The following is a 72,089-nucleotide window of genomic DNA, read 5'->3' on the forward strand; positions in this document are numbered from 1 at the left end:
CCTTTCTTCTTTGGTCCAAACAGAAAGTTGTTCAGACGATTGTTCAAGTGCTTCACCATGGCCTCCTGGAAGGCCTTGTCCTCTGCGCTCAGCTGCGCCCCCTGGAGTTTAAAGTCATTCAGGAGGTCTTTGGCTGCAGCTTTGCCCACGGCCCTCATGTTTTTGATGGAGAGTGGGACGTCCTGGTTGAGAATCTTCTCTTTGGTCTTCTCCAGCAGCATCCGGACTCCTCCCTGGTCTTCTGGTTTGAAGACGGACTTTTGGACCAGTTTTCAGACCAGAGCTCTGACAAGGAAGCAGGCCACAGGAGGTCCATCCAGGATCTTTGGAGGACTAGTGAGCTCTTTTCGACTGTAAGGCATAAAAAATCAACTGCAACTGCAACTGCAAATCCATTTATATTCAAATAGCTTTGGTGATAAAAGTCACATGCAAATCAGAATGAAAACAAAGTTGTTGTTTTTTGTTTTTTTTATCTGAAGATATCAGCTTTACTCATCTCAGTGATTTGACAGGTCTCTGTCTCTTGATCTTGGGTCTCACACAGACCCTGTTCCTCTGATCCAGTCTGGATGTTAAAGAGGATCTCAGACAGACTTATGGAGTCCAGGACAGGATCTGCCTCACACTGGCCTGAGAGCTCTGCTCCAATGCAGTCTTCAGATTCATCATATGAGAATGAGGGTTGAAACTCTTCTTCTATAATGATGTCTGAAAACTCAGGAATGTGGTCCTCCTGGTCAGATCCTGGGGGTATCATGTTCTCTTGCACGGGAAAGACCTCAGTTTCTTTCAGGACCTGAGAGGGACCACCAGAGTCTGAGATAGGACCCTCATCAGGAAAGTCTTCTCCAAAAAGGTCTTTGGTTTCATCCTTTGGTTCAATGGAAGGGAGATTGGTCTCTGTCTCTAGATCTGTCTTTTTGTCTTGGGTCTCACATAGACCCTGCTCCTCTGATCCAGTCTCGATCTCAAGGAGGATCTCAGACAGGCTGATCGGGTCCAGGACAGGCTTTGTTGCACATGGGACTGATTCCTTATCGAGGTAATCTATAATTTCCTCTATAATGACATCTGGAGATGTACACATATCCTTACGATCCTGATCCAGACACATTTCAGGATCTAAACTCCAGAAAGTCTTGTTCTCTATCAGCTCTTCTTCTTCCACCTGCTCCTCATTAACCTGGGCCACCTACAAGTGAAATGAAAATATTTAATGGCATTCAAATGTGGGATAAGCTCTAGAAACAAATAACTAAAAATTTAGAAACAAATTCCAAAGCTTTCACCAATAGTTTGTAGTCCCAAAAGAGTTCACATCTGCCATCTACTAGTAACAAAATCACATAAACTTACAGATGGTAGTTAAAATGGGCTCTATTTATGTTCTTATTTATAGATATTTAATGTTTGTAGATATAATGTTAATGTAGTAAAAAGTACACCTATTGTCCATGTACCCGAGGAGTTGCTGAGATGTTGTCCTTTTTGTCGATCAGGGGGTTGTACTTGCGGCACTCGAAGCCCAGTGTCTCCAACATTTTTGCTGCCGCATTATTTTTGGCACCTTTCTTGCTGGGCCCTGTCCCAACCACAGCTACCTCCTGGACTGAAACTCTCATAGTAAAGAGCCAGCCCCAGCGGAGATGTCTGGAGTCCAGAAGCACGTACTCTGGATACTCCCACCCATTCGCCTGCACCACCTGAGACAGGTATCCACAGGGTTTAAGGTCCTCTTTAAAGTCCTGTGCGAGCCCCGGTTTGTTACTGCAGTGACGTGTATTTTGTTTTTTCTTAGTCCCTGGATTGGCCTGATGGTTGTTTTGAAGAACCAGGCACATTTCCTTCAGAGGTTCCAGGATGTTGATCACTGCTCTGGCTCTGGCGTCTTTCTTGGTGTGAGCCTGAACCACAGCGCAGAGAGTTCCCACTTTGATGGTGACAGAGTAGGTCTTCTTGCAGACAGGGCCATGCTGACAGACGAAGAACCAAATGGGCAAATGGTACTTTGTTGCCAGATCATTCACCTGTAACACAAATGAAGTATCAGTTAAACAAATCTATCACATTTCCTCTTCAATGACAAAATATATTTCAGAATGGGGTTACTATTTTGTTTGGTTCATGTATTTTTAGGAGTGGGTGGGGCTTACACTAAACTGCAATTGCGTGTGTGTAAGTTCTGGATGTTTCATGAAATAATTGCTAAAATTAATCTGAATAGCCTCACTGTTTGGAGAAGCTAGGTTGAAAACTAAAATCTTGGCATTCCTGTTTATGTATTTCGAAAACCCTTAAAACATAAAAATAGTATGATTTAAAATGTATATGTGAGTCAGAAACACAATTTACAGAAGAATCCACCCTTATTTAGTGTTAAAAGAACAGTGAGTAACTGCACTGAATTTGCTGAGCAGTTGAGGCAGTTTTTTGCAAGCCAAAGCACAGAGGTTTTGTAACATAGATTTGCTTCACTGGTGATTATTTAATTTGTAAAACCATCCAAAATAGTTACAAAAGAGTTTTATCACTGTTTGCACAAGTATTTTTATATAAATCATTTGTCAAACCTGAGTAAGGGCGTTCTTGTAGATGCCGCTGGCTGTAGACATGCAATAGTTTTGAGTAGCAGCCATCTTGAATTCAAGTCCAAGTGCAGTATTTAGCTCTGTATCTGCTCTGTGAGTGCAGCGTTTATGCAGTGTCGATTTGTGGAGGCTTTGCTAAGTTGCTCTGAGCTCCTAAATGTGTCTGTTCTGAGTGTTTGGTGAGAAATGAGAACATTTTCATAGAACAGGTACAAATGTTATCTTTTAAAAACACCATGGCAATTAAAAGTGACATTATATGTTAATAGAATGGGATGAGAAATTAAACCAAAACATCTTATTTAACATCTTATATATCATACAAATATACATACATATATACATACATTTAAGTATTTATATATTTCCTTCCTTTTCTGAATAGTAAGGGGTGATACCAGTGATTTTTTTGATCCAGTACCAAGTAATACTAGTTATGCAATATCGATCTAATGCTGATATCAATGAGTTTTTAATCAAAATGCATTGAAACCCTAATGTAAAGAATTATACCTCGGCTATCAATGTCCTTGTTCCACTCTACCCCAGCTTGATTTTATCTAAAAATGAAATGCATGTGCATGAAACAAAAATATAAACAATGCATTTCAAAAAAAGATTTCAAATTTGATGAACAAAAAAAATGTACATATGCATATATATTTTATTCATTTAATTTTCTTTTTTGCCGAAATTTGGAGAAATTACAACGAAGAGTACCGGTAACTAAAATGGTAAAATAGTGAGATAGCAGTGGCTTAGTGCATACTGTTGTTGTGTTTTTAGGGATAACACTGCACTCACCTTGTCTTTGTAAGTCTTCATCCAAAAAGTGAATGCTTTGTTATTAATATTTAAATATACCAGTATTAGTGTGCTTGAAAACTACTCCAAGACACAACTATTACTACTTTATTATTAATACAATATTATTAAAATTAAATGTAGTTAGTAAATAGGTACTGTACTATCGACCTTTGAATTACCCACCTCTGTGTTATTGTCAAATGCTTCAAATATGAAAAAAGACAAATAGTTTATATGTGCATTTATATTCTGTGTCATAATGGAAATGTTGACCCCCTGTGACCTCGTTGAAGTTATTCTGAAATTGATTAATGAGAACTTGTTTGAAATTTGCATTCAAAAGCAGTATTAAGGTATAATTGGTTGCAAAATAGAATCTGAGGAAGGAAGGAAAGCCAAAAGAGTTTTTTATCCCACTCCCATTGTACTGTCTCTGCACTCAGTTCACACCCAGAGAAGAATACATCCTGCTAATAACACCAGCATTCGAATTGAGACTGTGCCAGTGTATTGTTCAAAAGTGGAAAAAATATAATAGCGATTCTTTAACACACAATAGTTTGAGCCTGGAACGCAAAAAAATGTAACACTCAGCAAAAGAAAATAGCTCAAAAACTCATTTATTCCTCTTTTTAGCACAATAAGACAACATTATCAATTGCTTACATAGGAGCAGGACATAATACAACTGTGGACTTAAACACAAGTGAACAACCTAAAAGATAAAGATAGTAGAAGTAGCAGTAACTTTTTTTTTTTTTTGTTAGAGGTGTGTGATAATAACAGAATGATTACAATAATTCAAACATTTGGATAGCGTTCTTTGATTAAATGTAGTTATTTATGTAATAGTTGCATATATTTTTAATTTTTGAAAGTTATACATTTTAGGGGAGCACTCTTTATAGTAGAGCTGCACAATTAATCATTATTGAGTCACAAGCTGCAGTTAAATGGTAGAATGTAAATGGTAAATGGCCATATCTTTATATAGCACTTTTCCACCTTCAAGGCACTCAAAGTAATTTACATCAAAGAACCACTCACCCATTCACACACACATTCATACACCAGTGTATACAGACAAACACATTTTTTCCCATATGAATTTAAATATGATTGCGTAAGATGACTTTATATTCTTCAGGGATGTAAAAATCAAGTGACAGGACTATACAGTATGAGTATACAGGAATAAGTTTTCTCCACAGTGTTTAGTCTGGGTGTAATGTTACTATTTTCTCTATCAGAAATGTTTTTGGATATTGTCAGGCCAAGAAATTTCACTTGCTTCTTAACAGGGATATTTTCAATAGTATTTAAATCACAGTTATGAACATCCAATATGTCACATTTTTAAAGATTTAATATCAAACCAGATGTCTTGGAAAAAAATGTTCATCTTCTCAATTACAAGGGGCACTATATTTTAGTTTTTAAGTATTACTACTGTATCATCAACAAACTGACCAATTTAAAATTATGTACCTATAATATTAACACTGTCAATGTCTGGAAATTTTTTAACAAATTTTTTTCAGCTGTCATAATAAATAAAACTGGGCTAGTTCGGCATCCATGGTGTATGCCACATTTCACTAAAAAAGAAAAGCCCCGTTTGAGGGCAACACAACTGCATTTTCATGATGTTACAGAATTTAGACCCAAAGCCAAATGTTTCCATGGTCCTAAACAGAAAAGGATGCTCTAATGCACATGTGTCAAACTCAAGGCCCGTGGGCCAAATGTGGCCCTCCACATCATTTTATGTGACCCTCGACAGGGTCAATTAAAAAGGTATGATGGTCTTAAAATGTCACTTTATCAGGAGATTCACAGTTACAGAGCCATATTTTTACAGCTAGGCAAATGCGTATACAATATCTGTAACTTGAATAAGTAATAAATACAGAAACATGTGGCCCTTGGTGAAAATGTGTTTGACACCCCTGCTCTAATGAGTGGAAAGGCTTAAAGAAATGGAGAAACAAAATAAGGGTCTCATGTGGAACAACATTCTTGTAGTCTAAAATGTTCAATATTAACCGTGTGTGGTGATGAACATGTCGTCCTTTTATGAAAGCCAATTGTGTCTCATCAGTTACTTGGTTTATTCCAGGCTATAGTCTGTTTGCAGAGAGATGAGCAGTTCCTTTGTAATCACATGACAGGAGTGTAATAGGCCTCCAGTTGTCAAGAGGAAGAGGAGAACTTGTCTTTATTTGGCTTTGGTAATAAGGAAATTATTCCTTGCTTCATAAATGAGTTAATATCTGTTTGTTAATGCACTCTTTAAATGCTAACAATGACAAATCGTTAATGAAAAAAAAAAAAAAAATCTATAGTGATCCCATCAGGGCCTGGTGATTTGCCATGAGCCATCTGAGTTACAGCAGTGTTGAGCTCAGCAAAAGTAATTTCTGATTTACATGAATGTTGAAAGTCAGAATTATTTACAGAAGTTTTACCTTTTTAATATTTAAAAAGATAATATGCACCTTGAGGTAAAAATTTTGTGTAGTGTTTTGTCAAATTCTATAATATGGCATTCGGCTCATCAGTTAAACTAATATTAATTTGTAGTTTATTTATATATTTTTTCCCTTGTGTATTTTTTTCCAGATTAAAGAAACAGGAATTTTTCTCCTCATCTTCAATCCACTTAGCTCTAGAGCAGACAAAAGCATTTTTTGCTTTGTCTGCATACAGATTATCTCATTTAGTTTATTTGACTTAGTTCAAGCGCACTTAGATGCGGTAGGCTGCTCAACTGATTTATTTTAGAAACAATTTAAACCTTTAGCAGTTTTCTCATCCTAGCTATTGATTTTCCCTCCTCGATTCTAATCTTTTTAACATAAAATTTAATCCATTCTCCCTTACTAGTAGGAGACAATTTGGACATTTCTTTTACGTCAACAATAAGTGCCTTAATTTTGTTACAATGTGTGTTTTTTAGGAGACTACTATTGAATTTCCAGTGAAATAATCTTGGCTCTTGAATTGTGTTGTCCAGTGGTGGGCCGTGCATTTCACCCTTGGGCCTTCACTTTCACATTACAACATCATGTCAACATAGGCTCATCAAGCAACACTTAATTTTAGGAGCATTCAAAACCAATAAGCATACATTGCATTCACAATTAAGAGTGGGATACTCATTTTTTCATTATGGAGCTCCGTCTCCCTGCGTGCTGCTGAGCTGCAGGTTCACTTGAGTGTCTCCAAATGTTCTTTAAACACACTGTAGCTTGTAAGTGCCCAGCCGTCCAACAATAGTACAATTTGCAGCGTTTCTCAGAAGCTCTCAGAAGCCACATGTACCGTTCATAGTTGCTCGCCTGGAAATGACGGACAAACCCTTTCCCTTGCTGGGACAGATTAGCTAATGCAGGGGTTGGCTGACCTCTTCTCATAATATCCAGCTTTTTGTGACAGGCCCGTCTTGAAAATAGAGTGGAAAGTATATCTGCAACCAGATAAATCTCTTCTCCTCCTTCGGCCATTATGGGTTAAAATACAGCAATAGCTGTTGGAACATGGGTTCAGTGCCGCCTTTCAGGCTGTAGCAAGTGCGTATCACAGGACATGTACATGTCCAGTTCAGTGTACGTCCTTCTAGCTGGCCCTGGAATGCAGAATCGAGATCTGATTGTCTATTGAAATAATAATAATAATACATTTTATTTATATAGCGCTTTTCAAGATACTCAAAGTCGCTTCACAATACATACAAGAATAAAATATCACAAAATTTACAACATAAAATCAAACATTAAAAGCAAGAAATTGACTGTGTCTGTGTTTACTTACAGTGGACGGGGCCTGCTTTGTTTATCTGTAGACCCCAGGAAAATGAAATTTGCCTGACAAGACAAGCAGCTGAAATATAATTGGATAAAAACTCTACCACAATGAACAACATTGGAAGTCACTCAACGAAGTGAATATAATATGACATAAAGAGAACAGTGAATAGAGAATATTTTTTCTTTACATATTTATGAAAATAAAATAAAAATAAATTCACTTTTCTGAGCATGTTTAGGCCAGCAGAGAAGGCCTTCCTGGCCCTGAAGGCCCACCACTTGTTGTGTGTATAGTGAGTGTGTTGTGTGTATAGTGAGTGTTTTGGTGTGTTACATCTGCTTTTGTGTGATTGTTGCTGTTGTTTTCCCTGCCAATGGACTGAAGATGGAAATTATCCACACTGGCTATAATCTTACATATTTACATATTTTTAAATGGTCATTAATATGTGCCATCCTTTTACAAATGAATAAAATAAGAAATAAGAAAATAAGCATGAGTTATAAAATAAATAAACTTCATCTTGCACAACAAAATCCTACAGTGCTCTGATTTACTTTCCTTTACTTTACTTTTACTTTACTTTCCTCATCCTCTGTGCCATCACTTGGGGAAAATGCATAAAGATGAGTTATTACTGAGCCTTTCCAGCACAAACATGTCAGAGCCATGTGCCCCTTTCTCCCACCCTCTCACCCTGGAGAAACTGACCGTGACCAAGCTCCATCAGCTGAATCTGAAATGAGTGTAATGGTTTCTCCACAGGGGGGCGCTGCCAGCATAATGAGAAGAACAGGTGGGATGAGGTGGTGAAAGTTGGTTACGAAGCATATATTTGATTTTTAAAAAAGCATCTACAACTGTTTAATCCAACTCAAAAGATGACACCCATAGATCATAATGCTATAATTCATAACAATTGGATGTGACGTCGCCGTAAACATCATCAGAACAAAGAGCCATGGAGCTGCCTCTCCTATGACAGCTACACATCAAACTAGCAAGTAGAAGATTTTTTTCCAATTGTACCAAAATGACCAAGCGACGGTGCCGAATCCTACACGTATCATCAATTAAGAAAATCAAATTGAAGAACAAAGTAAGTCCAGAGCAGTGGGTGTATGCCTGTGGCGGTGAAAACAGAGACTAATCACAATATAGTGTCTTGACAATAAACAATTGCTCAAACGTGCATGAATCACTCCAAATACAACTGAGAGTGGGCAAATGAGGCGGGGAAACAACTATAAAACGGTTAAAAGCTCTGGAAAGTCGATTTTGTATAATAGTTCCACTTTAATGTTATTGTGACTATGACGTGTGATAGATTTAGTGTTTTGGTATGAATATAATATGGGGGAGTCAGTTACAGTATAATTACTTATTATGATTTATGATGTCAAATGCAGTTAGTATCTTGATTACTGTTCAAACGCGATTTCGATACTAAGGAATAGACTTGATACTCAATACCGATACCAATTCCACAATGATAATAAAAACAATAGTATGTCATTTTCAACATTAACATTGCTACTACGTGTGACCAAACCTACAGCAAACTTACACCAACATTACAGAGTCTAAAATTACAAAATGAATTAGATTTAAAAAATATTATGTAACTTCCTATTTTGAACCTTTTGAACCTATTGTTATTGGAAATGTATTGCATCACAAGCAATGTACCCTGAAAGCACTTCAGTCCATGGTGGTTATGTCACAGTGCACCTGCCATTCACACAGTATGACTAATGTAAATATAAAGGTCACTGTGTTTTTAAACAGCAACATTCGATCCAGTCGGACTACGAAAGACGCCAGTAAAATCTATATTACTCAGTCAGAGAGAAAGTGGAACAAACCGCCACCGGTCTTTTACAGTTTTCTCAGTTGTGATGGCACCTTCATCAGGTCACAACTGAATTTTTCAAAGCTTTACATAAATGCCTTAAAACAACAGTGCACTGATCACCTGCTTCGGTTCTGGAAGTAAATTTTCCATTAATTTTCCCCACAGACTTAAAAAAAAATCTAATATTAACGTTTCAAACATTTCAAACAGCTACGTGCTAACTAATTTCCATAACGCTGTCGTTTCAAGCCCAAAAAGCACATTTAAAACGCCCAATTTGGCAAAACATAACTTAACTTAAAATAACTTAGCGGTTTATAAAGTTTCAGAAACAGATTTTAAATAAAGTCATAGGTCTTGTGGTCAGTAGTTACCACATAGCTGATTAGCCCCAAGCTTTCAAACTTTAAATTTGTATCTTTTTTTTTCAGAAATCTATGGAATGAATGAGAAATTTTGTTCCAGAGTCGGGAGGTGGGCGGTCACTGCTGAGCTCCATTATGAATTCAGCGAATGTGCTCAGAATCCATCAAAATGCTTACCTTTGTTTCCAGATTTAGGGTAGACCAAACATATGAGGCTAATGTTGGAAATGTGCATCAAAGACAAAACAGGATATGAAATCGTTTAGCATATCATTTACTGACACAAATTTCTCCATGGCATTCAATACAGTTCTCTCTCAAACAGCCAGAACAGTGGATACGTGCATTTCTCTGCACTAATCTGAATCAATCCATTAGTTTTATGCCCTTATATATATTTTATGTCTATCTTATCTCCGCCTACACGTAGCCTATATGTTTGCGAAATACCATTGATAATTGGTTTAAACATTTGACGGCTCTGGTGCCAAACAACAAGGCAATACTTAAATGTTTTGAATGGTTTGTTCAAATAATGAGAGCAACAATTGTGTGTTTTGAACAGTCTGACAAAGGCAAATTACAGTATAAGAAACAGCAGACAGCTGACATTTGAAATAATGCACCAAAAACAAACAAGAAAAGGGCTAAAATAAGGATTTGAAGGTTGAACAAGAACAAAACAGGAGTTAAAGAGTATTTAGCACTTCATTCCTTTACTTTATGTTCCAATTTGACTAGTGATGCAAATTGTAAGAGATGCTACAGTGTCACGTCTCTGGACTATATTTAGACAACGGCTGTTGACTTTTGACTGTGCCTTGAAGATAGTACTAATTTAAGTTAAAACATGGGAAAAGATGGTGTTTAGTCAGTGTGCTCATTGTAGCATTTATTCCACAGCCTGTTGAGAAAAATGCAACATGTTTGGGTATGAGCTGCTGGTTCTGATTGGACACACATTCATATTATATCATATTGTGTTGTAATAATCTACAACTAATATAAGCATGCATGAAAAAACAAAAACAAAACAAAAAACACACAAGGCATAAAAATACTCCCCAACAATCATGAAACTAGTCATAATTATCACTTTAGTCATAATTATCACTTTAAAAAATGCATACAATCTTTCAATAACTGTACATTATGATTATCAAAAATATCGAAAATGAGATACTAATCAATACTAAAACTAATACTGAAACTAGATACTCCTTTGTGCAAGTACTGTTACGAAAAATGTCACATTCACAGGACAGAAATGAACCTTTTCTGAATAACTTTAGAATGATCTTGAGCTGCATCAGAACAAGTATAAGTCCACATGGAACCTACCTGTGCGACTGAGGGATTACACAGATATAAGACCACATTAATATAAAAGAAAGTGCTATTATTTAATGTTTACTAATATTTATGTCACATTCTATCCTCTAAAGAGAGATTTAAAAACAATATATTATGATTATGATTATGATTATGATTATGATTATGATTATGATTATGATTATGATTATGATTATGATTATTATTATTATTATTATTATTATTATTATTATTGTGGTTGTTGTTGTTGTAGTGCAAAGTTTTATTGAGATTTTCATAATTCCAAAGGGTAAACTCACTCCCACTCTCAGTTTGAACCATTTTAAACACATCTGAGCCTTGGTCACTTCTCTCTGTGATTAGTTTGCAGATAAATTGAGTCCTCACATTGGCTTCTGTCATATAAATAAATACAAAAAGAGCCGGTCTTGTGAACAGCTCTTTGAAATTAAATGATTCAGAAGATTCAGATCCCATAAAAGAGCTGAAAATCCCATCACTAAATTTTAGTATCATGACATTACAACAGTACATTGCTTAAGGTTTAATTCGACTGCTAAAATATTTTCATTTATTAAATTTTGCCAGCATTTAAGTGTATTAACTTGCAAAACTGCATCATTAAAATGTACTTTTCAACTGTATTTTTAATCCAAGGTAACGTACGCTTCATTGTTTGTTTTTCCTAATCAGAAACAGATTACACAGGGTTAAACTAGGTGAAGGGTGATTTCGTAACACAGAGGTGACATAACTTAAAATACTGTGGTTCATCCAAAAGATATGTAGAGCAGACCCTCTGTCATGTATTGAAATTGGAATGTTTATGGGTGGTGGTACAATATATTCAAAATGACTGATCTTGGTACAACAACAATTTTGACACACAGCAAAAGAAAAAGACATGCTTAGCAGTAAAGGGTAAATGTATGATACTCATTAACATTAACAGTCAACCAAGTGCTCTCAAGTGTAATAAAAATGTTCACTGACTGTATATGTGACATTCATATTCATAATAATACACATTTTGAGATAAAAAAATAAAAAAAATCTATTTCTACATTTACACCAATGTGACATAATCACAATGTTCTGTTAAAACTTGGGGGGGAAAAAGCCCACTATTTTTGAAGACTTTCTATGGCAAATGTTGTCTGTAATGAGTCTGATAAACCTGATTAGTTGGAAAGTCAATCTGTTGTAAGGTGTGAATATTTTAATCAAACATGTCAAATTATTCGGGGGGAACAATGTATTCATGCTTGGTCAACTTTGGATAAGAAAACAGCTATAATAAGTATAGTATATATGTCAAAATCTTTTTTTTCCTGCCTATTTTTGTACTTGGAGAGTTTTTTAGCAAAAGACGAAGTTAAAATCAACTGGAAAAATCGTTGTAGGAGTAAAGATGTTTCGCTGCTCATCCAAGCCGCTTCTTCAGTTCTGGTCAGAAGGCTGGTGGACACTGCCTTATATCTATTTGAGGGGAGGGGAACTACATTGAAACTGTAAACATCTATTATCTCCAGTTTCAATCCAATCCAATCCAATCCACTTTATTTATATAGCACATTTCATAAACAAATTGTTTCCAAAGTGCTGCACAGAGACAAAGTGACATAAAATAAAAAGTCATTAGTTAAATTAAATGAGCACCTAACTGTACATAAAATCAATAAAACACATAAAAATCAATAAAAAATAAAAAAAAACACAGAGGACCACACAACTCACGCGGTGTTAAAAGCCAGAGAATAAAAGTGGGTCTTAAGACGAGACTTAAAACACTCTACAGTGGGAGCTGTTTGAACGTGAGGGGGCAGGGCGCTTCACAGTTTAGGTCCAACCACAGAAAAGGCCCTGTCCCCTCTGGTTTTAAGTCTGGTCTTAGGGACCACGAGCTGGAGCTGGCCCTCAGACCTCAGAGCGCGCACCGGGGTGTAAAGCTGGAACTACCCTACTCAGCCCATAAAGGCCCTGCTATTGTTTTCGTTCACATTTTGGTGCTAAAGCAACATTTGGTTTCTGTTTCTGTTCATTGACAGACATTCATCTAGAAATTTTAATTTGAGTTTCAACATGCTTTAATTTGACAGAGCCAGTGAAGATAATCAAGGTGATTTCAAACAGTAAAGGACTTAGAAAGAAGCCCTGTCGAGTGCCAAAATTATGAACCTGGTTTATTTGTGGTGACACACAACACATAACTCTTTTCATACAATAGAAAACCTTTTGGCAGGGAATGCAAACTTCACTTTGCACTTATGATGCGATGGATAAAAAGATCAATGGAGACCTTTAAATATGTTTGCTCTTTTGAGTTCCCATGAAGAATGAAATGTAAATATAACTTTTCTTTAAGGCTATTGGCAAAACAACCATAAGAAATTTTGAGCTTGGACCTGACTTTCTCACTGTTAATGAGCGCGTCAGTCATCAGAATGTTTATGATTTATCATTATTATATCATAAAAAAAAATAATTAAATATTCAAGTTTTACCAGCAGTGAACTTTAACAAACATAAAGACATGAGAATGACTTGTGGTAACCCCAGAGTTTCATTTGTCTGTTGCAAGATCATTACAACACAATAAAAAACAGAAATGCAGCTCTGGTTTGTAATGTAGTAGTAGGGCCTTATAATTTGGCATGCAATAGTGGAAACGTGTGAGAATTGAACAGCTGATATATCTCACATAAATGTTAGAGGTCTTGATTGGCTCAATGTGGGCAAATATATATAAGCCATGTGCACAGGATCCAGTGTTTTCATTGAACCATTGGGTAAAGACAAGATGAAGTGGCTCATTCTGGTGGCTGGTTTTGGGCTGAGTTTGGCCCAACACAACCCTCACCTGAAGCATGGACGCACCTCCATCGTGCACCTCTTCGAGTGGAGGTGGGCCGACATCGCAGCAGAGTGTGAGCGCTTCCTTGGGCCCAACGGCTTTGGAGGCGTTCAGGTGAGTCTTTAAACAAACTCATTCAAATACATTCAGTAAGTTCACTATCAAATTTTAGAAATGTTTCATTTTTTTCCTCATGAATATTCTATCAAATTATTTAACACTAATACTGTACATACTAATAGTATTATGATTATTATCGGTATTACATTCCCTCTTAGGGTAAGAGTGTTCAGACTACATGTTATTAGCCAACAGGCTATGTTACATTGTACAAGAGTGTAAAATCACAATTGTGATTCAACTGGCAAGGATCATAAATCCAGGGATTTTGAAGCAATTGTTTAATGTTGTTGAGATGAGGAACAAAAGAAAAGAAGATAATGATTGAGGCATAGAGATATACAGATACATACAGATGATAAGAATGTGAAGATTGGAGAAAAGCATAAGAGAGAGGAGCTGTGGCATGTTTTAGGTGTAAAAAAAGATTGGAACTTGACAAGTGGGAGTGCCTCAGGGATCAACACTAGGCCCTTCTTGTTTGATGGAGAAAATAACAGATGATATGAGCAAGGGGCAGGATGAAGAAAATGTATATATTGGTCTCATTCACTCACACAAGTACATCTCACAGAATGATATCTGTGGATTATAAAAATGCTACTTCACTAATATCATTCAACTATCACACTGAAAAAACATCATTAGCTTACCAATAAAATATATTGTTAAATATTTAATCTTGCACATTCCCAATAATTTTATATCCGTGGCATTCACAGCATACAGTTCTACTGTATGTATGTACCTAAATTAAACAAAAGTAAGAGTTACCCACCTCTTTTTCTCCTGTCAGATCTCTCCTCCCAGTGAGCACATCATCCTGAACAACCCCTGGAGGCCCTGGTATCAGCGCTATCAGCCAATTGGCTACAAACTGTGCTCCCGATCAGGAACTGAGGCCGAGCTTCGCGACATGATCACCAGATGCAACAATGTCGGGGTAAATTTAAACAGTTTAAACGGCATGCTTTATTTCACAGTAGCGAGATAGATATAACATATTCAAATAAACAGACAGTATATTGTCTTTAAACAAGTCTTAATAAAAAGTTAGTGAATGTAACAAATAAGACGATATAATTACATCCCTCTGTATAGGTGAACATCTACGTGGATGCTGTGATTAACCACATGTGCGGCTCTGCGGGTGGAGAGGGCACCCACTCCTCCTGTGGCAGCTGGTTCAGTGCTCCCCATGAGGACTTCCCGAGTGTTCCCTACTCCAGTTGGGACTTCAATGACAACAAATGCCACACAAGCAATGGAGAAATTCAGAACTACGGAGATGCCAACCAGGTAACACTCCGCTAAGGCAAGATCTCGTGCCACCAGATCTCTCCAGACATAATTACCATCAAATTTTGAACATATGAAAAAAATCTTGTGAGATTTTTTCCCATACGTTTACATTTGGATTAGACAAAAACTGTTTAAATGTCAGAATTAAATGTCTTCAGATGCTATAGATCCAACAGTCAGAGCATTCGTCAGAGAATTAAATATCCTGCTCTCTCTGTATCTTCAATGGTTTTACAGAAATTATATGTATGTATGTTTTCCACAGGTCCGTAACTGCCGTCTGGAGGGTCTGCTTGACCTTGCTCTGGAAAAGGACTATGTCAGGGGTAAAGTGGCAGAGTACATGAATAAACTGATTGACATGGGTGTGGCTGGGATCAGAGTGGACGCCTGTAAACATATGTGGCCTGGAGACCTGCAGAATGTGTTCGGACGCCTCCACAATCTCAACACCAAGTGGTTCTCCAGTGGTTCCAGACCTTTCATCTATCAGGAGGTGCTTAACGCTTATCTACTCCAAACTATGTACTTAAATATGGTCCTCAAAAAAAACAAGGGCACTGACAACACTGAAATACTGCAAGGGATTTTACTTAACCAGGCACGTGTTATGTGTTACAGGAAAGTTAATAGTTAACAAGATTGCATTCTCTAAAGTTGTGGGAGTTGGCACACAGGCTGCTAGATAAAGTTTATCTCACACACCAACAAAAATAAAACATGACAGAATCTCATTACCTTATCTGAGTAGCACAGCTGTCCACTACAGTGACTGGGTCTATTGTAAATAAGGCAACGCAACGCAGGTCTATTTGCAAAGCACAGTTCATACAGCAATTCAAATGATGAAAGATGAATTAAATCTACGACTAACATTTAAGAGTGAATAAAAACATAAAGAATATTGTATTTCTGCTAAAATAGGCTGAAGTATGTCCGTTGGTGTACCATATTGTTGCCCTGTGATTGGTCTGAACCATGGTGGTCTAAACCCAATCACGACTTGCTTGAGGTTAGGCTTCTCCACCAACCTGAGAGCATGGTTTTTGGTTTTGAATAAACAATAATGAACATTCTCCTCATAGGTTATTGATCTGGGAGGAGAGGCCATCTCTGCCAAGGAGTACTTCCACTTGGGCCGAGTCACTGAGTTCAAATATGGTGCCAAACTGGGAACAGTGATCAGGAAGTGGAATGGAGAGAAACTCAGCTACACCAGGTATAACTGAAAATAACGGCATTATATCAATGTTTGGTCAGTTTAAATTGGAGGAAAATTATTGTTCTTGTATTGAATGAACAGTTTTTGCCTCTATGTTATTTTGTGGTCAGGAATTGGGGAGAGGGTTGGGGTTTTATGCCTAATGGAGACGCCGTAGTGTTTGTGGATAACCATGACAACCAGAGAGGAAGTGGAGCGGGTGGAGCTTCCATCCTCACCTTCTTTGAGTCTCGGCTTTACAAGATGGCCGTCGGGTACATGCTGGCCCACCCCTATGGAGTCACCAGGGTCATGTCAAGCTACAGATGGGACCGTAACTTTGTTAATGGAAAGGTGTCATACTTTTAAAAAAATATCTAAACATTTGTGCTGTAAGTGTAACAATACTGTGACCATTGTGGTTTTTATAGTGTTGTCAATGTTCACTGTAAGAATAAGATTTAATGCAACTCAGTGGCTCTTTAATTATATCTTTGTTAATTGTGTGTGTAAATTCATAAAGCAATAAACAACTGCATATTTAAATTAATTTTCTGTCTATGGTAAAGAAATTGCATTACTTTCTTGAGTGAACTTATGAATACGTACTTTTCACATAGGATCAGAATTACTGGGTCGGACCTCCCAGCAACAGTGATGGATCCACCAAACCTGTTACCATCAACGCTGACCAGACCTGTGGAAACGGCTGGGTGTGTGAGCACAGGTGGAGGCAGATCAAGTAAGTTATCATTTAACAACATTTGGTTCTCCATATCTGCTTTTGGGATTTAAATTATTCTTATTTTGTCTTGTTCCTCCGACAGGAATATGGTGAAGTTCCGTAATGTGGTGAATGGACAGCCTCATTCAAACTGGTGGGACAACCAGAGCAACCAGGTCGCCTTTGGACGTGGCAACAGAGGATTCATCATCTTCAACAATGATGACTGGTGAGACTTTCATGCGTCTGCCGTGGAGCATTTGTATTCTGGTTTTGTATCCCTAGTGTCTAGCCAACAGTTGTGGCTGCAGATCTGTGTAGTTTTGTTTTTTAATTGTCAAAGTGCAAGACCAGAATAGCTGAGGTGACTGATTTCACTCTGCTGCCTAGAACACATCTGATCACACGTCTGATCACACAGGGGCTACAGTATTGCACACTGGTGAAAGTCGTTTACATGTGGTGAGGATCAACAGGTGAATTCTACAAGGAACAGTTTTATCTCCTCCACTTTACCCTTTATACATCTGACTTTGTATAAACGTTGTGGACTCTTCGTACATACATAAATATAAACTCATCTATGATTTTACAGACTTGTAAAAAATAAATTTAAAACTAAAGAAATTATTGAGGACAGTCAGGACAGGCAGGAATTATACTATATATACCTATACAGTTGAGAGTGATGTATTTGATATGTGGCAACAAAATGTAGTCATCTGTTTTATGACCATTTAATTCTTGCTAAAATGTGCCTTGTGATATTTTCAGGGACCTTGATGTCACCCTGAACACTGGCATGCCCGGAGGTACATACTGTGATGTGATTTCGGGTCAGAAGGAGAACGGCAGGTGCACAGGCAAACAGATCCAGGTGGGAGGAGATGGCCGCGCCCACTTCAAGATCAGCAGCCATGACGAGGACCCATTTGTGGCCATTCATGCCGAGTCCAAGCTGTGAACGACATCTTGTTTTTACCCACAATAATCTCTTTCTGAGTGTGAACATCTTCAGAGCTATACAACACAACCAGTAGATTAAGGTAATTCCTTGTCCGTCCATCATGTTATATTACAGCCACATGTCTCAGTGACAGAGATTTCCAAACTCAGGATAATTTTAGCAATTCTAACTAAGCAAAAAAGCAGTTTTGCCAATTTATTTGTAAATTTGTTCAATCAAATAAACCCTCCGTGTATAAGATATTGAGTGTTTACTTTCTTGAACATTTAGTAAATCACATGTCAGCCAACACTACATAAAATATTGTAGGCTATATACAGTAGAGATTTTTACCCTGGATCATTTAGGATTTTATTGAGATTAAAACAAAGTGTCAGCTGGGGAGATAATAACCACCACGAGGCCTCTTGTGTAATGTGGAGTAGAATAGGCAAAATAAACACATAGAAGCATAAAGCAAGAGAAGACAAGAGAAAATCAAGGGGATCTCAAACAGTCAGGGGCTCAGCGGGAAGCCCTGTCGAGTCCCAAAATTATGCACCTGGTTTGTTGTGGTGACCCTTGACCCCTGAAAACAATAATTTACACCACCTCCATTATGCTGATAAGTTGGTGTAAATACGGCATTCATCTAATTGAAAGCCTGTTTGGTATTGAATTAGAGTTTCAGTTGAATGCATCAACCTTTAAATATATTTGGCGATATTCTTTCTGATCCTCTCGAAGAATGGAATCTCACGTCTAGGCAGTGATAAAACAACTTTCACATTTTTATGTTTTAGATCACTTGCTTTTCTTGTTTGGTAAATGCAATTTTGTTAGGATCTCTGTCAGGATTCCAGTTTTTCCCTGTGTGTTCTTGTGCTGTTTCCCCCCTCCCTTCTGTGTCTGTGTGCCTGGAGCTGGGGGGAGAGTCCCTCACTACCCCCCCACTACTCACCTGCCCATCGCCAATCAACTTTCAACCTCTGGATTTCAAAGACTGCTTATTTCTCCACATGCTGCCAGATCATCAGTTTATCCTTCTATCTGCACCTTTTGATCAACCAGTAATTAGGATAGTCTCTTTACAAACTGAATTGCCCTTTGGGATTAATAAAGTTGTTGACTGATTGATTCTTTGCTTGAGTTTAATATGCCACTCTCATTAAAGGATGCTACCAGTAGTTATTCATATGGCATAGAATTAACTTTTATGACATTGTAATTACTGCAGAACTATGGTCGAACGTAACACACAAAAACAACTATAAACATGAATCAAAAGAAAATGTTTAACTGCAAAGAAAAAGGTTTCATGTTAAAGTTGCTAAAAAAAAACCCTGCTATATTGTTGTTGCTGCTATATTGTAATTCTGTCTCCTTGCATTCACCCATCTCCTTTTCTGGTCTTGCACAGTGGCTGCCATTTTGTCAGGCCTCCCGGTGAAATGCATTTTATGAATCTAATCTCTCTTTGAAGCCACATCCTTCTTCAGGCAGTATAATTCTGTACTCAGTACAATATCACCAATATCTGGTCAGCCTTACCACAGCAGACTGGTTTCCACTGGTTTGCTGAAGTGGATTGGTACACAAGTGTCTCCACAGTCTAAAGTGAACTGCACCACCTTTATATGTTGAGCCGATATGCGTTGCAAAACAAAGCATGAATGCAACAGCAGCTTCCAGTTCATCAATGCACAACATTTGCCTAAATATTATTATTATTTCCAGTGCATAATGCATCTAACATGACATCACTTTAGCTGTACCACTACAAATTTAAAGGATATAGAATATAGGTTTAAAGTGTTCATTCGGTAAAACGGGCCATGTGTAGAATCAGTGATAACTTTTGCTTACACCGATTATAAAAATTGACAAAATCATAAACTTTTGTCTGTGGCATAATTTTACAAGCTTTCACATGAATATATACAAGTATTTTCAAAGTTAACACAAAATAAAAAATTTTTATGTTTTAAATATAGTCCCCAAAAGCCTCAATGTGATAAATTCATCAATGTGATAAATTTAAGGGCCATTTTTGGACAATAATCTGATGTCCTTCTTCATGTATCATGTGATGACATCACTCTGAGGATCCTGGAGGACTCTAGTCAACACAAGTTTCAGATTTGGATTCTTAGTTTTTGCTGTTGACACCTTTGTCACAAGAATTACAAATGCCACAGTTTTGGCCATTTGGTGAAACATTCCAAATGTGTTTAAAATGGTTATATTGTTAAAACATTACATTTTAAGTCAATGTTTGGTATGAACAGTCAATGTCAATGCTTTTATTTCTCTTTGATGGATAAATTATTCACCAATTTATAATGTTATGTATGAAAAATGTCATTTGGTAAGACAAATGTGTCCTTCGGTAAAACGGAATTTGTCATTTGTTTCATGTGCTTAATGTTACCTACCACAAGCACATAACTCAGAAATATCTGCATTTATTTTACAATTTTATTTGTATCATTTAACTAACTACATATGCTACTATAGTGCAGTAATCATTTTCATTTGTAGAATAATTAGTAATCATTCAAAATGCAATTAGACAATAAATAGTTAGTAGTGTGTAATAGTGGTTAAATGGTAAAATATACACTTAAATATACATGAAAATCTATACATTTTTCATGGCATTATATTTACATTTTTTGACCATTTTATTATGAAAACTTGTAATGTTTAGGTGACGTCAGTGTCTCACAGAGCAGAGCCCTGTCCCTGGAGCCGTGATCGGGGCATGGAAATGCAACTCGGCTAGAGGGAGCCGCACCAAAAGGACCCGCTCCAAGGAAGCCCCAAGCGAACCATGCCAGAGAAAGAGAGGCTAACCTTCCTCCACAGATCCCTTGCATGGTCTCTACTCAGCTATTGGCTCTTAGTGTAGTAATGTGAGGTTGTGTCACCCAGCGGCTGGATTGAGAGTGTAGCATGTATTGCGTGGATGGCTTGCCATGAGAAGACTCATGTGTGTTGGGTGGCTTGGGCTGGCAACCGGGTCAAATCCATCTCGGCTCCTGCCAGCACCCTCCCCTTTAACTCCCAGGATTGATCCTGGTTGGTGGACAAGTGCAAGTGTTCTGATTCAGGATAAACTGATTTTATTTATTTAGTGTTGTAGCTTACCTAAGTGTTACCAAGCGGGGTAATTTTTAACCTTAGCAGTTTTGAAACATTCAACCAAGGCACACAGATAAGAAAACTGGAATGGACACACAACATTCCATTTGTTAGTTTTAATTATTTATTAATTTGTCCTAGTTTAGGTTTTTTAAATGTTTTTGTTAAGTTTGGTTTGACTAACTAAATTCACCATTTCAGTATCTTCACATTTACAGTTAAAACAATTTTCACATTTTGTTCTATCTGACTCAACAAAACAAACCATCATCATTGTGGGTAAATGGACATGGTACTTGATAACCAGTCGATTTATTTACAGTAATTCAAACTGGAACAAACAAGGTGCTTTCCTACAATTGAATATACAGTTACATTCACTCATCCACATTGACTTCACAGCTGATCATAGAACACATAACGTACCATTACTTTAGATCCACCTCAACACGGCTTAGGGTTGCCACTACACTGGACCATCAGGACCATCAGCCCAATCTACAGTGAACATCAGGTATCGCCCCTCCTTGAACTGCCACCTTAAGGTGTGGAGGGGTTTGAGCACCCGAATGATCCTGGGAGCTATGTTGTCGGGGGCTGGGGGATGGGTCAGACCAAGAGCGGTTCAGAAGCCCCCCATGATGAATATCACAACAAGGTCAGTTACGTCACCCAGACTGGCGTTACCGGGGCCCCACCCTGGAGCCAGGCCTGGGGTGGATGCTCGGCAGCAAGTGCCTGGTGGCCGGGCCTAGCCTGAAGGAGCGATGTGGGGCCGTCCTCCCGTGGACCCACCACCTGCGGGAGGATCCGTGAGGGGCGAATGCATAGAGATCTGGGCGACAGTCGAAGGTGGTAGGCCTCGATGAATGGATCTCCGGACATGGAGACTGGCTCTGGGGACATGGAATGTCGCCTCGCTGGAGGGGAAGGAGCCTGAGCTTGTGCAGGAGGTTACTGGCTAGATATAATCAGCCTCACCTCCACGCACAGCTTGGGCTCTGGAACCCAGCTCCTCAACCTCAACTGCCTCAAGTGGAGGAGTTCAAGTACCTCAGGGTTGTGTTCACAAGTGAAGGAAGGATGGAGCACAAGATCGACAGGCAGATCGGTGCAGTGTCTGCAGTGATGCGGTTGCTGTATCGTCCTTTGTGGCTGCTGAGCCAAAAGGCAAAGCACTTAGATTATATAAACAATCAGTCTCTACCTGCTCCTGCATCACACTGTTTGTAGTCAAACCACCCAGTCCAACAGTCAGCTTTCAAATTTTGGGGTCAGACACCCCCTTATGATAGACGTTACAAACAACCATGACCTGCTCATTCATACTATGACATAAGCAACTATTGTGATGTTTTAATGACCAAATGTGCGGAACTGTGTTATCACTGCGATGAGGAGCTGAAACCTAACAGCCACTACTGCTAGTGCTAGCTGTCAGAGCATCAGATCATAGTCAAACAGCTTTGTCTGATTGGATGTTGGCTCATATCCTGCCCTTCTGTGTTTTGTTTGGGTTCATCATGTTCCTTTCCAGTGGCATGCGGTCAGGGCAATCAAGGCAAGCAGTGCTTGTCCAATAAAATCTAATATCATCATGTGTCAAAAGTATAATTAAAAAGTTAAGAAATATATCCAAATTATGCCGTTTTCTCTTCACTTCTGCCTGTTTGATGCATGGTTGTAGTCATGCTGTCCTTTAGTACACCCTACTGGTCACTGAGCAGAATGCAACAACCGCGGTTCCCAATGTCTCATTAACTTGTGGTTGTCCCATGCTACGGAACCTGTCTTTTCACAACCAGAGGACCAGCCGGTTGTTTTAGAGGTGCGCATACATCCTGACGACCACAACCGGCTCAAACAGAGCTAGATAAACTCATATTGTTCACTTTCTGTCAGAAGTTGTTGTGGGCACTGTCATTGTCATTTGGGTTGGCAAATATGTTCTATACGAATTACAAAGCCATTTTAACACCTCCCAGATAATGAACCTTTATGATATTAAAAAAAAAAAAAATCACATTCTCCATTGAAATCAATGGGATTCCCACTTAACCGTGCCACTACAAAGAAATGGCAGTTTAGTCTCATTTACCGCAAAAGTGGGTGGGGCAGAATAAGGTCAATATTAAGATCTCTATGAGAGACTTCTAATAAGTGCACATTTGCAACAGGAAATGGCAGCAGCGCCAACATTCATCACAAGTCAAATGACTATAACAAGTTGCTTTTAGCTTCATGTTTCCAGTGCTTGGATGTTAGCATAACAAGCAGTAATTTAGTCAAATAGTGAGCTAGTTTTAGTACAAGGTGTTTTTTCAGTAAAACATGGTTTTGATTTGCATCTGTGAGAAGTGAATGTGAGTGCACTGTTCTAATGCAGGGTTGTGTTTAATGTGCATGACCAGTGTTTCATTATAGAATATTTTCAGCAGCATGAACAGAGCTAAGTTGGACATGTCTTCTAGCTACATTGTTGTCATAACTGTAAGTCTGGAGCCAGAATTGAATTTGTCTGTTGCAACATCATTGTAATAAAAAAAATAAAACTGAAATGTATCTAAGGGCAGGGGTCTCAAATAGTTGCTTGCAGACCACCAGTAGCTGTTTATCCCCTTCCAAGCAGCTCGCCATAGATTTAGGAATTATGTTATGCTGAATAATTCAAATTTGATTAGTCATTCCTATTCTAAATATACACTTTGTACACTACTAAATGGATAATGGTTTATGTTACACAGGCATTCGACTGTAGCCCAGACGCTTGCAACTGATAACAGGCATAGGTATGTTTAATACTCTCCCCTTACCTTTTAGTTTGGCTTGTGATAGTTTGGAAACTTCTGTGAGAATTGTGCAGGTGGTTTATCTCACATAGATATTAGAAGTGTTTTGATTGGTTGAATGCGGACTGTACAAATATATATTAGCCCAAGAGTGCAGCTGAGCCAGTGTCTTTTCCTCATTATTGGACCACTGGGTAAAGGCAGGATGACGTGGCTGATTTTGGTGGCTGTTTTTGGGCTGAGTGTGGCCCAACACAACCCTCACCTGAAGCATGGACGTACTTCCATTGTGCACCTCTTCGAGTGGAGGTGGGCCGACATCGCAGCGGAGTGTGAGCGCTTCCTTGGACCCTATGGCTACGGAGGCGTTCAGGTGAGTTTCCATTTTTGGTATATTATGTCAAATGATTTTAAAAACACTTGATATATAACATGCAATTTAACACAGTAATCCATACCATTAGTATTATCAGTAATTGTAGCATATAGAGTATAGGGTAAGAGGGTCCAGGCTACATGTAATTGCAGGTTGTACAGTACTTTAGAGCAAAGAACCGTGTAGAATAACATGTATATGATCGTAATTCAGTAAACAGAGATCATAGTGTAGCATGCCAGTTCCAGTCCAAAGTCTGGGTAAGGACAACGCTATGTGCCAAGAATGACAACACTGAAACCCATCAAAGGAGTGCAAACCAGACTGGTGTTGGTCAAAGTAGAGAATCAATGCATATGTGTACTAGTTGGGAGTTCACTGAGGCAAGAGCTGTTTTACCATGGTGTGGAATGGAAAAAATAATGAAATGGGGATTGCGAAAGAAAGTGTCAGACAGGGTCATGCAGTCAAATTAAAAAGCTGAAGAATTTGTTGAATGTTGTTGAGATATAAAGCAAGGAAAGAAAGTTTCTCAACTGACCCTGAAGTCATGCAGAGTATTCATGGAGGTGAAAGGGTGAAAATCATGGTACAGGAAGCATAGAGATAGTAGGAATGTGAACATTTGAGTTTATGACATGATACGTGGAGAGGAGCTGTGGTATTGCATGAGGAAGTGTTATGCAAGGTATTTCTAATGGCTTTAAAGCAGTGGGGACGTGTGCTCGGTGTCACAAAAGACTGGAAGTTGCCAAGTGGGTGTGCATCAGGGATTGGCACTGGGCTCCCTCTTGTTTGCTGGTAAAAATGAACAGATTAATAGATGCATAAGGAGCAAGATTACTAGAAAGGTGGAAGTATATTTTAGAGTAGCGTGACAGTTCATTGATCCCTTACTCACACACACAACTGCATCTGTTCAGGTATCATCATAAAAATGCAACTTCTCTAGGGTCAGCTAACTATCACATTGAAATAAACTATATATTTTAAACTCATTAAAGTTTGGGTATTGCAATGATATTTCTTCCCACTGAAGTTACATCCATGGCATTGAGCAATTGTTGTAGATGTCCTGAGCTAATCAGATTTCTAAAACTCCTGTAATTTTCTCCTGTCAGATATCCCCTCCCAGTGAGCACATTGTCCTGGACAACCCCTGGAGGGCCTGGTATCAGCGCTATCAGCCAATTGGCTACAAACTGTGCTCCCGATCAGGAAGTGAAGCTGAGCTGAGCGACATGATCACCAGATGCAACAATGTCGGGGTAAATTAAATTATACACATTCACACAGGAAAACAATTTTCCTTTAATGTAAAAATTTTAACAATTTTTCAAATTGAAAAAGTTAATGTAACAAACAAAGACTACTTTACATTCCTATGTATAGGTGAACATCTATGTGGATGCTGTCATTAACCACATGTGTGGCTCTGGAGGTGGAGAGGGCACCCACTCGTCTTGTGGCAGCTGGTTCAGTGCCAGCAAACAAGACTTCCCCAGTGTTCCCTACTCCAGCCAGGACTTCAATAACAACAAGTGCCACACAAGCAATGGAGAAATTAATAACTATGGAGACCCTAATGAGGTAACAACATAGGTCTCGTTATGTAGGGGACATAGTTTTGATTACAGACCGTGCATGCTCTCTATGTATATACAATGGTTATATAGAAATTGTATGTTTTCCACAGGTCCGTAACTGCCGTCTGGTGGGTCTGCTGGACCTTGCTCTGGAAAAGGATTATGTCAGAGGTAAAGTGGCAGAGTACATGAATAAGCTGATTGACATGGGTGTGGCTGGGTTCCGAGTGGATGCCGTCAAACACATGTGGCCTGGAGACCTGCAGAATGTGTATGGACGCCTGCACAACCTCAACACCAAGTGGTTCTCCAATGGATCCAGACCTTTCATCTACCAGGAGGTACTTAACTCCTCTCTACTCAAACAGGAATGACTCACTGTGGTAGGGACCCCAAACAGTGTCTTGCATAAAGATAAACCAGTCCTGACTACACTAAAGGTTTAGGTCCTGAAGGTTTATGTTTGGAAAACACTTGTTGTGTTATCTTCAGATCTGCAGAAGTTAATCTTTAATAGGATGGTACTATCTAAAGTTGTGGAAATTGGCACACAGGTCAAAAGTTGAGTTTATCTCACCAACATAAGTAAAACACGACTTTGCATTAACCTTATACAACACTGGAAATGCATGGTAAATAAGGCCGCCACCTTTTTCAGTTTGGAGTTAAAACTAGTGAAGAAACATTTTCCTTGTAGGTTATTGATCTGGGAGGAGAGGCTATCTCTGCCAGGGAGTACTTCCACCTGGGCCGAGTCACTGAGTTCAAATACGGCGCCAAACTGGGAACAGTGATCAGGAAGTGGAATGGAGAGAAACTCAGCTACACCAGGTATAACAGAAAATCATGGCATTATATCAATGTTTGGTCAGTTTAAATTGGAGGAAAATTACTGTTCTTGTATTGAAAAAGCTGTGTGTGTGTATGTGCAATTTAGTATGAAAATAATGGACCATGAATTCAGTAAACATGAGCTAATTAGCAGCTGATTATGTGATTATATCAGTGTTTGTCCTATAAAAATACAATGATCAAAAAATCATTGTTCATGTACTAATAAAGCTATTGAGTATACCTACCTAAACATTCTTTTTTGTTATTTTGTGGTCAGGAATTGGGGAGAAGGTTGGGGTTTCATGCCTAATGGAGATGCTTTTGTATTTGTGGATAACCATGACAACCAGAGAGGCCACGGAGCGGGTGGAGCTTCCATTGTCACCTTCTGGGATCCTCGTCTCTACAAGATGGCCGTTGGGTACATGCTGGCCCATCCCTATGGAGTCACCAGGGTCATGTCCAGCTACAGATGGGACCGTAACTTTGTTAATGGAAAAGTATGTTCATTTTTTGCAAAATCTGAATTTTGTGTGAAACAAGATTTTTTATATATATATTGTTCCTGTTTTAGTATTGAAATTTGTTCAATACGTCACTGCTAAAAACTAATGCAAATTGCAACAGTAAGAATAAGATTTATTGCAACTCACTTTATCTTTCTTGAAAGTTGGAAACATCTTTGTTGTTTTTGTGCGTGTTGATTCATACAGAATTCTGCCCTTCATTCCCTTAGAATTATAAGGTTTATTACAATTTATTTTTCGTAAATAGTTGTCCATACGCTATTGTCCCTGAATATTGTCTATACACTTTAGTAGTTTTTTTTTTTACTTTTATATGAGCAAAAAACATTGCCATAATCCAATGAACTCAATGAGTTTCCAGAAACTTATATCTCAATGTCTCGGAGCTACCCAGAGAAGACCTTATAATTCTAAAGTGACTCCTTGTAAAGAAATTGTGTTGAAGTTGCTGAATTGCGTGTGTGCTTTTTCAAATAGGATCAAAATGACTGGATTGGACCTCCCAGCAACAGTGATGGATCCACCAAACCTGTTACCATCAACGCTGACCTGACCTGTGGAAACGGCTGGGTGTGTGAGCACAGGTGGAGGCAGATCTAGTAAGTATATGGATTTCATGACTTTTTTTACAATGAGCTTCTCTGATCATGGGGAATACCTAAATGGTTGAATAGAAATCTACCAGCATTATGAAAAGGATATGTATAGTTACTCTTGTCTCTCTAACAGTAATATGGTGAAGTTCCGTAATGTGGTGAATGGACAGCCTCACTCAAACTGGTGGGACAACCAGAGCAACCAGGTCGCCTTTGGACGTGGCAACCGTGGATTTATCATCTTCAACAACGATGACTGGTGAGACCAGTATATTTCATTACGTAGTCTGGTCCTGGTTTTAAACAGATATGTGTGTGTGTGTGTGCGCGCGCATATGTGTAGTCCTTTTCATTATCTGACAAAATGTGTGACCAACAAAGTATTAACCACACAAAGGTTGCAGTATTCAAAACTCCCACTGTCCTCTCTTCACTTAATCATTTATACATCTGATTTCGTTGTTTAAAAAATTTAGGTTATCGCTGAATCTGAAACCAATGAATTATCTACTGTTTAGTTGACATTAAAGTTCCATCCATCTATTTTCTTACGCTTATCCGGGGCCGGGACATGGGGGCAGGAGTCTGTGCAGGGGACTCACAGACATGTCCTCCAGCTCCTCTGGGACCCTAAGACATTCTCAGGCCAGCCGAGAGACATAGTCCCTCCAGTGTGTCCTGGATCTTCCCCGGAGCCTCCTCCCAGTGGGTCATGCCCGGGACACCTCTCTAGGGAGGCATCCAGGAGGCATCCAGAACAGATGCTTGAGCCACCTCAGCTGGCTCCTCTCGATATGGAGGAGCAGCGGCTCTACTCCAAGCTCCTCCCGTATGACCAAGCTCCTCTCAATATCTCTAAGGGAGCGCCCAGCCACCCTGCAGAGGAAACCCAGTTCGGCTGCTTGTATCCACAATCTTGTCCTTTCGGTCATTACCTAAAGCTCATGACCATAGGTGAAGGTAGGAACATAGACTGCCCCGTAAATTGAGACCAGTTGTCGAGGTTTCCGCCTTCAACTGCTGCCCAGATCTCTGGGCACCTCACGGATCCTCCTGCAGGTGGTAGATCCACGGGCGGATGACCCCCATGTCTTTCCCTCAGGCTGTGCCTGACCAGGCCCTGTGGGGAAAGGCCAGACATTCTCTGTTGAGCACCCAACCAAAGGCCTGGCTCCAGGGAGCCCTGGTAGCGCCCATCCAGACGACATAGCTTAAACTCATCAAGGGCTTCAGACCAAGAGCAGGTCAGAAGCCATCCCCCAGGACCTGTTTGTCATGGGTGACCCTACCAGGGTCACCCATAGCAAACAACATAGCTCACAGGATCGTTCAGGTGCTCAAAGCCCTCCACCACATTAAGGGGGCCACTGAAGTTAACTTATTTAATTTTACTCCAATGTTCCTTGTGACATTTTCAGGGACCTTGATGTCACCCTGAACACTGGCATGCCCGGAGGCACGTACTGTGATGTGATTTCGGGTCTGAAGGAGAATGGCACGTGCACAGGCAAACAGATCCAGGTGGGAGGAGATGGCCGCGCCCACTTCAAGATCAGCAGTCGCGACGAAGACCCATTTGTGGCCATTCATGCCGAGTCCAAGCTGTGAACGACATCATGTTTTTACCCACAATAATCTCTTTCTGAGTGTGAACATCTTCAGAGCTGTACAACACAAACAGTAGATTAAGGTAATTCCTTATCCGTTCATCATGTTATATTACAGCCACATGTCTCAGTGACAGAGATTTCCAAACTCAGGATAATTTTAGCAATTCTAACTAAGCAAAAAGGCAGTTTGTCAATTTGTTTGTAAATGTGTTCAATCAAATAAACCCTTCTTGGATAAGACATTGAGTGTTTACTTTTTTAAAATTTCAGCCTAAATCACAGGTCAACGAACACTATATTCAATATTGTAGGCTATATGCAGTAGAGATTTTTTACCCTGGATCCTTTAGGATTTTACTGAGATTAAAACAAATATTGTGTTTCACAGCCAAAAGATAAACATCAACTGGGGAGATGAGAACTCCCACAAGGCATCTTACGTAATGTGTTGTAGAAGGCAAAATAAATGCATACTGGCGTAATGCAAGAGAAGACAAGAGAAATCAAACAGTCAGGGGCTTAGCAGAAAGCCCTGTCGAGTCCCAACATTATGCACCTGGTTTGTTGTTGTGACCCCAGGCCCTTGAAATAATAACACGTAATTTACACCAACTTCGTTATGCTAGACACACGTCTGCAGTTTTTCCCTTTCATGTGTCTAATGAATAGAGGGTTTTAAAAATCAGGCCACTGTACATGTATAAAATAGCACACTTTAACTAAAACTTCAGAGTTTGCATCTCGTCTATCTGTACTGTAGAAGACAGAATTACATGGTCTTGCTCCTCTGCTCTCTCATCCACTTAACTTTTATCTGTTCTTCTCTGTAAAGCCATAAAAACAGGGGTAAAATGGCAGAGTACATGAATAAGCTGATCAACATGGGTGTGGCCAGGTTCCAGGTGGATGAGCTATTGTCAGTTTGTGTGCAAATGTGTTCAATTGAAAAAAAGCCTCCCTGTATAAAACATTAAGGTCGTATTCACACTAGCACTGGTTAGTACGCTTTAATCGAACTCAAGTTCTTTTGGCCACAAAGTCCGGTTCGCTTGGTCAGGTGTGAATGCGCAATCGAACTCTGATACGGTCCAAAAAAGCGAACTCTGGTCCACCAAAAAACCTAGGTCTCGGTCCGGTTGAAGTGAACTCTGGTACGGTTCGAATGCATATGTGAACGCCAAGCGGACCACGGGCCGCTCCAAAGACAGGAAGCGGATTATATGCAGAGCATTCTGGGTAAAAGTCTTCTGATTCTGATTCTAAATAAAACCAAAACAAACACGGGTGCAAAGCTAGCGGAGCAGAGAAATGGCTCGTGGTCAGACGTGGAGTGAAGAGGAGGTAAAAGCCCTCATAGAAATATGGTCTGACGAAAATATATGTCAGTTACTCGTGACCACGCACAAAAACAACGAGGTTTATAAATTAATAAGTGAAAAAATGAAAGCAGTAGGATTCCCCCGCACTGTAGCGCAGTGTCGGACAGTAATTTTGTTTACAGTAATTTTGTTTACATTTCCCTGTGGAAAAGAAGTTGCGTTGTATTGACCAATAGACGAGCGGCGTTTCTTCTTTATGGTTTTTTGTCTCGTTTCCTTCCATGGTTTTTGGTACAGCGCCACCACATGTGAAGGATTAGACAAGCTTCTCAAAAGGTTTGGTTCGTTTGCCAAAAAGCAGTGTGAAAGCAAACCGCTCCAGTTGAAAATGTTAACAATGTTTCAATTTTGGTCCCGAATCGAACCGAGTCTACTGGACTATTAGGTGTGAAAACGACCTAAGTGTTCTTGAACATTTTCAGTGTAAATCACACATCAACTACCACTGTAAATACTATGGTAAGACTTATGATAACTACAACTTGAATATCCTTAATAATACATAAAGAAAGACATTCATTCATAATGAGCAAATACTTCATTAAGATTTCAGGCTTAATAACTACTTAATTTATAGCCAAACCCCTAAGTCCCCTAATTTAAATGACTAAGCCTGATTTAATATTGTAGGTTATATACAGTACAGCTTTTTAACCTGGGTCATTTAGGGTTTTGTTGTGCAGTCTCAGTCAAACTATGCATTCAGAGCCCACCTCCACCTTGTAACTTATACAAATATTGTGTTTCACAACCATAAGATAAGTGTCCAGTGAGGAGTTGAGTACTAGCACTGGGCCTCTTATGTAGCCTGTGGTAAAATAGGCTAGATCAATGTAAAAGGTTTAATTGAAATAAGGTTTAATTGAACTAACAGCATACTTTTAAGGAACATCTTGACAGAAAGAGTACCTTTTGGGTTGTAAGACTGTAGACTCAGTGGGAGGTCGGGTCAACATAGACGCATGAGGGAGGCATTCAATATTTACTCCTCAATTGTAAAGATTCAGTATTTCAGAGATGTTACTCAAATTTCTGTCCAACAATCTCTGTAAAGCTCCATGAGGCAACTGCAGGTGTATAGTCCTCTTTAAACAAACAAGCACACACAAATAATAATAATAATAATTGAATAGAAACATTAAAATCCTCTGTACACTTTTAATATTACAAGATCCTTTTACTTTATTTGATGACTGTTTATAATGATACAGAGATGACCTTCACTGATACACACCATCATTACACCACTGTAAAAATAGGAACTATACCTTCCCTTGATAATCCATTAAATCTCTCTTTTTATCACTTACATCACAAACCCCTTTTAGATAAGAAATGCCTTTATTAGTCCCACAGTCCCACAGTTCAAGAGCTTAGCTTGTCAGTTCAAGGGCTTAGCTTGTCTTAGTTAACTAGTTTGGTAACTTCTGTGAGAATGGTGCAGCTGGTCTTCTCCAGCTGTTGTCTCCTGATTGGTTGAAAACAGAATGTATATCTGTATATAAGCATGGTTGTGTGGTAGACCCAGTGTCTTCTCTTCCCTCTTGGACTAGTGGGTACAGGCAAGATGAAGTGGCTGATTTTGGTGGTTCTTTTTGGGCTGAGTGCAGCCTATCACAACCCTCACATGAAGCATGGACGCACCTCCATCGTCCACCTGTTTGAGTGGAGGTGGGCTGACATTGCAGCAGAGTGTGAACGCTACCTCGGGCCCAACGGCTTTGGAGGAGTTCAGGTAGGTGTACTATAAAACATTTGTAGTCATTGGTCTCCAAAAAAAGTTAATGATAACAATAACATGATGCTGCATTCAAATAAAGCTGTTACAACATGTAAACTGAATATCTCTATGTACTTCATAAGAATAAATGTTCCTATTTTTACAGGAAAAAAAAAGTTACAACAAATATCCCGAGTCATAAACAAAGTAATGTACTCCATTCAGTCTAGTGAAGAGTGCAATGAGCGTTACATTGGAGAAACTAAACATCCGCTCCATAAGAGAAAATATCAACACCGGCGCGAGAGCTCCTTTGGATCCCAGTCCACCGTTGTTAGGAAAGACAGTCCTTCCTTAAACAGGAATGGAGGCCTGAGACAATCTCTCACTGGTCTATAATTCCATCCTCAGACCCAAGGCAAACAATAGGAGGGCCATTAACAGTTGAATAGGGTCATTAAGGCTTAAACTGGAGACAGTAGCTGTTTACAGTTTCAGTGTAGTTACCTTCCTTCAGATTGAGATGATGCAGTGTCCACCAGCAATCTGACCAGGACTGAAGAGGTGGCTTGGATGAGCACCGAAACGTCTTCACTCTTACAACGATTTGTCCAGTTGACAGATTTAAACTTTGTCTTTTGCTATACAACAAATACCATTCTTCTAAGGAGCACTCATTCACAATAGATAAACCACAATAAACCAATACATTCAATGTATTAGTTTGCCTTTTAGCAATCATGATGGAGTTAGAGACTTCAAAAGGAAATGTGAAGCTCCATGTATAATCACATACGTCAAACTAGTACCATGTTTTATATTGAGAAATGCTAATATTTGAAATTTGTTTTTTCAGATCTCCCCTCCCAATGAGCACATCATTATCAACAGCCCCTGGAGGCCCTGGTGGCAACGTTATCAGCCAATTGGATACAACCTCTGCTCCCGATCAGGAAATGAGGCTGAGCTCCGTGACATGATCACCAGATGCAACAATGTCGGGGTAAACTAACATATGGTTTCCATGGATTACATTGAATGGCATTGTATCACACACCCAAAGTATCATATTAGACTTGGCCATTTGAACAGACAAAATAAAGTAAATAAATAAATAAAATTAAAGGTTTTAAAATACCCTCGCCCTCCTTAGGTGAACATCTACGTGGATGCTGTAATTAACCACATGTGCGGTGCTGGAGGTGGAGAGGGCACCCACTCCTCCTGTGGCAGCTGGTTCAGTGCCAACAGAAAAGACTTCCCCACAGTCCCCTTCACTGGCTGGGACTTCAATGACCACAAGTGCAGGACCGGCAGTGGCAACATCGAGAACTACGGAGATGCCAACCAGGTGAAAATATTGTATTGTATATATATATATATATATATATTTTTTTTTTTTGTAGAACGGAGGGCAAAAGACCAATGGAGATTGCCTCTTCTGTGTCCAGTGTCAAGCATGGCAATGGCGTGACAATTAACTATATAAAAATATACAGATAGAAATAAGGTCATAGCTTCTCCACGTTGGTTTAAGATTGTACAGTATTTGATGAAAAACTGATATTTACAAAAATGCAAGCTAAAAGTCCAGTTGTGCAAATCAGCACATTCCTTTGGTCAGATAGTTTATCTGATAGTTTATCAAACATCATATGAACAAAAATATCCAATGCATTTCTCCCCAGGTCCGTGACTGCCGTCTGGTGGGTCTGCTGGACCTTGCTCTGGAAAAGGACTTTGTCAGGGGTAAAGTGGCAGATTTCATGAATAAGCTGATTGACATGGGTGTGGCCGGGTTCAGGGTGGATGCCTGTAAACACATGTGGCCTGGAGACCTCCAGAATATATACGGACGTCTCCACAACCTCAACACCAGGTGGTTCTCTGGAGGATCCAGGCCTTTCATCTACCAGGAGGTACTGCTAACTTCCCTTTACAATTGAAGCAAGAATGTAGGAGATGTAATTGCTTTGCTTCCAATGTTCTACAGTATGGCATTAATGTTATCAGCTCTTTGGAGGTGGTGGTAGTGTGAGAAATTTCCTATTAGTTAAATTTAATTCAATTTCAGTAGCAGTAACCAAGCATTTTTTTTTTTTTGGTTTAATCTGAAGGGAGAAGGACAAACGTGATCCTAAATTAACATGGGATACACTTTCACTTAAGATATTAATATTTCTTTCCAGGTTATTGATCTGGGAGGCGAGCCCATCACCTCCAGGGAGTACTTCCACTTGGGACGCATCACTGAGTTCAAATATGGTGCCAAACTGGGAACTTTGTTCAGAAAGTGGAACGGGGAGAAACTCAGCTACACCAAGTATGTACTGGCTACCATCAACATACTTTTACATACTGAAAAATGCAATGAAATAAGGCTGACAAAACAACAATTAAATCTATTAATCAAATGTTAAGTTCAAATCGATCAGTTTGGAAGAAAATTCAATTTTATTTCCAGCACTTTCTTGCATTGGAAACACAGATGGTTCTTTGGCCGGCACTCACAACTGCACCAAGTCACACACAGCGCGTGTTTATATGCCTGCAGCAGTGCTAACACTTTAGTGCCATGAAATATATCTGTGAAATACTGAGGCAGATATGGCAGATGGAGGAGGCAGATATGCTCCTCTGTGAGTTTATGGATTAAACAACAGTGTGGAGCAGAGAGTACAACAGGGGACGAGGTGTACAAAGTTGTATATGTGCTCAGTCCTGACTGAAGCTGAGCATGGATGGACTAGGAGTTTAGGAAAAGAGTTCATTCACTTTTTCGTCTTATCCTCTGTCCTCTCCACACACAAAACAGGGTGTGTACGCGCACATCAGCAACCGTGCTGTGCTTTCCTCCAACTGGGCCAAGTCCCAACCAGGCCAATTCCCACGCACACAAGACCGTCCTGCGCATTAGGGGCTGTCTGGGCTTGAGGGGCTGTCCTGCTTTAGGGACTGTTCACTCTTGAGCACGGGTCCTTTGGGTTGGTGTGGATGCACCTTTAGAAGTGATGTGCTCTTTGTTTGTGTTTATGTGTTTGTCAAAGAATTGGTAAAGAATATTGTGAAAGTGTAAATCACGTCTTTTCCCCTCACATCAGCTACAATTTCAATGTAACAACACTGGTATGGTGAGTTTAATGTAACAACACTGGTATGGTTTGTTTGCTCTCATTCATAAAATGGAGATGGATTTCCCCCGATGACTAGTGAGTTAAATATCATCACTTCCCAATACAGTGTTGAAGTATCATCACATTCTTTAGCTGTTTTTGTTTTACATCTTGAATTTAAACCATTATACATATTTTTACTAGAGTGGGAAGAAAACATCTAAACTTGAATCGAAAATCAAATTTCTTTTGAAAAAACCTTAAATTCCTCTGTAATTTGAATATGTTGCAATTTATAATAGGATTGGAAACAATTCTCATCAATGGGCTTAAAAGTCTTAATGTGCCATTTTCTTGAAGAAAAAATCTAAATAGATTATGTTTTTGAAACATTAGTTTAGCAAATAAACAACTATATTAAACCAATTCGTATCTGCCCTCTGTTTTTTTTGTGGTAAGGAATTGGGGAGAGGGCTGGGGTTTCATGCCCAATGGAAATGCCTTGGTGTTTGTGGATAACCATGACAACCAGAGAGGCCACGGAGCAGGCGGAGCTTCCATCGTCACCTTCTGGGATGCCAGGCTCTACAAAATGGCTGTTGGGTACATGCTGGCCCACCCCTATGGAGTCACCAGGGTCATGTCCAGCTTCAGATGGGATCGTCACTTTGTCAATGGAAAGGTACAGTCTATTTTAAAAACACACAAGACCAGAACACAAGAGAATAGTATTAATAAATAGCGCATATGATTTGCCAATTTGAGTCAGCACCAAATTTAACAACTTCACACTTAACAACAACACATACAAGATAATGAAAGTATAATCAAGCTTATAACTAGCAAGACTGATGTAAACTTGGTAAATTGACTGCTAGATAATTGGCTCAGGACGGATGAAAGTGATTATGTAGTGCTGGTTCCTACGGCAAAGTGTAAACAAGCTTAAACTATTATATTTCTATTTTAATATGTTTTTGTTTTATTATTATTAGGCTAGTAGAAAATTACATGTTAACCACAAGTCAAACAATTTTCCTAAACCTAACCAAAACCTGTTCCTAAACAAAAACAAACCTTAACCATAGACAGTTTCTTAGTCTTAATTATAGGCCTAACTATTTCTAAATGTCTTTACTTCGAATGGCCAGTCACTGCAGACCGTCTCTCTGGAGCATACTGTCTACTATCTTCTATGAACCACCAACTGCGCTCACTCATGTTTGTGTTGTAGGATCAGAATGACTGGATGGGACCTCCCAGCCATGGAGACGGATCTACCAAATCTGTTCCCATCAACGCTGACCAGACCTGTGGAGACGGCTGGGTGTGTGAGCACAGGTGGAGGCAGATCAAGTAAGTCATCACTGGACTGCACTTTGATTCACCACATCTCCATTTGCGTTAAAGTTATTTATTTATTGTTATTTTGTCTTTTTTTTTTTTTTAACAGGAACATGGTGAAGTTCCGTAATGTGGTGAATGGACAGCCTCATTCAAACTGGTGGGACAACCAGAGCAACCAAGTCGCCTTTGGACGTGGCAACAGAGGATTTATCGTCTTCAACAATGATGACTGGTGAGACTTTTTTCTTGCATTAAATTGTATGTACTCATGCATTTATTTTTCAACCCACTTAGAGTAATTCATGGATAGTGCGAATAGCGATAAGGCTAATCTACAAATTATACAAATAGTGGGTTTAAAGTGGGACTAAACACCCAAACTCCACCCATAACCATATGTCAAATAAAGCTGCTGAACAGGGCAATACCTCGAGGACTAAAGTGAAGAGAGAGAGGAGGAAGAAGGCTCAGGAAGGATGAAGAATAGTGTGATTGGTCTAACACTTCAAACTCCGCCCCCACAGCCAGGTGTTTGTAATGAGAAACACCTGGCTGTAATCACACACAGTTTTTTGACTGTTTTTGACTAGAAAGCTGCAAATTTACTTAGTTTGCACAAAAGTTGCCAATAAATGACAAGTAGACAGCATTAAAACACCATATACACAGTTCAGCAGCAAAAAAAAAAGTAAATTTAGTCTTTAGTTCCACTTTAAACTAATTACACCCAGAACACTGCCCCTTCTGCTTGCTTAACCTTTGACCCTTGTTTCCCCCAGGAACCTTGACATAACCCTGAACACTGGCATGCCCGGAGGCACATACTGTGACGTGATTTCGGGTCAGAAGGAGAACGGCAGGTGCACAGGCAAACAGATCCACGTGGGAGGAGATGGCCGCGCCCACTTCAAAATCAGCAACCGCGACGAGGACCCATTTGTGGCCATTCACGCCGAGTCCAAGCTGTGAACGACATCTTGTTTTTACCGACAATAAAGCTCCATCTCATATTCAGAGTTTTATGTCACAATCTCCAATAATGCAGAAGTGTTTGGTTTGTTTTCATGTGTATATGACCATATTCAATAAAGTTGCTCTGTGTACCGCCAACATTTTATGTGTGTAGAGAATTCACTGCCTTTATTACTGTAACTTGGGCATCACAAGTCGCAAAGATGTAGTTGTATTTCTATTGGGGTGTAAAGTAAAAAATATATAATAAAATTGTAAAAATAAAAATAAAAATAATAATAAAACTGTTAAAGTTAAATAAATAAATACATAAATAAATAAATACATAATTAATAAATAAAAATAAATCAATCAATAAACATCTTATTTTTACAAACTGAAAATAATTTACAAAAAATAAGGTAAGAGGGTCAAGTTTACTATTAGCCCACAAAACTATACCTACATTGTTGAAGTTATGAATTGGGGTGCACAAGTTCTCCAACTCTCCACAAGATGGCATTGCAGCAGCGTTGTACAGTATATGACTTTTTAACCTGGGTCATTTAGGGTTTTGCTGTTTGGTCACTTTGGTCCACAATCAAACTAAAGATTTATTTTATAGGATATAATACTCCACCTGCTTCTTATCCGTTGCTCCATCTCTCTCACTTCACCCCTCTCTCTTTCTCTTTGCCCACTTCTCTTTCCCCCTCCCTCCCTCTCTGTCCCCTTTTCTTTACTACACTCTTCCTCCCTTCGTTTCTATCTCTGTGTCCCTTTCTCCTCCTTTCTCCCTGTTTGCTTCTACTCCCCCTCTGTTCTTTCCTTCTCTTGCTATCTTTTTCCTCCCCCTCTCTCTTTTTCTTTTACCCCCGTCTCTTTCTGTCTCTCTCTTCTTACTTGTCTCCCATTCTCTCTTTCTCTCCACCCTGCTTTCCTTCTCTTCCCCTCTCACTTCTTCCCTCCTCCATCTGTATCTTTCCCTCTCTTTCTCTGTACTCCTCTCCATTCATTCTCTCTCTGTCTCTTCCTCCCTCTTTTTCTCTCCCCACCCTCCGTTTTCCCATTTCTACCTCCCTCCATCACCTTCTCTTTTTTCCCCATCTCTCTCTCTGTATCTGTTTATCCCTGTTTCTTTCTTTCTCATTGAATATTATACTTCTGCGGGGTATCAACTGCTAACACACTGCTTATTTAGATCACCACGTTACATTTTATTGTTTGGAAAATCCTGTATTTTCCAAAAACAAGGTTCAGTTTTGATGCTCTGAGTCATTCTCCTTTTGCTCTCCATGCTAAGTCACTCCCCCTTCAGAGCGCTACCACATTACAATCAGCGTGGTGCCGTAGGATTGTGGGCTGAGCTTTGGGTAGCATCTTATTGCCAACCATAAGGAGGGTTTGAATAGGGCCCGGGAGAGATCACTAGATTACTCAAACATGCATGGATCCCAAAAACTACACTGTTGTACTGTCGAATATAGTTGGCATCCCTCACTAGGCCAAGTCCAGGTCAACCCTCACTCCTCTTCTCCGTTCCCGTCTTAAGTGGTACAAGACCCGAAGTTTGGTTCTTTGCTGTCATAGTAACGCAGCAACAGACACATTGAAGATCTGGTAAAGCCTCCACAACAATAGAAATATGATATGAGTATTGGAAAATAGAAAGTGTGTTTATTTCCGAACTAATGAGCAATGTTGAAACTCACAAAACCAAATGTTCTAGTGGATTATTATGTTATGACAATCTTAAAATTCCAATTCATTGTATTTTTTCAAAGCTTAAAATGCTATAGATTGACAGTAGAACAAACATAGACTGTATAAAGAAGTGGGCTAAGTGAGTGTGACGTCACCCATAGCGTTCAGCTCCAGTCAAATGAAGCTCATCGATGCTGGCAGTTATAATGGAAAATTTGGAGCCAAGTTCCACATTTGGATTTCCGACCCCAAGTATCATAGCAACTGAAGTGCCAATCCAAGGCTTTTGAAGGAACCCTCCTGCCCGCACCTCTGGTTTAGCATGGAGTGGGCGCTTAGCCACATTGTCAATCAAACCTGTTGCTAACGCTTGTGGGAGCAACCTCAGGGAAAGAAGGCATCTTTGTCTGTTATTAATGTTCATATCTTGAATCTTGAGAAAAAAACACCAGGAACACATAGCAGTTACAGAGAGAAAGGTAACATTTTTTCAATGTAAAGTGAAATGGAGCCAGAGTTGACAGAGCCGGAAGCGAACCGATGCTCACTTCCTATTTGGAATTTGGCGGCTAGCAGGTGAGGTAGGTCCATTTACATATACAGTCTTTGGAAAGAAGTAAACAGACAAAAAAACAAATAAATAAATCAAATGTAGTGATGTTTCTGTTATAGCCACCACTGAGTTATGTCTCCTGCTTCCCTCCTTGGAGATGTTTTTCACTTTGCCTGGAATGTTCCACAATATGACAATGATCTGATCAATCATGGAGACAAGAAGGTTGCAACTCCAAGCCAAGCTACCAGTCAGATCTTTGGAGAGGCGATCACGCTCATAATAAGAATCCATGTTATTTGAGGAGACTAATGAATACAAGATCAATGCATTAACTGCCGTACTTGGAACATTCCAGACAACGCAATAACATCTCCACGGACAATAATCGCACGTGAATTCCACCATTAACCAACAAAACCAAACCATAACTTTGAGTAGATCTCATTTCACGTCCCAAACCCTGATGGTGTCACCTCACCTTGTCATATAGGAGCCAGAGAAGACCCTAACGTTGGTCAGATGGCGGACATACTGCAGGTGTTAAATTATTGAGCGCTCCATCTCGCGGTCCTTGCGCTGTTGGCTCTGCTCGCTGCGATTAGACACAGACGTGAGAGGAGAGGAGGACTGATGCTTCGTGATGCTTCGTGACACCCGCGCCACCGCCTGGTCCTCGCTGTCCCTCGTCTCCTTCATTTTTTATAGAGCCCCAACCTGCACGAACCTGCCTGTCACATCACAACTCACTCACAGCTCAGAGACATGTGAGCTCAAAGAGGGGGGGACAAGGCAAGGGGGAGATTTTTGTCACTAAAATAACACAAGAGAAGGTATTTTACTTCTATGGGGTATTAACTGCAAACACAGAACATATTTAGATCATCATGTTACCTTTTATTGTTTTGAAAATCTTGTATTAAACACCGTATTAACATGTTTAACAAGTCTCACTGACGCTTTTTGAACCCTTTTTTCCTTTGCTCTCCATGCTAAGTCACTCCCCCTTCAGAGCGCTATCACAATACAATCAGCAAGCATCCCACTAATGAAACTACTGCACATTGCACCAGTTTTGTGAAGTTTTAGAGTATTGTTTTGAATCCTGCTTTTGTGTTTTTTGGAGCTTGTGGCCTGAGCTTTGGATAAGTTGTACTGGGAGGTTCAGTTTTGATGAGTAATTTCCATTTTTCAAATCAGCAACTTAAACTAAACTTTAAAAAATAAACTCAAATATAAATAGTATACATTTTTGTGTTGTTTTTTTTTTCCTAGCACTATTGCAGGTTTCTTCTACAAGTCTGTTGCTGCAATTTGACATACAGTCTAAAACTAAACATTGGGGGAGAAAAAAAAATCAAATGCTCCACTCCCGTATGCCACATGGGGGCAGTGTTGAAGCAAGTTCCGCCTGAAAACCTCCATAAAATGTTTTTATAATACTGTCTGCTCTCATTCAGCATTTTTATGATCATTTTTCAGCTTGTGTCAAATATTACTATAGGCTATTAAGTATAACCACATCTACATTTCTTCTAATTCAAAAGGATAAAACTGTTTCTCTATGTAAAATTGTCAATCACATCATCTGTTTTTGTTTATTTGTTTGTTTGTTTACTTGTGTATATACCTTTCAGCTGGTTAAACATAAATATAAGCTTTGCAATCAAACTAAGAACTGTTACTTTTCAGCTAATTTACCCCACATTAACATAAAAAGTAAATATCAATGCAAAATTATAAACTATATTACATATTAAGAATTGTCCTGTACGTATTTTTACACTTTTGTTCTTTTGCGTAAATTTGTCCTCTGCATTTGACCCGGTCTTCAATACTGCTGAGGCAACTTCAAGGACGCTCTTCACCAATTTCTTGAGTTATAGTTTCAAGACTATTTAGCGGGAGAGATAAGAGAGATCCAGCAAAGCCCCACCTGACCCAGGAATCAAACCCACCTCGGATGACTCATCAGAGGTGGGTAGTACTCAGTTACATTTACTTGAGTAGCTTTTTTAAGAAATTGTACTTTTCGGAGCACTTTTCTAGCAGTATACTTTTACTCCTACTTGAGTAATATTTGTATTTAAGCAACAGTACTCTTACTTGAATAGAAGTTGTGGTTACTCTTCCCACTATGAGTACAAGTGACATAAACTTTATGTTGACAAAGTGAAATGATTTGATCTTGCACCGCTCCTTCAGATATGATTTAGTTTTCCTCATTCTCATGTCTATTCTTATAATCTGGTGTCGTTAAAACCAAATTTTGTGTATTATTGAATGTTTTGTCTTTTAAATTATGCTAACTTCAAAGTGTTACATCTCAACAGTTACTCTTTAAGTTACTCGAGTATTAGTTTACCCAAATATTTTTTCACTCTAACTTTCATAGACCAGTACGTAACACTTAATTATATAAAAGGTGCTTTTTCAAATGTTTGGTGATATTATTAAGATCCACAGACAATTTCAGAATATCTGCAGTTGTTTCCACTGTCTGATGGTTTTAAAAGAAAAGGCTGATGATCTTTTTGGAACTGCGCAATTTCAGGTAGTTTGTTCGGAACAAAATTTTATACATTTTTTCACTGGAGGTGGAGCTGCATTATTAATAATTTTGAATAGGTTTCATAGATTTGAATACAGCATGAGCATTTTGTATTTCCTGAAGATATTACAACGGAGCGACAGTAGCTCAGTTGGTAGAGTGTTTTGCCCACTGATCTGAGGGTTGGCGGTTCAAATCCCAGTCTCAATATACACATCACAGGTTGAATGGTCAGATCCATTGACCTACAGGTTGGTGGAGCGATTCCAGCTCCCACAAATGAATGCTGTTGTCGTTGTGTCCTTGGGCGAGACATTTAACCCACCTCGCCCCCAGTGTCTGCGTACACCGGCGTATGAATGTGTGAGTGGTCCTTGAGGTAAAACGCTTTGAGTGCCTTGAAGGTGGAAAAGCACTGTGTTTATTATCGAGTGACTTTAATAACTGATTATAGATGAGAGATTTGAGCGCGGTCCTATTGGCCTGAGAACAGCAGGAAGCAATAGACCATGTGTGGAATAATTTACTTTCATTTGAGCAGTATTTTGACATAATATTACACTTACTTGAGTACAACCCACCTCTACCTACTCACTGTGAGGCAGGGATGCTAACCTCCATACCCATACACAGCACATACAATCAATCATCTATTCCATACTCCACAGTGAAGCCAGCCTTAGCCCTGCTCCTCTGGCTCTCCTGTCCCTTATCATGGAGCGATATACATCCACTATTCTGAAGTATTGATCTGCAGCAGCGCCTTGACACATTCTCTTCCATTTTCTGGTCAGTGGGCTGTCAGAATGCACGTCGTCTCCTCTGTCGCTCTCTCCTATCTCGAGCCAAAGAGTGTCACTTTCACCATGGCGACCCTTCTCACCTGCTCCGGGTCAGACCCAACTCCCGAGAAAGCCATTTTAACATTCACCTGCACAAAATCGGAACGTCTGAAGAAATCTCATAGTGGAGCGGGGACGTGCAAGACCACTGGAGATTATAAGATGGGGTAAGATGGAAGAGTTAAAGAGAAAAAGAGAAGCAAATTAGTTTGATGTTTGGAGGCGTGGTTATGCAATAAACATTTGTAAATCTGTCAAGCACTGATATTTGAAGGTGCAGTTTGTAACTTGTCTGGTGAGGGTCTGTCACTTGTCTCCATGGAGATGTTATTGCTTTGCTTGGAATGGTCGACAATATGGCATTAAAGGCATAAATGAACTGAACTTGTAGTCATGTTGGACCGTTGTGTTTTGTTTCATTCACAATCCTGCAATATTAGGCTATGTAATCTCCAAACATCAAAGATTTTTAAGCCTCAATTGAACAGATTTACTCTACAATACACTAAAATAACCTTAAGTTGTTGCCTAAAATAAAAATAAAAAATATATAAAATAAATAAATAAATAAATAAATAAATAAATAAATAAATAAATAAATAAATAAATAAAAAATAATAAAAAATAATAATAATAATAATTTTACTTTTTGTTCAATTGTCACAGAAAGTCTCCAAAATCAGCTGGTGTATCAAGAAGTGAAGATGTTTCAGCAAGACTCAAACAACAAATGTAGTTTCAAAATCTGGCAATATCAAGGCTGCAAATTATTCAAATAATTCTAGTGAAGATGGATGGAAAACATGAGGGGAGTACTTCCTGTATAACAGCTTAAGGTGGAATGGAACGGTTTCAGCTTGAGAAAACAACTCAAAAATGTGCACATTATAGGCCCTTCAAATCTATCTATCTTGCAATTTATTCAATAACAGCTATTTTTATTGCTCAAAGTAGCTCTTACTTTGAGGGTATACCACGCCATAGAGCCGACCTGTAACTTGGCCTGATGGTGTCACCCGTTTGTCTCCATGTTTAATGCCATACTGTGGAACACTCCAAGCGAAACAATAATATCTTCAAGGAGACAAGCAGGTGGCTGATCTCTCTCACCAGAAAAGTTCCACGCTGCACTTAAACCTGTTATAAAACACAAAGATCAAACCTTGAATAACAGCGTAACCTCCAAAATAAATCGTGTTACTTGCATTTATAATAATCAAATGGTGGAAGAAGTACAGTTGTGGAAAAAGTACAGATAAAATACTCAAATAATAGTAAAAGTATCACACAAAACCATCTACTAATTGATTTTTTCCTAGCTGTTTTATTGTTGGGGGTTTTTTTTGTATATTTTTGTTCACTCAAATAAAAAAAAAAAACACTTTTACTTTGGAGTCTGGTTCAAAACTGTAGAGTAGAGAATAGAAAGTACACATACCTGCTCTCAAATGTCGTAAAGTAAAAGTAAAAACTGTCCACTTTTAAATACACTTAAGTAAAATACAGATACCTAAAATGTATACTTAAGTACAGCACTTTACTATTTTTACTTTGTTATGTTCCAGCACTGTAATAATCCATTAAAACTAAAACTATATGTCCAAAGTCAGCAGTCCCCTTGGCCCACCCCTCTGCGGCGCTTGTAATGAGCTCAGAGCCACCAGTACACAGCTCCACTCTACAACATGGACCCTGGCCTTTCCTCCCACTGGGGACGCCTGTGTTTAGGTGTGTGCATGCAGATTCCTACAGGAGTTAGTTCTACTTTGAAAATGTTAGTATTATTATTTAATTTAAAAATACTGAACTTGAGCACATATTTAAAGCGCATACATTTTAACCAAAAATAACATAAATTAAACTATATATTTTTATTATGGATGTTTCTATGGCACTTTACCTGCAAAATCCTTAAAAAGCGTGCGTTCGTATTGTGAACAGGCTTGCATTTCCACAAACCTGATTCAAACTCCTTTGGGGCGACAGTAGCTCAGTTGGTATAGTCTGTGTCTGCTGATCTGAAGGGTTGGTGGTTCAAATCCCGCTCTTGACATACTGTAAACATCATTGGTAGATCCAGTGACCCACAGGTTGGCGGTGCAATTCCAGCTCCCACAAATACTGTTGTTGTAGTTCCTTGATGTAAAGCGCTTTGAGTGTCTAAAAGGTGGAAAAGTGCTATATAAAAATGTGACAATTTGCTTATTGCCATGGAAATTGTAATGTCTTGGATAAAATGTTCCACGACATGGCATAAAACATCTACAATCTCTTTGGAGAATGAGTAGTTTACTTATTTATTTCCGTTTTTATGACTCAAAAGTACCACAAAACTCATACTCTTACTGCGAGTGGGGTTGCCTTCTTCACTGATCTGACCCGTAATAACCATCAGATCATAAAATGGCTGAGCGGCACAACTTTGAAATAAATGAGATAAACTCATTCAGTCACGGCTCATTTAATACAATGAGCAAAGTGAGGCGTTCATTTGCATACTGATCAGATCCTCACTGCGGAGATAACATTTAATCAGAGCGTGGTTTACTTCACAAACACTCAGCAGAAGTGCAGGCTTTCAATTAGACCCATCACCTCAACAGAAGTGGGCCACTGGGTCAACAACTGCACAGTACTACCACAATACCACAATAAAATACTGTATATTTTGTATTTATTAAGCCAAAGTCATTTTTTTTTGTGTTTGCTATCATTTCACTGATAATGCATAAAAAGATTCACCTGGCCAGTCAAAATCACATGCTTTGACAAAACTTTACAAAGACGAGTGGGTCTGGAGCCGTATCCTGTCTCCCCGAGTGACTGACAGGCAGATTAACCAATTAGAGTCTGTAAATAAAATGGGGAAAGAAATACAAAGGATTGAGAGCTAAAAAATATCTATATACTTTGTTCTGAATGATATGAGAGTTTTTGAGATATGATATTTTCCATACTTGAGAAACATGAGATACAAATTATCGGCTGTGATTGGACTGCCCCAAATCAGGATGGAGGTTTTTCAGACTCTATGGTCCAGTTCCAGACCCAGAATGTAAGAAGAGACTGGCTGGTCAGGCAATGAAACGATATCAATCTGCAAACCCTTTTCCTTAAACCAATTCAGATTCACTATGGCCTGAGTGGAGTTGCTTAATTTGCGAACACAAATTTTACAACATTAACAGGAGCATGTTTAAGTCTTACAAAAGGCAGCTTGACCTGCTTGGTTTAATCACGCTAGGGAACCTTGACTTTGTTATCATTTGTGGTGAAGCTCCTCTCTCGGGAATCCCCTCCCCCAAATTTTCGGAGTATAAATTCAAATGCCTCTGCTCTGTGAATGCAAGTGAATTATGAGAGCTGCTTTGGCAGCAATACTTTTTAGAGATTTTACACACTTTCTTACTTCAAATGTTGTCATTGTAAAGCCATGTTTGCTTTATTTGAAATTAAGGTTAAAGTAAGGCTGTTTCCATGAAACAAATTGTTAGCATGACTGTTCATCTAGAGTGTAAGAATTATACTAAGATTTGAATGTGTTGCCTTCAGAGTGTGCAAACATGAAAGTGATATCCAGAGCACTTTGCAGTAGCTGCTGGTAAGCTAGTGCATATTACAGCTGATGTTTAGTGATTTTGTGCAGCACCATTTTGCAATATCAGTTAAACTAAAAAGTGTGATATAATAAAATCAGTGTGTCTCTTTCAGAAAAAGGCAGGACTTCAAAGAACCAAAACACAGGCCGTAGATGAACCAAGTAAACTAACTCAAACTATTTTAACAGCTCTATTTTTTACAACATAAACTTCCTAATGAAAATGTATCATCACTTGTATCCACAGGGTGGAGTGAGAGCCGGAGGACTTTGTACCTGATGCCCTGCCTTTAACTGAATGCCTCTTGAGAAAGTTGAAGATAATCACATGGTGAACGTTCTGTCTGTATGTTCTGTATAGTTCAGTGTGATTCTGTCTTGACGGGTCTGGTATTATATTTGAGAGTAATAAGTGTGTCAGTCTATTTACTTGAGTACAACACAAGGCAGATCATATTGTAGTCATCACGTCTTATTCCTGTGTCCACAGGCAGAGACCAGAGCTTCACACTGTCCAGAGTCTTCACACTGTCCAGCTCCAAACAGGCTGTCACTGTGTTCTCTGTGTTTGATTCATTTGTCATAATACAGAACTGGGGAAAAATAAGTGTACTGTGTAATTATTTTATTTTAAAAACTTTTAAGGACATTTGATGTTGCATGTAGGCCTAGATGTAAACTGAATGAAATAAAAAATAAAATAAATAAATAAGAATAACTATAAAAATTGTGATTTGATTAGGTAACGTAACATAACTATGCACATTCAGAAGGATTTGATCACATTTTATCAACATGAAAAAGTTATGTTTGTGATGTGGAAAAAATGGTGTATCGAATAAGTTTGAAAATCTTGAACATAATTTGATTGCACACAACTTCAGCAACTTTTTTTCTTAGTGTGTACATTTATGGACTAATATAAAGGCCATCACTCAGAAACGTCTTTGCTATATGATGAAAAGTACACAAAAATAAGTCATGCTTGTGTAAGAAGAAAGGCCTAGTTCGTTTTTCATCTTCAGATTTCCTCCCAAACAGCCTGTTGTATTTGGGCAGTCTTTATATTTGATTCCTCCGCGGGCTGTGGTCTGATATGTGCAGAGCCTGTGGGCTGTCACCTCTGCTCCTTTTATTGATCCCTGTTATTGCTCTGGAAGTCCCTGCTCCGCTCTCACTCTCTCCTCTGCTCTCTGCTCTGCTCTCTCCTCCGCTCTCTCCTCCGCTCTCTCCTGCGCTCTCTCCTCCGCTCTCTTCTCCTCTTCTCTCCTCACTGTCGGCTGGTTTGTTTGTGCTGTGAAGCCAAGCCTGGTGTAGAGCGATTCAATTAGTAAAACAGGAAGAAATAGCAAAATCGCTGAGAGCAGTGCCTTATTGGTAGTGGTCAGAGGGGCCAGATGGTGCAGATTGGCATCCTCCCTTCTGTCGACCTCAGGGCAGCTGTGGCTATAGATGAAGCTCAGAGCCACTGCGTAAAAAGTGAAGGAATAATGACTTTGAGAGATTTTGTCGAGCTGTAAAGTGCATCACAATTGTAACACATTTTAACATGCATTCTGTGAGTGGAATCAGTGGGTCTCTCCACAGATCTGACCTGAAACTTGGCCCGGTGGTGTCACTTACTTGTATCCATGGAGATATGTTTAATGGCATACTGTGGAACATTCCAGGGAACACAGTAACATCTTCAGTTTGAATACCTTTCTGACTTGCACTATACCTCATAATCTGTTTCATATGCTCCCTCTCTAACTTTGTAACCCAAACCCAGTTATATGTACTTTACTTAAGTAGCTTTTACAGTGGATACTTTTTTAGTTCTACTACACTAGATTTGAGAGCAGGTATCTGTACTTTCTACTCCACTTTTCATATGATTTGAGGGGTTATTTTGACCACGTCCGTTGTACCATCCTGACTAAAGTACAAGTACAAGCTGAGTACAAGCTTCGCCTTTGAGTAAGCAAAAATTAAAACTCATCAGAAAAAGAAAGAAACTGAATTCATACTGCTACTGTTTACCAAAATATGTATCATGTTGAATCAGTATCACTACATTTAACACTTTGCAAACAAATTTAAATACTTCTTTTTAGTCTTAAAGTATCTTTTAAACTTAAATACTTTTACTTAAGTAGATTTTTTCATGTGATACTTTTACCTCTGCATCTGTACTTTTACTTAAATAACTAAACTGAGTACTTCCTCTCGCCCTGCTCTTTTGTCTCTTCCTCACTGAGCTGTGTGTGTGTGCGTGTCTCTGTGTGCGTGTGCATGTGGAGGAGTGGGCCCCACACTGCAGCCCCTGGCCCGTGGAGCAGGCCTGTATAGTGAAGGGGAGCAGATGGGCCCATGAATACTGCATAAAGGCTCTGCTTTAGCTCCTCGCGTGATGCACATTACCACCACAAACGCAGCTCATAATTGATGTGTTAAAATGGCCCCTCCTCACTAGTTACTGCAGACCGGCACATTTATCAAGGTCATTATGACAGGCACACTCTATACCCGTCTGCCATTTTCGTTTCGTAAAAGTATCTGTCCGGGAGAAAAATGTTGAAGACCCGCACTCTGCATTCGGCAGGGTCTGGACCATAAAGTGTGTCGTCCAACCTCAGTCCTTACTTTGGACCATCAAATGTAAAAGAAGAAAATTCAGAACAAAATATATAACTTATTTTATTCCCCGTATTCCGTAAGTTGCCATGGGCGCCACCGTTGCCAATCGGGTTGTTTTACTTCGCACAGGGCTGCCGATCTTGACAGTTAATAAATTCTATATGGTCTACAAAGCCGTTTTAAAGCCTCCCAGAGAATCAGTGCAGTTTAGTGTTTTTAGTGATTGTGGATTCTGCAGAAAACCAAGCTGTTTCTTAGTCCTTTGCATTATGTCCCGTCCTTTTTTGATATGCAAGCCGCCATGTTTGTTTTGACGCAAACTGACCGTGCATCTCTCTGGTTAGTTAATTCGTCTGCTAGTGGCGTCCAACTGAAATTGGAGAAACAGAATATGGTTCCAGACCCATTCGTCTTTGTAAAGTTTAGTTTTAGTTAGTATGAAAAGAGTGTGGTTTTTGGCTTACTTGGCCTGCCAAAACCACACTGTTTTTGTTGTTTGTTTGGAGTTTTAAAGTAAGTGAAGACTGACCCGATATAAAACTTTATTACTTTACATAACGGACGGAATAGAGTACCTTAACATTAGCTTGAATTACTGTATTGTCCAAACTTTGTATGTAACAGTACAACTCTTTGGCAGGGCTCATGATTAAATTGGTAGTCACTGAAGCACTTTTGGACCAATGTCATGAGTTGGGGAAACATTGAAATATCTCAAATAATTGCCAGATCCATCAAAATCTTTCTCATTCAAGTCTCATTCAAGTATTTGCCCCTCAAGCATGGGATCAAATTTGTTACTAACTCTTATTCTATTCTTTTCACCAAGGGCCAAATCAGCAAAATGGTTGCGCTTTATCTTGTTAATTAACCGTTTCTGTATTTATTACGTATTCAAGTTACAAATATTGCATATGAATTTGCATAGATATAAAAAAATGGCTGTGCAACTTTTATTTTAAGACAGTCATACCTTTTAATTTACCTTGTCGCTGGCCACATAAAATGACATCGTGGGCTGCATTTGGCCCAGGGGCCTTGAATTTGACACATATGTTCTATGTTATCTATGCAATACAAACTACTATACCTCCCCAGTGCTCCCCAAAACTATATTATTTATTACCATTGATTTGAGCTAGTACTTGTTCTCCTGAGTACCCCAGAAGGTCAAGTAGAAGTACCACCAGTGAGAAGTGATGCCAGTCATAAACTCCAATCTCTGTCCTAAAAAATGCAGCTACTTTTATTCTTTTCAAAATAAATTTCTTTCACAAAAATGGGCACAAAATAGTAATGTTCCACGCTCTGCCTCTGTCTCTGGCACAGGGAGCAGGAGGGAAGCCCACAGAAAGCTTCATTATACATGTACCCTCACCAACACTGCATTAAACTTGTATGGCTGTTTGGACCCAATATGTTCCCATCTGTTTTGTGACTAAGTCGGTTCTTCAAGCTGAATTCATAAAAGCGTCTAGTGTTTATTAACATAACCTGCAGAAATCAATCCTTATATTTTATACATTACAGCCAATGCTCAGCTGCTCACAGAGACTGAATACATGACTATTAATCGCAGACACGGATAAAAGTGGAGGTGTATATTTGTGTAATATGGTAAGCACCTCAAAAGTACTGCAAACCGTACAAGATGGATCATTTGTGACAAGTACATAATAAAATATAATAAAGTCCAACATTAAGTTTAAAGATGCACTATGCAACTTGTATAGGTATTTCATTTCAAAATAAATAGTTAAAAATACAATACAAATGGGAAAAACATGTATTCTTACTGCGAGTGGGCTCGCCTACACAGAGATCTGACCTGTAACTTGGTCTGGTGCTGCCATCCGCCTTACTGTGGAACATTATAGGCAAAGAAAAGGCATTATATAGAAACAAACCGGTTGCTAACACTCCATGGGAATAGTTACATAGTGGACTATTAAAGTGGAACTAAACTCCGCCCACAACCACATGTCAAATAGAGCTGCTAAACCGGGCAGTACCAGGACTAAAGAAAAAAGGGAGAGAGAAGGAGGAGTGGGGTCTGGACATATGAGGAATAGTGTGATTGCTCTAACAGGTATCCAGCCCTGCACTGACTTCAGGGCAGTCCTGCTTGATGTCACATAGTACTTGAAATTGCAGTGGCTACCAGAGGAAGCACACAATCATTTTGTGAGTGTTTTTGACCAGAAAGCTGCAAATTCATGTACTTTGCTCAAAAATTGCCATAAAATCAATCACAAGGAACTGCAGACCATGCTCTTAAAACACCATATACACAGTTTAGTAACAAAGAAAGACGATTTAGTGTTGAGTTCCATTTTAACTCTATCTGACTGAGTTTATCTCACATAAAAAGAAATCCAGAAAAGAAATCCAGTGACCATTTGAAAAACTAACCTGCCAATAAAAAGAGTGTAATAAAACTTCCACTTAATTCAATGTTAAATATTTCATGTATAGTGTATGCCTCTGTCTCTTCCTGGTAAATCCAGAATCATATATCTGTATATTTCTTCAGAACTAAAGACGTGGCGTGGATTAGCAGCGAAATGCCTTCACTCAAATAACTTTTTGTCCAGTTGACAGTATTGAATTTTTCTTTTACTATAGATCATGCCTGGACAACTGAAGGATTACACAAACTTCTCCCTGTGATATTTCTTTTCCTCATATGCATGTCCCTCATTGGCTAATCCACCTGCCAATCACAACCATCTGAGATTCACCGGTGACCAGACTCACATCTTTATAAAGTTTTGGAGAAGTGTGTACTCTGTGTCCCAAATGGATAACGCTCTTTCCAACACTATGGATTTAATTTCTGATGCAAATAGAAACAAACACGTACCCTAGGCAGTGGTTTCTTATCAAATTGTAGAGCACATTTTTATCAATTCATATGTTTTGCAAGTACAACTACAAAGATACTGTATTGTTGATTCTGTGCATACATATAGGGGAAGAGGACATATGATATGATATACAAGTTAGAGGCTTACTCCTCATTGTAAATAAGATACAGTTTGTTGATCTTGTTTATGTTTTATGTATATTGTATGGATTATAACAAAAAAAACAAAAAAAAACTCCAGTCCATGCCATATACAATACATTGACTCTCCACAGATAAAACATTCCTTCTTATTGACATTGGATTTCCAAACTACGTCCCAAACGGAGCAGTGAAAACCGTGAGCGAAGTCGTATTTACTCCACCTACTGCATATATGGGCTTGAATCTGCATTGAGCAAAACAACAACACCAGTTGAGTGGCCTCTCCAAGGTGAACTCAGTATCTTATTTTATTTATACTCTGCTCTCTCTCGCCTCCCCCGTCAGCGTGTGGTGTCTTCTCCCAGGGGAGCCAGCTGCCGTGGCCCAGAACGGTTGTGCGCACATGGGGTAGAGGAGGCCGGGACGCTGGGGAGATGGGTGGTCATCAAACCGGTGGAAAAACATGCAATGGTTCCTATCCGAATGGACTTAAGCTAGGCAGATTTGACCTTCGCATGCTGTGTGTTTTCAGTGGAGTGGATATCTGTGTCGTGAAAGGTCGTAAGGTCCACAAAACATGTACTCAAACTGGGAAAAGAGGACTGAATATGTATGGGAGTGTGTACAGTATATGTGGGGGGGAACTTCTGCTAAGGTGCAATACAGAAAGCCTTATTGTCGCTGTAGAAATGATGTGTTTAAAGAGCCGATATTGCACAATTTTGACTCGTGTGAGCTTTAAGTCAAATTAGAATGTTGTTACCTCATCAAAATCATACCCGGAGTTGTGTTTTATTTCATTCTCACATGTTTGAGTCACCCTGGTTTATTAGTCTGTCTATATCTCTAAAGCTCAAAATGCTCTGTCCCACCTTGTGATGTCATGAAGTGGTAGTTTTCAGGTTCACAGCTATCTTTTATCTTCTGTTTGATTGAAAATTATAGGGCTGAAATCATCCAAATGATTCAAGTGAAGTTGTATGGAGTTAAAAAAAAAAAAAACAGTGCACTTCCTGTATTATCACATGACATCATAAGGTGGAACAGAGTGTTTTCTGTCTGAGAGAAGAACACAGAGTTTGTGTGACATGTGTAAATGAAACAAAACATAACTCTAGGTCTGTTTGTGATGAGGAAACAACATTATAACATACATCAGAAAATGTAACGTAATATGGGCCCTTTAAAAAACACATATTCAAAACTTGTCAGAACTGTTTGTTGTACTTTTGTTTTGAAGAAATGCCAGAAATAGCATAAAAAAATATGATTTGTTTTGTAGAGACTTGTTTTTGTTTAATTCAATCAATACTGAAGAAAACAATTTGTCTTTTTGTTTTGGAAAATGTTTTACTTATTTTGTGAACAGCATCTTTACAAAGTTACCTTTGTTACAAAAATAAAGATTTTTTGTTATATGCAAGACAGTAATTAAATCTTGTATGCTCTAAAACTGGGAGAGAATATAAAAAAGCATATAAATCCATGGTTTAATATTACATAAGTTAACCTCTAATTACTTTGTAACATCGATACTTACATTGAAGTATTATATTCACTTTAGTTATTCTTTTGACTGAAGTGACAATTAGTTTCAGTCAGAGGTGGAAAGTACTCATTACATTTAATCATTACTTTCCAGCATACTTTTACTCCTCTTCCTCCTTCTGAGACAAAAGCTTCATGTGACACTATTAAAAGATTTGAACATCTGTTTTTGTTGCACCGCTCCTTCAGTCTAGTTCTCTCGTTCTTGTGTCTATCCTTTGAAAATATTTTATTAACTTTAAATTATAAAGGATATGGCACGCTCCAACAGTTACTCTTTAAGATACTCGTACTTGACTAGTAGTTGTCCCAAATACTTTTCACTTCAGCTTAATAATAACAATATTATTTTGAAGTAATGTTACTCTTACTTGAGTACAATTTTTGGCTACTCTATCCACCTCTGGTTTCAGTTAATATTTAATAATGATTAAACTAGTTTTCAGATACTTTTAGCTGATGAAAATGTCAACTATGTTCATTTAGTTACTTACAGTACATGTAGTGAGACAACCACATTTCTGTATATTTGTACTAAATTACTTCACAAGACATATGGATCTAGTCTACACTTGTGTACGATTTTATACAATTTTTGGGTTTCTTTTATTGTTAGTTAATAAATATTGCAATAGTTTTTGTTATAGTTTTACAGTGGTGGATGAAGTACTCCAGTAAAAGTACAGATACAGAGGTAAAAAGTTGCTCATGTCAAAGTATTACATGAAACAATCGACTTAAGCAAAAGTATTAAAGTAGCTGTTTAAAAATGTACTTTAAGAGTAAAAAGTAAATGTATTTCACACAGATTTTGATTTGAAGTAAAGTAGTTAGTTAAATACTAGTTTTGTTCGACAGTAACAATCTGAATGCATTTCTTAGTTTTTCTTATGAATTTTGTATATTTATTTTTGTTTGTTCAAAGCCAAAGCTTGAACTCAAAGCTCAGGATGTTTCCACGAACATGGTAAAAATAAGTCCTCAAACCATATGAAAAGTACTTTTTACTTTTCAGTCCAGTTCAAAAATATAGTGGAGTAGAAAGTACACATACCTGCTCTGAAAGTAAAAGTGAAGTAAAAGTAGAAAAAATGTAAAATTGACTGTACTTTATTACTTTTACTTCATTAACATCCAACAATGTACTTTTAGTCATCACTGAATTCTTTATTTTTGTGTAGTTAATTGTAATCCACAAAAATCTGGCATTGACCAGAACTATTACAGTCACAACTTAGTCACCAAATTTTCAAAAACAACTTATTACTTAGATGTTCAATTTTTGCCAAGCTTTTTTCGAGCCTTCACACGACCCCACCCATATCTCTATATTCAACATTCCCATTGAAAATAAACTGTATTTATATATTACTAATGTGACAGCTCCTTATCACAGCCTCTCCCCTTTCCCTGTGTGATTGATTGGTCCAGAGGAAGACTGACAGCTTCCAGACATATGCCCAAAAGGCTGCCCCCGGTGGTCAATGCCCCTGACAGCTCGCTGACACCCCAATTTCCTGATCCTCCTCCCCATCCTGCCAAATGTCTTACACGGCTCTTCTTAAGACATCTCCCCTGCTGTCCCTAACCATTTACCTCTCTTTAATTTCCTCCTATGGCTTGTCTCCTGATTATACAGTTCAGTTTGTAGTGTCAGCAGATGGGATGGGCTAATGACCATGGGGGCAGGAGTGATTTGTATATATGTGGGTGAGACACTGCAGCTGAAAAGGAAAAGGAAAGGATCTTTAATTTAGAGAAAAAAATTACAAAACTGTATGGGAAATGTAAGTGTTGTAAATGTAAATGTTTTCATTATGTAACGTTTTCATATCAAATGAAGACATATTATGTGAAAAAATGGATAGAACCAAGTTTAAATGATTTACCGGTAGATTTAAATATCAGCAAATCCTTTTGTAAGATCTGTATGTTGCTCTTTAAGTTATTATGGTGAGTTGGTCGAGTGTTTGTCCACTGGGCCGAAGGTTGATGGTTTGAATCCCGCTCTTGACGTAAACATCATTGGTAGATCCACTCACCCACAGGTTGGCAGTGTGATTCTAGCTCCCACAGATGAGTGCTATCATTGTGTCCTTGGGCAAGACACTTAACCCACCTTGCCATACAGTAGTGTATGAATGTGTGTGTGAAAGTGAGTGATTCCTTAATGTACAGTTCTCTCTCACTATCGTGGTTCACCTTTCGCGGCCTTGCTGTTTCGTGTATTTTTTTGGTGCAGTTTTGCAAGCTTTCTTTAACAGTGTATGAACGCTCATTGTGTTCTGCGTTCTGATTGGCTAAGGGACTATAGATCCTTGTCAATCAATCTCGTCTGTACCCTGTCTCCTGTACAGTACAGAATGTGCTCAGCTTGACAAATTTACATAAATGTTTCATTGCTAGCAGTGTGATTCTAAAGTGCTGTTTGTTTGCAAGTTTTCTCCCCGATAAAACCCACAGTGTCAATGAAACGTTCTGCACTGACAAAGGCGCCAGTGGTCGCACCCAAACGGTCGAGGAAGATGCTAATCATCGTAGAAAAAACTTCTGGACATGCTAAAGAAAAATAGTAATTATGCGGCTGTGGGGCGCCATTACGGAATAAATTAATCTTCGGTTCTTTACATAAAGAAAGGATAATAACATAAGGACAACAACAGCAATACGTTTTAAGGATGCAAAAACAGTTGTAACTGCCCACAACAAGACCATCGTAAGGATGGAGTCTGCTTTAGCTTTGTGGATTAGTAACTGCAGGAAAAAGAACATTACACTGGATACCAACATGATCCGCACAAGAGAGAAATGTGAGAAAATGTTAATGCCTGTCTGAGAAAAGTGTATACAGTGTGTGGTGAGGGGTTTTACAGCTGCAAAACATATATAATAACTGTAAAAAAAATAAAGCTGACTACTTCGCAGATTTCGCCTGTTACACTCGTGTGCCTTGAAGGTAGAAAAGCGCTCTATAAAAATGTGACCATTTACCCTTATTTGAGTTTCACCAATACTTTTCTAAACTCTTACTAGAGTCATTTCTTGAACCACTACTTAATACTTCTACTTGAGTAACATTATGTACATTACATCCTCTTGATCAAAACACAACAAAATAACAATAAACACAAAATCAGCTCTGCCTGTAGTGTCTCGTCCTGCTGTCTCAAGCCTCTTTACCTTGCCCTAATACCTTCCTATGACTTGTCTGGTGATTATGCAGTAGTTGAGTTTGTAGTGTCAGCAGATGGGATGAGGGGGGGTAATGACCGAGGGTGCAGGAGTGCTTTTATTCGCCCCCGCGTTAGGGCATCTCAGGGCGTAATGGATTAGAAGAGGCAGGGTACTTTGAGTGACTGGAACTTGTATGTATATATGTAAAGCAGTCTATAAGTGGCAGGATAAAACATATATGCACTTACGGAAGGAGTGTTTACATCAGGAATATGACGTCTTAACATTTTTCCCTTCACATGCGATGATGATTACTGAGTTTGCTTTTAAAGAGCCTATATTAAGTGCATTTTTGAGCTACGTTATAATATTGAATCCTCATCAGTTTATTTATTTATTATTTATTATTTATTATTTCATTCACCCATATCCTGCATATTTAGGCTGTGTTCTTTTCTCAAACTGAAAACACTCTGTTCCACCTTGTGATGTCATTAAGTGGTAATGCAGAAAGGGCTCCAGTGTGTTTTTAAGTTCATACACTGTTTATAAGACAACAACTTAGGGTAATTCTAATGTACTGAGGTTCAAAATAGCTGTCAACGTCAAAAGTATCACTCAATGACATCACAATGAGGAACAGACGATTTTGAGCTATGGAGATGGACAGCCTGGTAACACAGGGCCACTCAAACATGAATGTGTGAATGAACTCATACCTCAGCTACAGGTATTTCTTTGAGGTGGTAACAAGGTCCTAACATGGATAAGAGCTCAAAGGAGTCAATTTTGTGTAATATCTGACTTTTAAGATTTTTACTGTGCCAAAAAATAACAGTGTTAAGAAATGAAAAATAGGAAAAAAGAAATTTCACCAATATTCAACACTCAGACTGTCTCGCATGAAATAGTTTAAAATGGTTTGTATTTGTTAAACACATTTAAATATAATGTGATACAGTTATACCAATCTTTTTATTTTTGGATACAATTTTTGGCCACTATTTTATTACTATCATACTTCATCTTTTTTGTTATGAAGATATGGTTTCTATACTGTATAATGCATTATTTCAAGTCCAAGTTTAATTCTAATTGGATATAACTCAACATACAAATCTTGAGTTAACAGGAACAGAACAGGAACAACTTTTCAGGTCAGACTTAACAACATGTCTCATAAAGGATTATAAGACACATTCCGTTAGAAGTAGTTAGGTAGCGGTTATATATAGTTAAAAGATATATATATATGAAATAATAATGAGATGATTTGACGTTTGATTTGAAGTACGTCATATGTATTCATTTTAGTATGGCTTGTGTAATTGTGAAGGAAGTGATTGCAGTCCAGATAGAGAGCTGAAAAAAGTTTTATCTGATCAGAAGAGTGAAGGTACAGACAGCAGGCACATGCGTTACATTACAAAAGGAGAGTTCCCTGTACTTATACACTGAGAAAGGTACTCTCTATAGAAGGCTGGTCCTATAAGAAGTTAAACAAAATTTACATACTGTCCGTAAAAGGCCGTAAATGGATATACCGTTAATTGTTACCAGAAGGTAGAATATGTCACTGAAAAGAATGTTTGCAGTCACTGAAAAGATGGATTGCAAAGGGCTCTTATCACAGGACAAAAGTAACAGGTGGCAGTGAGGACATAGTAGTATTTTTACTGAGACACAAGTTCACCTCAATGTTTGTAACACACAGTATTCAACACAAGGTTTAAGAGTAAATAATAAATAAATAAATCATACTTTCAGCTTGCTAGTCTCAAAAAGTCAGTGAAGGAAAATTGAATCTCAAAATAAAATTTGGTTTATGGATTCAGAACTACGTCTCTAATAAAATAATATCTTTGATAGAGTTGGAAGAGTATCAGTTTTATTGCTGCCTTGAACTACAAGTAATTTCCGCAACGCCTTTCACTAGTTACACATAGATGATGGTGGCAAATTATAGTCGAAATTTCAGCTTTTGCCTTTATACCTTGACATTTTTAACATCTTTACCTCGGGTTGTCAGGAGTATTCAAAATCAGACACTAAAACTCGTATCAAAACTAGATCCAATACTAAAAAAGTCACGTTCACAGGACAGAAATGAACCTTTATTGAATAGCTTTAGGATGATCTTGAGCTGTATTAACAATTATAAGACCACATAGACTAGTATACGCCCACCACTATGGAACATACCTGGGCGATTTAATGTTGAAAATCTAATTCTATTGTGCAAAGAAAGATTATTTTTTATTATCATTGTGATATTGAGTCTATTCCTTAGTATCGAAATCGAGTTTGACATTTCAGTATCATGGCAACATTACATTTACCATACCAACACAAAAACAAAACATATTCTACTAGTCCGCCCTGTGTTATTCCATGTTCAAATCTATGCCATAGATTCAACTCTCTTTACCTTGAAAATGCTAACCATATGCTAACACGGGGCCTTGGTTGTCTGCGAGGGACTGAATTCATTTGTGCGGTATAATGAGAGTCGGTATGGGGTCCGTATGGTTAGCGAGGATTGGCTGAAGCAGATATAGGCAGGTAGGGAGGGGGTAATACACCTTTTAATGAGAAGCTAGTCTCCGTGGTACACCTGCACGCCACCGATCTGTGAAGACTGCTCACTAGAGTCTAGAACTGTGAGGCCTGCAGCAAAAAGAGTCTTAGATGTATCAAAGAGAAGACGATATGCTAAAGACGGGGTATCTTTCTTCTATGTGGTATTAATTGCTAACACCTAACATATTTAGACCATCATGTTGCCTTTTTATTGTTTTGAAAATGGTATATTTATAACATGCATACTTTTTTGATACTTCCCTTCCCTTTGCTCTCTGCACTAGTCACTCCCCCTTCAGAGCACAATCAGCATGCATCCCGTTAATAAAACTACCACACCTCACATCAGGTTTGTCAAGTTGTTGTGCACAGTTTTATATCATGCTTTATGGAGAATTGTCGTGTGGAAGCATGGGTGCTGTAGGCTTGTGGGCGGAGCTTTGGACAGACTCTTACAGCTAGCCATAAGGAGGGTTCGAATACGGCGGGGGACTGATTGCTAAATTACTGAAACATGCATGGATGATGTCTGAAAGCTCTTCAGGCTTAATGGCTTCACACTTTTGATGAAGGACCAACATTATAACATGGTAAAAATCTATAAATTCAAAGAAATTGAAATTATAGGGTTGGTTTTAGTGCAGTATTATACTTGATTTGCACAATAGTCTTACAGTCTGCAGTGTATATTTCAAGCTTGGTACTTGACCCAAATGTCGATAATTTCCAACTTGATTTCTGTAGGAATAGACTTGATACTCAATACCAAATCTGATAACAAAATGATAATTAAAAACACTCTCTTTAGACAACAAAAAGATTTTTAGCATTAAATCGTAGTACTTTCTTTTATATTACAGTGCGGTCTTATATCTGTGTAATCCCTAAATTGTCTAAGTACCGGTAGGTTCCATAGTGGTCCACTGGCATATACTAGCCTACCATCTTTTCCGTACTATAAGTTGCGGGGTTTTTTTCATAGTTTGGCTGGGAGTGTGACTTATACTCAGATGCAGCTTATGTGTGAAATTATTCAAATATATAATTTTCTTTGTTATTGTCACACTAATAACCGCACAAGGGCACTCTAGGCTTGTGTACCAGTATCTACTACTCATGTACCACTGAAAACTTAAAATTTCAACATTATGGTGATTTAAAAGACATCTGAGAAAGACTGAACAAAAATGTCCCCTAAAAGAAAATCGTATCCTGTTGAGTCTGATGACAGCCACGCAGAAGAGGAAGCGGCACTTCATCTACCTCCAGAGTTGGCAGAGTTGTTCAGAAGCGACACTGAGGATGAAAAATTCAATGGATTTAGTGATTTGGAGATTGAGAGTAAACTTGTTAGCTTGTTTTTTATGCTTTAGTTATCCGATTAACTGTTAATATCTTACGTTAACATACCAGACACGTATTCAGTTTGTTGTCTATGCTTCATGTAGCAGAATAAATATAAATGTGTGCTGAACAGCAGTACAACACGCCATTTTATTGTTATAATTAAAACTTGCCTTTATAGATAAAATGTCTGTTCTTGGTCTCAGATTTTGTAAAATGCACCCCCCCACCCCCAAAAAAAAAAAAAAAAAAAAAAAAAAAAAATTTGAGTTATAGTCCAATACGACTTATATATATATATTTTTCTTCATTATTATGCATTTTTGGCTGCTGTGGCTTACAGTTCGGAAAATACGGTATGTGTCTTATATTGTCCTGATACAGCTCAAGATCATTCTTAAGTTATTCAGGAAAGGTTCATTTCTGTTCTGTAATTATGACTTTTTTAGCATTGATACCTGCTGAAATTAGTTTTGATACTACTTTTAATATAGATTAATATCTGATTTTTGATACTTTAGAAATGTCTGTTTGTTTTCGATCATGTTCTTCCCAATCTCTATCTGTTATATTGTGGTATATGGAGACACTCTTGAAGCAACAAAATGACATAACTAGAAGCAACATTTCGATCATATAGTATCATATATACGGTATGATGTCCTATCTTATTTCTATATGACTTTGAAAATGACCAGCTCAGACAGTGAATGTAAATGTTAACCGACGCATTGTTGTTTAATCAAAGCTGCATTTGACACAATCAGCTTCGACAGTCCCACACGTCTCTGTACTGCCTCTATAATCAGATCAACCCCGACACTACAACAGGGAAAGATCACAGCAGAATACAGTTAGCATCCATTAGCATTCAAAACACATGCTACATTTCAAATTGTGGCCATCTGGGATAGATTAGCATGGTCTGATTGGGCACACCAAACATTCTGACTAATCCAACAGAGTCTGGCTTTTTTTTTCATTAGTAGATTTATTTATTTTTTATTGTTGCCTTAGTCTGTCAATTAAAGATTATTATTGGTTGGTAAAGTTTATTTGAAAAATGAAGTATGTCCATAAAAATCATTAGTAATCGCCAAATCAACGACTGATATGAAATAAAGTATTTGTTGTCTCTGTGTCTGTCTCACAAACAAGGCAGACTGTCAAATGTACAGTCATTTTGGACAAAAAAAGGGTTGTGAGTTATATTTGTTGAGAAGCCCCTATTCATACATTTCCAAAAAGCGATGCAACTGTGAAGGCAAAAGTTTGAAGAAACAACAAAATTGGGATCCAATCTTGTCTTGTCTTGTCTCTACTAAATACATTAGAACTATTTTGCTTTTGGAAAGTGACAAACCACAAGAAGTAGTGCTGTGTCTCTTTAAAGTGGGACTAAACACCTAAACTCTGCCCACAACCACACTGCAAAAAGAGCTGCTAAACCGGGCAGTACCTGGAGGACTAAAGAAGAGAGTGATTGAGGAGGAGGGGCAGGGTTTGGGGGTCTAAGGAACAGTGTGATTGGCCTAACAGGTATCCACACATCAAAGTCTGCCCCTGCAGCCAGGTGTGTGTGATCAGAAACACCTGGCTGTAATCACGACAGTCCTGTGTGATGTCACCAACTACTCTAAATTGCAGACCCCACTGAAGGCAGCACAAACCTAGAGTTAGGCATCTTTTTGACCAGAAAGCTGCAAATGTACCTAGTTTGCACTAAAGTTGCAAAAAACGAACAAAACAAAAAAAAAAGTAAATAAATACTAAGAACAGTAGATAATGCTCTTAAAACACCATACACAGTTTGGAAGTGAAAAAAGTGACTTTCGTGTTCAGTGAAACTTTATGAATAGGGACACGTCTTTAATGGGTTAAGAAAAGGGTTCGGGGTCGTCTTTGTAGGGTAGGTTCATCTGCATGGATGTCCATGGTCAGATGCCTCTCAGCCAACTAGGCACCACATTGTATTAGTGAAACACCTGCTAACTATCTTTCATTTTTGTTTAGACATTTGGTTAAAAATATCTCACATGCTTTGGTATTCTGCAGTCGGATTCCTGGTGGAGCACTGGTTGTTTTTTAAAAAGCTTTGAGGCATGGCTTGGGTCCAGAGATGTGAGAGATCCTGGGGCTGCTGCATGACAATGATGTTAGCGGGATGAATGGGCATGAATGGAGGTGCTGGTTGTAGCTCACACTCACACAGTGTATATTCACATAATGACACAATTGGCTTGGTAGGAGTATTTCTTTCTAATAATATAATGTTTTTCTTGAAAGACATGTGTTTTGGGAATATAAGTGTCCCATGTCTGTATTGGGGGGTTGTTTTTAATCTCGCGGTGCATGTGTATGGTGTTGTACATGTGTATAGTGACAATAAATGCATTCTATTCTATTCTTAATTTATAATGTAACAATGAATAGTTTCGGCATCAACCACTGCAAATACACAAAATATCACAGTTTTACTATTTGATGATAATTTTACATAAAGAGTATATATTCAAATTTCAAAATACCAAATTATTTCCTTTGGGTTAGATGTATACCTGTCATGATGCGTGTATTTCTGTTCCTGTTGTGTCTCCCTGTGTGCTCTCCCCCTCCTGCACCTGTCTGAGCCTGGAGCTGGGCGGAGTTTCTGACTCCTGCCGTGCGCACCTGGAGCGCATCAGCGCAATCACCTCCACCTGCTGCGGAGCATAAGATGGACGAGCTTCAGACACTCGGTGCCAGATCGTCCGCATGTCAACGTTCCGGTTCTCCTGACCTCCCCTGCTCCTGAGTCCGTGCTCCTGTTCTGGTATCGTCAAAATTCCTTACCTTCAGCTCCTTGTCTCATCCTAGACCCAGCCTGCTCCACATCTCCTGTTCTGGCTCCCGCTCTCTGATCCGTCCCGGTTCGGCTTCCTCTGGCTCTGTTCCTGGTCCTGTCTCCGTCCCGGTCCTGGCGGTTTCCTGTTTGTGTCTCTGCTCCCCTCGGCGCGCCCCTGGCCTCTGCGTACACCCCGCTCTGTGCTCCTTGCTGGATTAATGGACTTTTGTTGATATTTTCACTAACTGTAAATAAAGCACTGTAAATCTGCCCCAAGTTCTGCACGTCTTTGGTCCACCCTACTCCAGCCGTTACGACAATACAAGAACTATAGTGTAGATTTCTAGCTACCAAAAAACTTAACATGGTAGTTACGAAATACAGAATCTAGGTATGGAACAAGCTCTCGTGCCACAAGATCTCAAAATTGTGCACACAAGTGGAAAATTCATGTATTTGTGTTTGCTTTGGACAAAAAAAGGGTTTACATTGTGAGTTATACTTGTTGAGGAGCCCTTACTTCTATATTTCCAAAAAGCAATGCCACTGAAGGCAAAAATTTGAAGAAACGGCAAAATTGTGCAAAACTGTGAACTGAATCTTACCAATTATTAACTAAAAATGATAACAAAATGATGTCTTGTCTCATCCCAACTAAATGCATCAGATGTAGTGTTGTCTCTTTAAAGTGGGTCTAAACACCCACAGAGTGAGACTCCGCCCCTGCAGCCAGTTGTTTGTAATCACAAACACCTGGCTGTAATGTGGGCAGTTATTTGTGATGTCACCAATGACTGGAAAATGCCCCTGAAGGTTGCACATCCTTAGATTTAGCCATTTTTGACTAGAAAGCTGCAATTTCACCAAGTTTGTACTAAAGTTCCAAAAAAAGGACTAGGAACAGTACACAGTAATATTAAAACACCACACAGTTTAGAAGCAAAAAAAAAAAAAGTGCAGTGCAGTTGAAGCATTAAGTACATGGGTAAAGTAGCTAACAAGATTTAAGCAAAACATGAAACTTTGGGATCATTACACTTCCCCAGATCTTGTGTGTGTTTCTTTGGACAGTGATTATATTTAAAGTGGAAAGCAGTGGTGCTAATGAGCCCTCTCTAAGCCCTTTTACAGAGAGTCTTGGTCAGTGTGTCCTGTTGGATTCTCTAACAGTTTAGACCAAACCCCTAATGAGAGACTAGGAACAAACTCCTATTAGCATGTACAGGGAAAAATACAGTATTTAGCAAGACAAGACGGGGTGGGGAAGTTTATTTATGCATTTATGATGAATTATTGCGACATGTTTTAGTTCTACACCGCTTCCCCTGCTTAAAATTTGCTCCTCATTCTCCCTTAGGGCAGGACTAGTCTAGCGCAAGGCAGTATATATCTTCTCAGTCTAGTACCTTTTAGATTGAAAATGACTTCTGGATGGCAGTTGAAACAGCCACATTCCAAAAGCATTGTCCAGATGACTACCTTTAAAACCTTTTCTAACATACATGGGTTTGAAGGACGCCGAGACTAGAGCTGCGAGGAAACAGGCCCAGAGGAAGACCAAAGAGGATAACAAACTTGAGACGTTTTAGGTTCTCATAGTATGCTATTTTCTGATCTGTGTTATAATGTTCCTAATCAAAAACACACCCAGAGTTGTGTTTTTGTGTTTTGTTTCATCCACACATGTTTAACACACAAACCCTACACATTTAGGCTAAGTTCATCTCTCAAACAGAAAACATCCTGTTTCACATTGTGGAACTGTGTTTTTAAACTCCATACACCTTCACTAGAATCATTTGAATGATTTCAGCTGTGGAATTGCCAATCTCTACTTAACAAAAGGTAAAAGGAGCTATTAACTTGAAAACAAGCACTTCACCACATCACAAGGTGGAGCAGTGCATTTTGAGCTTTAGAGATATAGACTAATAATGCAGAATTACTCAGCCATGTGTGAATAACAAAGAACACAACTCTGGATTGTTTTTGATGAGGTAACAACATTCAGTGTTGAAGAGTCAATATTGTTCAAGAACAGTCAGTGTTGTGTAATATAGGATCTTTAAAGCAACAGCATGTTGAGCACACCTGCATCTCCATGAAATATTTTGCAGTATGCAGAGCCGGATTTTCCTATACACAGACCACGCAAGTAGGGTCCCTGCAGTTGCGAAGGGCCCTGCCTCCTGAGTCCAGAAAGTTTTATCCATCTTGTTTGTCAATCTACATGTGCTTAGGACAAAATGGGCCCCTGGATTGCTCCTCAGCATCAAACATCACTTTCTGATTGCTTAAATGTAAATTACGCCACATTATGCCATGCCCCTCCCCACACACACACACACACACACACACACACACCCACACACACACACACATACACACACTCACAAACACATTCAGCGACAGCATGAGGACACTAGAACAGATGATGTAAGTTTACCACACTTATGTTTGCTGTCTTGACTTTGCCTCACGCTAAGAATTCAGCCACTTTAGGCTGCAGTGGGTTACTGGTGATAATGACAGAAGCTTTCTTTGCCTTTGCTGGTCATGTGAATGATCCATGAACGAGCCGCAGATGCACTTTTCATGCATATGAATGAGTTACGCTAATTTTTACCCATACATTTATGTGCATATTATACACATATTGATATGTTTAATCACCCGGTAATAATGTGTGCTTTTTTTTAAAGTCTTCCTGCTTTTATTGAACACAAATAATGTGATCATGAAGTGAAACTAAAGAGAAGGTTTCCTTAGCAGTGTATATGTCCTATTACATTATGATAAAAAGAGATGGTGGGCCTATAATATTTAGGCTATAATGGATAAATCAGTTTTGCTTTGAGCCCCCTGAAGTTACTATATTCGGCTCAGGCAGTATGCCATAAAACGTTTCTATCTCAAGGAGAATGTTTTAACTTTTTGACTGTCTATTTCCATGGAATCATGCAGGTGACGTGCCACCTCCAGAAACTTACATACTGTACCTTTAACCAATTTTAGAAAATAAGTGTAGTAAAAAAGTTAAGATAAGCAAGATACAAAAAATAAAAATAAAAAAATAAATAAAAAATGTAGGCAGCCTAAACACCAGTTGTACAGACAGTGAGGAAAATCACATTGTTGAGGATTTGACCAAAGTTTAGAAAGAAAAAAAAAATTCATAATAATCCATAATGGAAAGTTACTCCTCGGAACAAAAGTTGAATAAACATGATCTGGAAATCATTGGTCTATGGATAGGTACGGTATGTTCAGACTATGAGGAGATTAGACGACTTAGGAAGGAAAGCCGTTGGGGACAAAAAGCAAACACCAATAATAGAGGTATTACGAGTTTTAATCAAGGACTTACTTAACATGGCGAGGGCTGATGACAGAGAAGCCAACCCAATGATTAAGTGCTTATTGAGGACAATTGTGGACCTATTGGCTCCCCAGACTCCGCAGTTGTATTCATAGGATGTGGTTGTGCTGAATTTCTTTTCTGTCAGACCACTGTTTAGCATATTTAACAGCCTTGGATCGATTGGGTGTCCGCGACTGGCCTATCCAACTCTACGAGATTAATGCAGAGTTGTTGACCCCTGACTTGAGTTTTAGTGAAGGGAACATTGGGTGTCTGGTGATGGAACAGAGAGGGGACAAGGAGGTAATGGCCTGTTCCTATAGTTTTCAGTAAAGATAGCAGTCAAAGATCATATGTGGAGCAAACAACATGGATGTCTTTCTCTGAGCTCAAGGTGAAAAGTTGAAGTTGGGGACGGGGAGGTTAGATATTGATTTGAAAAGTTTTAATTATTTATTCAAAGGTGCACTATGTAACTTTTCTGGTGAATGGTCTGCAACCTGATTATCTGAAACGTCATTGCTTTGCCTAGAATGTTCCACCATGGGGTTTTTGATGCATTTATTTAATCATTTTTAGCTTTTAGTGCTGAAAAATGGGAGTGTACTGTGAGTGTGATTGCCTCTACACAGATCTGGCGTGTAACTTGGTCTGGTAGTGTGAAGTGCTAGAAAAGTTTAATGCCATACTATAGAACATCTTAGGCAAAGTAATAATAATAATGTTTATGGAGATAAGCTCCCTTCAACAGAAAAGTTACAAAGTGTATCAATATGTTTCTACAAATTATTGGACATTTTTGTGACTTAAAAAGATTACGAATCAACCAATTGTGATTTTATGAATGATATTAACTGAAATATATGCTAATTTATATTTAAAATGAAATAAGAGATACTGGTTATGTTTATAGCAGCAGAACTCAATGATTGTGTCTATATTATAAGTGTATTTTTGTTGGCTCCAAAATGGAATAAATCACGGTTCGGTAGTAGGAGGAAGGGCATCTGGCTTACAAAAAAACACACACACACACACTATACATATCAGTGTTTTCCAAGTTGATATGGAAATGACTATTGAGGTTTGACCCCGGAGGAGACTAGCCAAAGGGAACATTAGTTTTTTTTTAAGTGTATGGCAGATTGCATTGGCATTGCATATTTTGGCATTTCTAACATTGCACAAAGGTTACGATGCATATGTTATTGCCTTTTCCTTCAGACTGCATTTGGTAAAACCAGTAACATAAATCTTCAGGCAAGTCTTCATACACTTTACCCCAAGCGTTACAGCCTAGTATCATACCTCAGGCTTGGTCTCTGGAGAGGAGGGTGCCTGCTTATCTAGAGCCCCATAGATGACACAGATATGGGAGGGTAGGCAGATTAGATGAGTGTGGTGTATTTTGGTAGCGTGCGCCCGGGTGAGAGCGATGATGGATGGACTAATACCGCTCCTCTCCCGGCTGCGGTTTTATTGAGGTCTTTAGATTCACTTATCTTCGGGCCCTCAGGTTATCTCTGTGCGCCGCTGCTATGCCGAGTGCCTCCACACATTGCCCCACGAGAGGACTGCTGCCTACTCCGCAGACCAAAGACGTGTAGGTCCAAGGTCTAGACAATTTAACATTTTGGGGTCATCTTTACTTCTTTGTACAACATATAATGAAGACTAGTGTTTCTCAAACTGCGGTGGCACGCAAGCTCCTTCAATTTGTCGTTTGTTGTTTATGTGCAGTTTTGTCCTATTTTGGGGCACACCTTGTTTAAAACTAGTATTCACCTTATTCCAGAGTTCCCATAGGCGCTGCCATCGTAATTTGGGTGTGTATTTTGTATGGAGTTGCCGATCTTGACAGCAAATAAGTTCTATGGGGACTACAGAGCCGTTTTAATGCTTCCCAGAGAATCGGTGCAGTGTTGACTTGCTGTTGCATATAACCGTTGAACATTTGACACAAACCAACCTATTTTATATAGTATTTTTGCGTTGAAACTTTTACCAAATTCTCCATTGAGAGGAACAGGATTTCCACTTAACCGTGAGTGCTACTACAAAGAAAGCGCGGTTTAGTTGCATTTACGGAAAAAGTAGGCGGGGCAGAATAAGGTTAATATACTCCTATTTTAGAGCTGGTTTAGCCCTAGAATATAGTCCTGTTTCAGATCTGGTGGTACTCAAGCCAAATATCGATGGCCTCCAAGCATAAAGTCATTTATGGCCAAATTGAGTTATGGGTACAATTCTCCTTTCCAGACCTGCTGCATCTGTAGGTGTCATTGGCTCCGTCCTCGGCCAGTCTGAAAACTAAGTCATCCTCTTGACTTAGGCAGTTTGTGCGCCTCAGAAATACTTTGCAGAACCCATAAATACTGTGTCCCATAAATAACGTTGGATAACTACATTATATAAATGTAATCTATACTTCAAAAATAATACACGTATATGTGGATCATTTTTAAATTGAATGTCTATACAATAAAAAAGTCTTGTCCTCATAAGTGAGACAAAATTATCAAAATGAACAGTGAGGTAAATTTCTTTCTTTCTTTTTTATTTGTCAGAGACCGTGTATGAATTCATTAATCTTACAAAAGAAAAGATGATTTGTACCAGAAGTTTGCTACTGCTACTTTCCATCTGCAGTCCCTCGGCAGGTGAACACACATTAAAAATACACTGCACAAGTTCATTACAATTGCATTATAAGACTAACAGCTCATCATTAACATTAGCAGTAAAATACAACATGTCACCATTTCCAACAGTTTTTTTCCTACAGTCCATACAGATATTAAAAATCATTATGTGCAAGTTTTTACAGTGAATATAGAAGAGTACAAATGAACTAGACTGATGTCGACGCACTTGATTATCTAAAATGTGTTTTTTCAAATTTCTAATAAAATCATTGAGCTCTACGGACAATTTCAGACTGTCTGGGGCTGATTCCACTGTCTGATGGTTTGAGAAGCAAAGGCCGATTGAGCAAAGGCCAACTGAGCAAAGGCCCACGATCTTTTTGGAATTATGCAATTGCAGTTCACAGAATTCGGAACAAAGTTTGGTACATTTCTTTCAATGGAGGTGGAGCTGCATTATTAATATTTTTGAATAGAATTGCCCAAACTGAACATTTTGTATTTACTGAGGATATTACAGTGGTGATAATGAAGTGTTTAGATGTGTCCAAAATAGTTTTTAGAATGTTTTATTTCACTATTTGTGCTGTGCAGAAGTTTGGTCTCTGTGAGTATCAATAGAACTTAAGTCACGATCACAAGTCAGATCTGACCTTGCTCAGCTGTGTAAACACCTGTAATGTAGCTTTCTGTGTAACATCCCTGGCAAAATAATAACCTCTTCATGAAGTCAAACAGATTGTGGACACACAATATATCAATATATGTATGTGTGTAGTACACGTCCCATACTCAGAGATAGGTAGTACTCAGTTACATTTACTTGAGTAACTTTTTTAAGAAATTGTACTTTTCTAGTGGCATACTTGCACCCCTACTTGAGTTTTTATTGAGGTAACAGTACTCTTACTTGAGTAAAGGTTTTGGTTACTCTGCCATCTGTGAGTAAGTCTACATGTGACCAAACTTTATGTTGACAATATGAAATTATTTGAGAGTTCCACTCTGGAGTCCTAATTTTTAGACGAATCGCTAAAAAGTAGAGGTGGGCGGAGATAGGGGGAGGTAAAAGTTTGAGGCACTGCAGCCTCAAATGCATTGGATTAGTCAAACATGAATGAATCTTAAGCGCCCCTTTTAATAGAACAATCTATTAACAAATGTTTGTTGTGATACTGCACCTACTTTGGTAAGCAGATGTAGTGTTTAAGCTCCACCATTTGCTTTCCTTAGGCAGACAGTGAGTATGTGTTCAGGAGTTCTGACTTAATTACTCTGAGTATTTCAGAGGTTATGTGCTAGACTCCAAAGGCATAGTCAAAGTACCATGCTGTTTGCTGTTTTACAACAAAGGCCAAGCTGCAAGGGGCAACAAGGATATGTCTTCAGCCAAGTCGGGGAAACCACTTGTGGAGCCATAAGCCAATATCATACTAACACTATAAAGACTACCCTGAAAATGACAGATGAGCACAAGTATCTCCAGAGACGTGTTGAGTCCTGAATTCCCATCTTTCCTTGCTGACCACTTCCAATGGAGGATTTGATATTTTTGACACAGTTATCACATTCTTTTGAACAGATGAATCGTGGAGACTTTACGCAATCATGGACTGATGTTTTTGCCATGGTCTTCAAAATGTTACGGAAACTGCATGACTGTCACACAATCTTTTTAAAGAAACAATGCCTGGCTTCAAACCTCATTGTCCATAATGCCACGAGCGGGCCAAAAGCTTTGATTAAATGAGGATAATGTTCCACAAAATTGTGCTTTGGCATGAGGGTTTTCATGCGGAAACACATTTTTAAACCGTGCCTGTACTCTGAAATGAGGCTTTCCAAGTAGCTGATGCT

The 72,089-nt window shown here is 38.8% G+C and overlaps 3 protein-coding genes across 3 annotated transcripts; all 3 read left to right on the top strand.

Annotated features, from left to right (window-relative positions):
* The first annotated feature begins 13,542 nt into the window (after window positions 1-13,542).
* On the top strand, window positions 13,543-18,134 carry LOC117384689 (alpha-amylase-like). The gene is made up of 9 exons (XM_033981846.2): window positions 13,543-13,728; window positions 14,531-14,677; window positions 14,836-15,033; window positions 15,302-15,532; window positions 16,122-16,255; window positions 16,369-16,591; window positions 16,858-16,979; window positions 17,065-17,190; window positions 17,736-18,134. Exons 1-9 carry the CDS (start codon window positions 13,561-13,563, stop codon window positions 17,923-17,925), a joined length of 1,539 nt encoding a protein of 512 aa, XP_033837737.1. The 5' UTR covers window positions 13,543-13,560; the 3' UTR covers window positions 17,926-18,134.
* A 5,626-nt stretch (window positions 18,135-23,760) lies between these two features.
* On the top strand, window positions 23,761-29,607 carry LOC117384687 (alpha-amylase-like). Its single transcript, XM_033981844.2, has 9 exons — window positions 23,761-24,213; window positions 25,338-25,484; window positions 25,609-25,806; window positions 25,913-26,143; window positions 26,500-26,633; window positions 26,914-27,136; window positions 27,641-27,762; window positions 27,893-28,018; window positions 29,178-29,607. The coding sequence occupies exons 1-9, from the start codon at window positions 23,959-23,961 to the stop codon at window positions 29,365-29,367; spliced, it is 1,626 nt and encodes a 541-aa protein (XP_033837735.1). The 5' UTR covers window positions 23,761-23,958; the 3' UTR covers window positions 29,368-29,607.
* A 2,700-nt stretch (window positions 29,608-32,307) lies between these two features.
* Window positions 32,308-37,946, top strand: amy2a (amylase alpha 2A). Its single transcript, XM_033981845.2, has 9 exons — window positions 32,308-32,483; window positions 33,325-33,471; window positions 33,622-33,819; window positions 34,157-34,387; window positions 34,658-34,791; window positions 36,041-36,263; window positions 36,816-36,937; window positions 37,035-37,160; window positions 37,708-37,946. Exons 1-9 carry the CDS (start codon window positions 32,316-32,318, stop codon window positions 37,895-37,897), a joined length of 1,539 nt encoding a protein of 512 aa, XP_033837736.1. The 5' UTR covers window positions 32,308-32,315; the 3' UTR covers window positions 37,898-37,946.
* Window positions 37,947-72,089: the final 34,143 nt, after the last annotated feature.

The sequence above is a fragment of the Periophthalmus magnuspinnatus genome, chromosome 17 (genome assembly GCF_009829125.3).
Source record: "Periophthalmus magnuspinnatus isolate fPerMag1 chromosome 17, fPerMag1.2.pri, whole genome shotgun sequence".
Lineage (NCBI taxonomy): Eukaryota > Metazoa > Chordata > Actinopteri > Gobiiformes > Gobiidae > Periophthalmus > Periophthalmus magnuspinnatus.

Coding starts and splice junctions, on each gene's coding strand:
- amy2a (XM_033981845.2), top strand. CDS start 32,316: ATGAAGTGGCTGATTTTGGTGGTTCTTTTTGGGCTGAGTGCAGCCTAT. Junction 33,472..33,621: donor CCAGATGCAACAATGTCGGG/GTAAACTAACAT, acceptor CGCCCTCCTTAG/GTGAACATCTACGTGGATGC. Junction 36,264..36,815: donor GTCACTTTGTCAATGGAAAG/GTACAGTCTATT, acceptor TTTGTGTTGTAG/GATCAGAATGACTGGATGGG.
- LOC117384689 (XM_033981846.2), top strand. CDS start 13,561: ATGAAGTGGCTCATTCTGGTGGCTGGTTTTGGGCTGAGTTTGGCCCAA. Junction 14,678..14,835: donor CCAGATGCAACAATGTCGGG/GTAAATTTAAAC, acceptor CCCTCTGTATAG/GTGAACATCTACGTGGATGC. Junction 16,256..16,368: donor GAGAAACTCAGCTACACCAG/GTATAACTGAAA, acceptor TTTTGTGGTCAG/GAATTGGGGAGAGGGTTGGG.
- LOC117384687 (XM_033981844.2), top strand. CDS start 23,959: ATGCGGACTGTACAAATATATATTAGCCCAAGAGTGCAGCTGAGCCAG. Junction 26,634..26,913: donor GAGAAACTCAGCTACACCAG/GTATAACAGAAA, acceptor TTTTGTGGTCAG/GAATTGGGGAGAAGGTTGGG. Junction 27,137..27,640: donor GTAACTTTGTTAATGGAAAA/GTATGTTCATTT, acceptor TTTTTCAAATAG/GATCAAAATGACTGGATTGG.